Here is a 72,089-nt window from a genome sequence, read left to right as displayed (position 1 = left end):
GGGCCTCATGCATGCAAGGCAAGCATTCTACCACTGAGCCACCTTCCCAGCCCTCTCTTCTTTTTCTTAAAAACAGAGTATTGCTATGTATCCAAGGCTGGCTTTGAACCCACTATGTAGCCCCTATTGGCTCAAATTTTCAATTCTTCTGCCTCAGCCTCCTGAGTGCTGGAGTTACAGACATGTGCCACCATACTTAGTTAATAGTTTCTGTTCTTTTCTTTTGTAGTAGTGCTGGGATATGGAATATAAGGCCTTGTTTATGTTCTATGTCTGAGCTCCAGACTTAGCCCAAAGTTTTTTGTTTGTTTTAATACTTATTTGTTATTATTAAGTAGTTGTACAAAAGAGTTTCAATTCCAGAAGTCAGGTTATAAGTATAATGCATCTTGGTTAATGTCACCCCTTCTATCATTCTCCCCTTTATTTCTCATCCCATCCCTACCCTCAAGTTAGATAGTTGAATTTTTATATAGAATACATTGAATTTAATGGCTGTATTTGTTTGTTTGCTTTTTGAGCAGTGTAATCTTCTCAAAAAGAAAATATTTCCTAGTACCAGTTTAGAACAGATAGCTTTATCTCTTGGGTGCAGACTTTTCCTTCAGAAGGAAAAGTCTGAAGTTTGGACTAATATCCTTTAATCATGACTTACTTCTCCTAAGGCTCCAGTATTAAAAGACAGAAGTCTAAAAGCTCAGAACCATGAACAGAACAGGAGCGTTATAGTAAAGTCAATGTCAGGGCAGCATCATCAACTCCTAGCTACTAAAGAGGCTGAGATCTGATGATCAAAGTTCAAATCCAGGCTGAGCAAGAAAGTCTGTGAGACTCTTCAATTAACCACTGAAAAAAGAAGTGGAAAGTGGAGGTGTGACTCAAGAAGGGAGGTGTTAGCCTTGAGCAAAAAAACGTCTGTCCAAGTCACTGAGTTCAATCCCAGCACTGGCACCACCACCACCACCACCAACAACAACAAAAAACTAATGGGGAATGTTTAACTATGTTTTTCTTAACATCTCAGGTACAGTCAGAGTTTAAAAAGTATCAGTTAGCAGAACTAGGTTATTAGACAAATTAGAATAATCATTTCTTGGATTTGTTTTCATTATTTCTCTAAATGGAAGGGTGAGTTCCTTGGGGCATTTATTTTGCCTGAATATAAGAGGCACACAGACCCTCTATTGCTCGGAGGTCCTACTGTGGGTCAGCCATCAGCTAGGTATACAACATGAAGCATTTTCTGAATTCTCATACTGATCCTCAAAGGTAGAAATCTTAAGTCATGCAAAACTAGACTTGGAAAAATTAAGTATTTGTCCAGGGTCACGCTGTAATTAAGAAGTCTCATCACCACCTTGACCTCCACAAAAGGAAAAAAAAAATTGTGGGCACTGGTAACTGATGCCTGTAATCCTAAACTACTCAAGAGGCTTGGATCTGAGGGTCTTGGTTTAAGTGGGATTCTTACCTCCAATTAACCACCAAAAAGCTGGCAGAACACCAGCCTTAAGTGAAAAAGATAAGAGACTTTGCCCAGGCCCTGAGTTCAAGCCCCACATTTTGGCACAAAAATAAAAGGCAATGCTATGGATTTATCCAGTTTTATCTGTTCCTGTGTGGTACTCTGTAAACTAGGACAAATCATTTAACAATCTTGATTGTATTTGTAACATAAAACTAATAATGTGTACTTCATTTAAGAATAGCCTTGAGCACAAAAAGCTCAGGGAGACTGCCTAAGCCCTGAGTTTAAGCCCCAGGACCAGCAAAAAGAAAGGAAGGAACAGAGAGAGAGTAAAAAAAAGGAAGAGAAAGAAAAAGGAAGGAAGGAAAGAAGGAAGGAAGGAAGGAAGGAAGGAAGGAAGGAAGGAAGGAAGGAAGGAAGGAAGGAAGGAAGGAAGGAAAAGAAGAAAAGGAAGAAAAGAAAGAAGAAAATATTTCTTTAGATTCCTGTCTTCAAACCTCCATAAACGGGGAATGGCCTTCATATCTCTCCTTGTTATCTATCCAGGACCTGATCCCTGTGAGGTTAGCTAAGCAATGTGACCTACAATCAAATTGAACAAGAATAATTTCTGCCATTTATGAGGGCTTATCAATGTTCATGACACAGGCTTGTGCAGATGGGGCTACTAAGGTCTAGTAGGAGCCCCTGACCCAGAATGCAATTCTGTACTGTAGCCAGACAGGCCCTGATTCTCTCCACTGCCCTCATTTTTTATTCACAAACAGCTCAGTGTCACTGGAAAGCCAGGCAAATCACTGTTATCTAATCTCAGCTGGGTCTTCAAAGTCTCCCGGAAACCCTTACAGATGTAGATGATTCTTATCCTCTTTCTGGGAGTACATTTTCCAACTGGTTCTGCTTTGCTTTTTTCCCTTTTCTTTTTCCTTTTTCCTTCCTGTCTTCCTTCCTTCCCTGCCTCCTTTCCTCCCTCCCTCTTTCTCTTTCTTTCTTCCTTCCTCTCTTTCTTTCTTCCTTCCTCTCTTTCTTTCTTCCTTCCTCTTTCTTCCTTCCTCTCTTTCTTTCTTCCTTCCTCTCTTTCTTTCTTCCTTCCTCTCTTTCTTTCTTCCTTCCTCTCTTTCTTTCTTTCTTCCTTCCTTCCTCTCTTCCTTCCTTCCTTCCTTCCTTCCTCTCTTCCTTCCTTCCTTCCTCCCTTCCTCCCTTCCCTTCCTTCCCTTCCTTCCCTCCTTCCTTTCCTTCCTTCCCTCCTTCCTTCCCTTCCTTCCCTCCTTCCTTCCCTTCCTTCCCTCCTTCCCTCCTTCCTTCCTTTCTTTCTTTCTTTCTTTCTTTCTTTCTTTCTTTCTTTCTTTCTTTCTTTCTTTCTTTCTTTCTTTCTTTCTTTCTTTCTTTCTTTCTTTCTTTCTTTCTTTCCTTCTTTTCTTTCTGTGTTGAGGCTTGAACTTAGCCTGGGAACTATCCCTTAGCTCTTTCCCTCAAGTCTGGTGCTGTACCACTTGAGTCACAGCTTCTGGCTTTTGGGTGGTTAATTGAAGGTAAAACATGTTTTCTACTCAGTCTGGCTCATTATCTCAGCTTCTGTGCCTCTAGGATTATAGGCATAAGACAACTGGGGCTCCGTTGTTTCTACTTTTTGTACGTCCCTAACCAATGTTAGCCCTCTTGCTTATATCTCTTTCTTAGAAGATTACAATGGTTGACTTTGTGTTGCCCTGCAATTAATAACCTGCTGATTCTTCTGGGCTTTTCCTTTCCCTGCAGTTTATGAGGTACTTCCCCCCTCAACTCTTTCCTTAGAGATTTTACTCCTTACCTGTTATTCAAACACCTTCTCTTTCACCTCTTCCAAATGCAATATCGTGATTTATAAACAAGCTCCAATGTACCTTGCACAAATAAAAACCTAAATGATAAACAAAAAAATCCAGCACTTTCTAATGGCTCTTTCTTCCTGTTTACCTCTTAGACTTGATAGTTCCAAATTATATACACCATTTATGAGCATGGGAGAAAAAGGTAAAAGCTGCATATAAGCAAAAGAAATAAATACAACCCCTCAGAAACAACTTTGCTCTCATCTTGAAGTATATTTTCCAGATGTTTTCCTTGCATAAATTTAAGAAAGTTTTAAAATAAACATAAAATGTTCTGTGTTGCATTTTAGAACTTAACTTTTTTTAGTTTACCATGTTTTTTTCTAGCATCTTTCCATTGGATTCACCCAGATAATAGAGTATAATCTCTGACCTCAAGATTTTTAATTTAGGGCTGGGAAGGCGGCTCAGTGGTAGAGCGCTTGCCTTGCATGCCTGAGGCCCTGGGTTCGATTCCTCAGCACCACATAAGAAAAAAAAAAGATTTTTAATTTAATCACATCTGCAAAAAAACCCTTCTGGATGTAACAGAATACATTCACAGATTCCAGGGATTAAGTTGAAGGCATCTTTGCGGGAAAGGTACTATTTTACCTATCATAGGTAGTCAGGAGCCTACAGAAGTGGAGAATCTGGAGTGATTCTGGAGAATCTGGAGAAAATGGAGTCTGGAGGCACTATGTCTAAAAGCACACATCTATACTATTAGTTTAAAATGTGTGTGCGTGCATGTGTGTGTGTGTGTGTGTGTGTGTGTGTGTGTGTGTGTGTGTGTGTGTGTGTGTGTTGTCTTCTTTCCTTTGGAAGATACCTCCCTCCACATACACAAACAATATGTTACTCTACTAGTTTGTCAAGGAAAGTACATGTGATTAGATTGGCCAATTACAATACCCATTTGTGTGTGTGTGTGTGTGTGTGTGTGTGTGTGTGTGTGTGTGTGTGTGTGTGTGTGTGTGTGTGTGTGTGTGTGTGTGTGTGTGTGTGTGTGTGTGCTGGTCCTGGAGCTTGAACTCTGGGTGCTGTCGCTGAGCTTTTGTGCTCAATACCAGTATTCTACCACATAAGCCACTGTTCCACTTCCAACTTTGTGTTGGTTAATTGGAGATAAGAGCCTCAGCTTGCCCCAGCTGGCTTTGAACCATGATCCTCAGATCTCAGCCTCCTGAATTGCTAGGATTACAGGCATGAACCACTGGTACCAATGTCTTTGAGTATGAAAGAACACTGAAAAGATGAAAAAATGATCCAAACAAGATCAATCTCACTCTTTGGGGAGGGAGCTGATATAGATGCTGAGACTAGGAAATGTCTCTTTTGTTGGTAGGTTTTCTCTCTGTGAACTCTACAAACATTGGAGCTACTAAGGCTATCTTTTACCAACTGAGAGATCTTGCCTAAAAATGAATATATCTCAAAGGAGAGGCAAGGAAGAGAGAGGAGAAAAGAAGAAAAAAGAGAGGAGAAGAAAAAAGAAGAAAAAGAGGAGGAAATGGAGCAGGGAGGCAGGAATAGTAGCAGGGAAAGAAGCAGCAGCTAAGCTGTTCTTTCCCAAGGCCATCAAACATTTCCTACTCGCATATCAATAATTCTTTGCTCCACACTCATCCTCATCAGCTTTTACCTGTCTTTCTACCTAGATGGTTTTGGTAGACTTCAATGATATCTTTCTCGTAACTCTTCTTCCAGTTTTCATCTCTTGTGCCAGTGCTCTACAGTACTAAGAGTACTCTATTAAGACAGACTTTTTGACAACATTATCATTTTTTCTCCTTATTTTATTAGGGCTGTTTTTCCTACCTTAATCTCTTATTATGGCATGCTGCCTATATTCACATTTTTAATATTGTATTAGCCTTAAATTTTGGGAATACCTACTACTTTTATTTTTTACTTATTTTTAAAAAGATATCCTTAAGTTGTACAAAGGTCAACCAACATGTTAGTTTGTGAGTACAATGTACCTTGACCAATGTTGAGACAGTGTTTTTGAACCAAGATTGACAGGAGAATATGTAATCAAGTAGCAATTTCCCAGAGCTTTGCCACAATGGAGGTAACGCCAACAGAAGAAAGTGGTGGCTATGGCTTCTTCACTTGGAGGATACAAGTCATGTGATTCTCTAGGTATTCCAAAGTGACCCAGGAACCTCATGAATCCCTGGAGTTGTGTGCAAATATAATATTCGAATGCCAATATTGTGTTATTGTATAGTTTTTTTTTAATCTGGAAACAAATCCAGGCTTTCATCAAGTTCTTAAAGAAATTTAAGATTTAAAAAGATGAAAGGCTACTCTGGACAGTTCCTAAGCCAGGTTTTCCTCAACTGGACATGTGGAGTTTACAGGTTGGACAAGGAGAAAGTCAAGTAGCCCAGTGACCTCCAGCCATCCTCATGCATGAAGGTGCAGATGGTCCCGAGAGATCCTTCAGGGAAAACTACAAGGAGCCTTTATGCTGTGCTCTTGGCCCTGCCTAGCATGACCTAGCTGAATGGGAACTAGACCCAGCAAGCTGAGAACATGTATGGTGCTCCATGGTATCCAATTCAATCTTTAACCCTGTCTCCTCAACAGTCTCCTGTGCTGTGCTTCTCTCAAAGCTATTTTCTTTCCAGTCCCCAGGAAGCCAGCAAATGCATTGCCAGAGGCTTCTCTTTAGCTGTACCACAATGCACACAAATTTGTGACATCTGGGAAACAGTGCTTAAACCAGCTACCATACTTCATCTCAATATATTATAGTTTCTGCTCACTCTGTTTGTGGTAGGCTGGGTCTAGATCACCTTATCTTAGTGACGATCAATGTGTTGCATTCTTTGCTTCCCCCTCCCCCAAGTTTAATGGGAAATATTTCCTGTCAACATTTGTTCTGTCCTCTCTAGTGGCTATAATTCAGTGGATTTCATTAAATTAAAAAAAAATGAATGTTTTGCACTCCAGCACCACAGTGGAGAAAGTAAATGGAATGAGGAGCCTGAGCTCCATCCCATCCCCTTGAGACCTCCCAGAAGCCAAGATAGAAACAATTTCCATTTATTGCGTGGTCTTAGTTCCATACAGTGCCTAGACAAACTACTTTGGATGTCTTCCAAGAATATAATTCGTTGAGACCAATCTAATGTCTTACTAAAATTTTCATATGTCTCCTGTTACCCATGAACATTTCTACCCAATGATTTCCAAATACTAGTCACTCTTTTATGGAACATCCACAGTTTAGATCTTTTCCTCCTGTCCATGTAATTGCATGCTGTGTTGCTGTATACATACAAAAAAAGGGCTGTGTATCTCACTAATCTTACAGGCTGATTGTTCTTTCCTTCTAGAGGAACAGGGACATGTGCTCCAGGTTTAGATGGCTTCAGCCAACAACCTAAAGAAACTAGATGAAAAGCAACCCTTCTGATACCTGAATCATAGTCTGTAGAAGACCCGTTACTGCCCTGGAGAAATTAGGAGATCATTTGTGTTGTTTTTAGTTGATCATTCATGTTACTTTGCTGCGGCAGAAGCAGAAAACTGTAACACTGCATAATAATGTTAGGTATGAATTGCCAGTCATACCAACCTGTCTAATATTTCCCAGCTCACTTGCATTAGTTTTCCAGTCTTGAGAAAGTATCTTCCTTAGGCAGCCCCATCAAGGCCTTATTCAAATCCACCTAGATCTTTCATGATGTCTTCCTGGATCTTTCTACCAGATTCAATCAGCCTACAGAGGGACAATTACAGATCTTTGGTTGTGAAGCCTCTGCTTTCTGATGGAGCCACTCTTTACCAGTCACCTTCCTACTCCATAGAGAAACTATGCCAGACACGTCTGTGTGAAGTTGCTGGGAAGGGAAAGGAAAACTAACACTCACTGAAGTTTTCTCTGTCAGGTCCTGTGTGCATGAATTATTTTATTTAACTCTCATACAAATCCCATGGGGTAGATAAACTTACATTTTTACTATAGGTGACCCCATGAAAGGAACTTGCCTAATGTCCAGCAATCTCTAACAGGTAAAGCTACAATCTGATCCCTAGTGAAATCAAGTCTTCCTCATACTACATTTGTTGTTCTTTCTAGTATATTACAATGTTTCTCATAAACACCCACCTTTCCTTCACCACTTTGGTCACTATATGGCATTTACATGGCTCTTTAGAGAGCAGCTTATATTCTCAGAAACCTTTGAGGAAGGTTTTATTATCCTAATTTTAAAGTTCACACAGTCCCTGAGGGACACAATTAGAGAAAGAACACTTCAGTGTTCTTTCTGCCACACCTTAGCTAGTTCCAATCAATGCTGGCAAATTAAATGTTGAGTAACATTAGTCGTACGTGCTCTCCCTCACTCCTTTCTAAAATTACAAGTCAATATTTCTAGCATCTCTGAGTCAGATTTCAATCATTTCTTGATTCCACATGTCATACCTCTCCATGCTGGGTCTGATGCAAATTACACTGGTGCCATGCTGACAGATCACACACCCAGATAGAGAGAGGCACACAATCTTCTGACACCAGGGCCAACACAGATAGGCCAACTTCAATTTCCTTTTGGTTTAGGATAATCTAATTTTTTTACCAATATGATTTTTAAAAGCTGTAGTAAAATACACATAACATGAAATTAGCCATTTTGAAGTGTACCCGTCAGTGGTGTAGTATTAAGTGCACCCATGGTTGTGCAAGATCACCATTGTATATCTTCAGAGCACTATTTTCCTTCAATCAGAGACCCAACATCTACTAAATAACCATTGTCCATTTCCCTTCATCCCATACCTAGCAACTTCCATTCCCCTTTCTGTCCTTGAATTTAACTCTAGGTATCTCACATTGTCCTTTTGTGACTAGCTTATTTTCATTATCTTCAAGGTTCATCCATGCTTACTTAGCATGTATCAGAACTGCCTTCTCTTTTAAGGTGAACACAAAGCCTTGTGTGTGTTCATTACATTTGTTTACCCACTTACCTATCAGTGGACACTTGGCCAGTTTCTACTCTGTGTGTGTGTGTGTGTGTGTGTGTGTGTGTGTGTGTGTGTGTGTGTGTTTGTATACATGTACACGTGTGCACGTGCTAGTTCTGATGCTCAAACTCAGGGCCTGGGTGCTGTCCCTTAGTTTTTCCATTCGAGGCTAGCACTCTACAACTTGAGCCACACAGCTCCACTTCCGGATTTTTCCTGGTTAATTGGATGTAAGAGTCTCATGGACTTTCCTGCTAGAGCTAGCTTTGAAACATGATCCTCAGATTCTAGCCTCCTGAGTGGACAGGATTACACGCATGAAGCACCAGTGAGAGCCCAGAGCTTCTGCCTTTAGACTGCTGTGAATAATGCTGTTGTGAGTATCGGTGTCCAAATATCTCTTTGAGTTAGTGATTTCATTTCTTTTGGATAGATCTTCATAAGTAGAATTTCTTGATCATATACTAATTCTATGTTTGATTATTTTTTAAGAACTGCCATACTGTTTTCAATAGTAGCTACACTATTTTAGATCCCCTCTGTAGTGCACAAAGGATTCTGACATACCAACAGATTATTTTTGTTTTTCTGATAATAGTCATCCTGATAGGTTTATCAAATTATGGTTTGATTTGTATCTGTACTGACTGGTGATCTTTTCATGTACTTTCTAGCCATTTGCATACGGTTAGAGAAAAGTTTATTCAGACAAGTCCAAATTTTACTCAAGTTGTTTGTTTTATGTTGTTCTCATTATCAATGTCATTTTAAATAAACATTAATTTGCTTTCTCTTTTTCTGTACCAGCCTTAAGGCTTGAACTCAGGGCCTGGATATTGTCCCTTAGTTTTTTCACTCAAGGCTGGTGCTTTTATCACTTAAGCCACAGTTCTACTTCCATGTTTTTGGTGGTTAATTGGAGCTAAGAATCTTACAGACTTTGCTGTATCAACTGGCTTTGGACTATAATCCTGGGTTGTCAGTTTAAGGCTTTTAAAGAAAAGCCTTAGTGCATTTTACTTGTTATGTTTATCCTTAAAGGGATCAGGATTAATCATTTGCCATCATCTTCATTTCAGTAATTTTTTGCCATGTAAAGCAGAATTGACATCCCTCCTTGACTGTAAATCAATTTCTGAATTTTGTCCTTGAGATCTGACTTCATTTTTCTCTGCTTCATACAAGTTAATGCCAATGCCCACTCAGCCCTTGTAGCACACATGTAGCTCTGCTGACTCTGCACTGTTCTCGTTTGCTAAGGGCTCTCTGACCTGTTTTCCAACTCAATTTAGTAGCATTTTCATTACCTCCTAATTCTTATAGTACTGGGCTCTAGTCTCTTCAGAGAAGAAGCAAACAATAATTGGTGCAATGATGTTCTGGATTATTTAGACATCTTTCTTCATCTATGGTGTTAGGCTTAATGCATTCTTTTCTGGCTTGACAGTTATATATATTACAAGTATTTTCTCAAAGCCTGCTCATGGTGTTGACTCCATTATTTCTCATAATTTCAGGATGCTCTGACTTATATTTTCTCATGTTTTTCCTTTTCATAAAGGAAGAACACTAATGTTTTTTTATGTTAACTTCTCAGGCATCATCTTGATTTAATTACCTGGAAAACGAAGCATTTGATCAAACTTTATTTGTAGAAGATGTTTCTAATTGCTTATTCACCATAGAATCTATTGAATAAGCCAATTAATACTTACTGATGATCCAAATTGCTTGTTAAAGTATTCTATGATTATTATTTTCTTAATAATAATATATAACATATGCTAGTCATAACTATAAAACACTGGTTTCTGAATGTTAGCTACATTCCAGGCATTGTACCAAACCTTTGACATAAATTAACTTATTCATTATGACAAATTTGAGATGATTCATTTATCTTTAATTTATAGACAAGTACACTGGGATACAAAATATTAAATACATGGTGCAGGGTCACACTGATAGGAAGGCCCACAGTCACAGTTTCTACCCAGGCCATCTGAGCATCATATTAGGGATTGGTTTAAAGGACGTATCAAAGACTGTTTAGACAGTCATTTTTTAGACAGTCATTTTTGTCTAAATAGTTTTTTTCTTACTTATGTAACTGTAACCCCTCTGTACATCACCTTAACAATAAAAAATAAAGAAAAGAAAATAAAGAAAAAGATAGCAATAGAAAAAAGATTATCTAGAAATACAAATGAATTTTCAAATAAGCAATAGAATGTGTCAATTTACAAAAAAAGCAGATATTAAACATTGATTCTATGGCTTCTATTCTGATAGACACTATGGAGAAGAGAATTAGTAAACTGGTATTTACCCTTGAAAGAATTTAAATCTTACTAAGGAGACCTGAGATAAAGATTATTCAACCCAAGTAGCAGTAGAACTAATATTTGAATAAAAGATTTGTATATGATAGCTCATCTCTGATACTGCAAGTTTTAAAATAGGGAAATAATTGCAGACTCTACTTTGTCAAAAGCAATACAATGAATTTGCATTATAGTATGAAGAAAGTAAAGAAGACAGAAAGATCTTAATACTATGGCTTCATTAAGTTAATTTAGAAAATGTTTAGTGAGTACTTGCTATGCATCACTATTCTAGGGGAGAGGAAGGCATTGAGCTAAGGCAACTGCTCTCTTTTTAATATATGTCAACTAACCTCTACTGAGCGCCGCTAGAAAACCTACTAAGCATTCCCCAAAAAGTCATTTCCCACTCCTCGAGCCAACTAGCTCACTTGTGTTCTTTCTCCTTAAATGTCCGCATCTATCCTCATCTCTTCTCCCTCTCACCTGAAAACTCTGACTATACTGAGAAAGTGCATGCTATCCGATCCTCTCAGAGAAAACACACACCCGTCTTCTTGTCTTCTCTCTTGTTAAAATGGAAGAGCATTCACTTTTCTATTAATGCTCAGCCCTTTCTTTTTCTTGTGTTTGGCGTGGCAGTCCATCTGGCCTTAGAAAACTCTCCCTTTTCTCATTTTGTATCTTCTGCATCAACAATTCCCAGCAAATCTCTTCAGTTCCTGTTCTTTCTCTAGTCTTTGCTCATCCCATCACCAAGAGTTATCTTTGAGTTCTGGCCTTTCCTTAATGCCCACTTCATATCTACCATTAAATCTTGTCCATTCTCTTTCCATCCTAAGCTGACATCTGAACTCTGATCTTCATCCTTAATCTAAGCCATTGTCATTCCCCACCTCTGCTTATATCCTCCCCATAATGTATCTTCTACTCAACAACCCCAATGACTTAGAAGCCATATTAAAGCAAGTTTTTCCTCCAGATGAATCAGTTGATAACTACCCATTGCTTATAAGTCAAAAACAAACCATGGGTGTTGCAAACTCCTACCTAACTCTAATTGACCTCTCTCATCACAGTCTGTGCACAGAGCTCAGCCACTTTCTTTTTCAGTAAGACCTGAGGTAAAGCTGATTAAACCCAAGGATTCCTTGTCTTCTTTGATGGCTCTTCAAGTCCTTCGCATCTCCTGGAGTTTGAATTCTTTAGGTCTCAACTCAAACTCAACTCAACTCAGAGAAACTGTCCCTGACCTCCATGTCTTAAGTGGCCTCATCAGAATACTTTCTACCTTGTCACATGATTATTTCCCTCATAATATTTATCATAATCCACAGTAACCTTATTTATTTGCTTCATTGTTTATCTCTTACTCTGAGCTCATTGGGAGCCAAGGATCTATTTCTCTTGGTCAATCCTGGATCTCCAAAGAAGAAAGCAAGTACTCTACCAATATTTGTTAAATAAAGAAATATGTGCTATATTTTTCAACTGCAATATCCCATTTAATCACCATGACTATTGTGTAGGGTCATAACTATTATTATCTTTATATGACAGAAGAGGAAATGGAAGTACCAACAAGTTATTTGGTCAGTCACGTAACTGGTATGGCTTACATTAGTTTGTTATTCAAGGTGTAAGCAATTTCATTTCTGATGAGTGCTCTTTTCCTGACTTATAGATGGCTGCCTTTTCACTATGTCCTTACATGGCTTTTTTCATGTGTGCATGAGAAAAAGAGGCTGGGAGGGTCTTCTTTTCTGATCAAGGCATTAATCCTATTAGAGCAGGACCCCACCTTCATTATTTTATTTAACCTAAATTACTTCCTTAGAGCCACTTACTCCAAATTCATCAGCACTGGAGATCATAGTACTAACCTATAAATCTTCATGGGTGTAGGATGCATATTTGGGACACAAAGTGGTCAGTCTATAGCCAGGATTGAAACCCAGACTGGTCCAACTCCAAAGCTGATCCTCTTAATTGCTAACCATGTCCTATTGCTACTGGGTCCCTACTCCCTCTGCCCTGAACCTCTAGGTTTCACTTCTCTTTTGGCTCACATGCTCATTGGAGTTAGAGGCCAATGGAACCAAGCTTGCTTCCATTCTTCATTATCTGTGTGACCTAACTGCAATGACCTAACATTTTTGGATGTGTCTCAGCTTCTTGATCAATGAAAGATAAACAGTAATAGAAGATACTCCTAGAAACTTTTCTCAGGTAGTAAGAGAGAAGAGGGCAGTGCTGGGTCACGTCTACTGAATGCTTGGAAGCAAAAACAATTGGAGGATTTAAGTTCTCATGGATACTTTCTTGAATAACATGAACATTAACATTAGCAGCTGTGTGGATAAGGGTGGGAGAAGTTGTTTTGATGCCAGCCTAGTGATGCATATATCCAGTGGAAAAACCCTGAAGTGGTCATGACTAGTATTTCCTAACCTTCCTCCTGTTGAATCACACTTTTGTTTTGTTTAAAGGATGGATATTTTTGCTTTTGGGGGGTTTGTTTCCTCTTTTTTGTTAAGTTGCTAGACTAGAAGCTGGGAGGAATTACCCTAAGGGGACCATCCCAGCTTTTCACTGTGATTCGTAGTTGGTTGTCACTCTGTCTGCAAGTTCTCAAAAATAAAATTTATCCATTTGAAATCAACAGATATGTAAAAGTAGCCTAAATGATAATAATAATAATTAATAGTAACAGTAATAACAATAACAATAGCCAGGAACCATTCTAAGTACCACATAGACACTGGTGTTCTTACTACCCATAGCTGGAATTATATGGTCTTTCAGGGTGAGTGTTATAACACACTCAGCCTTCTATTTAAAAAAAATTGACACTACTTGGGTTTGAACTCAAGGCCTTGTAAATGCTAGTTAAATGCTCTAACTGAGCCATACCCTACAGTCAACCTTCCACATTCTCAAATTCAACAATCTGAGCTGGGTGCCAGTGGCTCACACCTATAATCCTAACTACTCAGGAGACTAAGGTTCAGAGGCTCAGGGTTCAAAGCCAAGAAAGTGTGTGAGACTCTTAACTCCAATCAACTTCCAAAAAATCAGAAGTGGAGATGTGGATCAAATGGTAGAGTACTAGCCTTGAGTGAAAATGCTCAGGGACAGTATCTAGGCCTTAAGTTCGAGCTCCAGAACTGGCTTGCATGCGTGTGCGCACGCACGCGTGCGCACATACACACACACACACAATCAACCATCTGTGAATGGAAAATAGTTTTAAAAAATTACAACTGTACTGAGCTTTCTTGTAATTATTCTTTCAAAATAGTTTAAGAGCTATTCACACAAGATTTATGAATGTAATGTATATATACAATATAGGTAATACAATATACTATATTACTGTAATTAATGAAGCAATTGTTTGACATGGGCATAAGTTCTAGGCAAGCAGCCATACTGGGATTGGAATCAGAAGACTTTGGCTTTAGAATCTATGCTCAGAACCCTGGCAGTACAAGGCTCTTGTTGTGTAGACACAAGTACCTAGAAATGGAGTCATCCTAGAGTTCAGGGAAAGGAAGTACAGTGTTCTTTGTGCAGATAAGAGGAGTTAATGAGTGCCATTTTGGGATTGGCAGCAAAAGCCCGAAGTTCATGGGATCTGAAGTCACCAGTTAAGAGCACTCCTGGACCATACTGTGCTTTTCCCCTTTCATGGCACTGAGTCTGTATTTAACTACGAATCCAATAAATCTTCCAAGATGGTGAGTCCCTAAATCTTCCAAGATGGTGAGTCCCTTAATGGCAGATCTGGTGTCTGGGTCAGCTGGTTAATCTGCTTTCAGTTGATGTGGTAACATAACTTAAAGGAGGAAGAAAGAGTTGCTTTGGGCCATGATTTTCAATGGTCATTTGGTTCCATTGCTTCTGGTGTCAGTGGTAAGGTAGACATCATGGCAGTGTATGGTAGATCAAAACAACTCTCCTCATAGCAGCCAGGAAGCAGTAAGAGAGAAAGGAAGAGGCTAGAGACAAAATACCTTTCATAGGTGCAACACTAGTGACCTACTTCTTTCCTCTGGGTCCCACCTCCTAAAGTTCAATGACCTCCCAATAGCATCACCAGCTGGGAGCAAGGCTCAACGTATGACGCCATTCCAGGTAAACATGATAACAGGCCCTCAGAAAACAAGAGCAGGAAGAGCAGTACAAAGGCAAGACCCAGGTGTCACTTGACCTATTATGGTCCTGGTCTCTAGACTAATGCACCTGCAGATTGGTGCTTATGAGTAACTGGAGAAAATAGTACAGGGAATAGCACAATGGGCTCATGTATGACATTCTTGAGTAGTCCTAATTATTTTTGTGCTAGTGCAAAGGCTTGAATTCAGGGCTTAGGTGCTGTCTATAAGCATTTTGCTCAAGGCTGGCTGGCACTCTACCTCACAGCCACAGTTCCACATCCAGATTTTTTGGTGTTTAGTTGGACACAAGTGTCTCCTGAACTTTATTGCATGTGCTGGCTTCAGACTTTGATCCTCAGATCTCAGCCTCCTGAGTAGCTAGAATTACAAGCATAAGCCATGGAGCACCCAGGTAATCTTCCTAATATTTATCATTTGTATATTTCCCCTTAGTATGAAGAACCTCAAAAATTATCAAGTATATGTAATAATTTTTTAAGTTTTTAAACAAATACTGAATCAGTCAGTTTATTTGATCTTTAAGAAACATTTTAGCAGAATGTAATGTATAACCAAGAAATGCATGTATCTTAACGAAATCATACGCTGAGACTTTACAAACTATGTATCTATGTTACCCAGTGCCTAAAACACCAAACAGAACTTTTGAAGCCAGGCACCCATGACTCATGCCTATAATTCTAGCTACTCAGGATACGGAGATCTGAGGATCACAGTTCGAAGCCAGCTGGGGCAGAAAAGTCCCTGTGAGACTCTTATCTCCAATTAACTACTCAAAAACCAGAAGTGGTGCTATGGCTCAAATGGTAGAGTGCTAGCCTTGAGCACGAACAGGCTCAGGGATAGTTTCCTGGTCCTGAGTTCAAGCCACACAACTGACCAAAAAAGTGAAAAAAGAACCTTTAGTAAATTTACACAAATAATCCTGATAATTCTCATACATGTCTCTAAAAAATACTTAGGAACACTGCAAGAGAAATGGCAGTAGAGCACTAAAAGTGTAGGTATCACTGAGGAAAACAAGAGCTAGGGAACTGGGGGGATCACTCTTTGGCCATCAAGACCCTTGGGATAGGGTGGGTGACATTGGATTGAAGTGGATAGCAAAGAAGACTAACAAATCACCAGTTGGCCCTCTGGGTACAAGAGAGCAAAGCTTGAGTCTCAGAACCAGAAGTGGGCTCTGAAGATTAAGAGGAAGCAGTCTGGTTATCAATCCAGCAAAAACAAGCCATCAGAGCAAATGCAGAGCAACTCTTGGCTCAGTCAGTGAGTCATATTTCCAAAAGGAGACACTTCATCATACAGGTACCATTTAATCAGACTAAGTCAAAGCCTTTAGAGATCCATCAGTTTCTCTCTCTTTGTCTGTCTGTCTGTCTCTCTTCTCTCTCCATTCCCCCCCTCCTTTTCTCCCTCTTTCAAATGTACCCCACCCATGTCCTGCCTTGGAATGTTATTTCTTTCCCATGTTCCGATTAATATCTTGCACTATGGGTCAGACTTGCTTTGATTCTTGAAATACCTGTGTTTTTCCTCCTATTTTTCTTTTCTTCAAGATGTTTTGATTCCTGATGTCCAAACTTAAGTAAAATTATGAATACAAACAAAAGCCTGCACCCTGAAGCATTAGTGCCTGTGCAATAGCAATATATATAGCAATATACCAAATGATTCCTTGGGCCTTTTATGAACTACTCCTACCCCTGTTCCCTACCTCTGCATGAAAAATAAAAGTATTAGATGCTAGAAAAAGAAGACTGAGCTATCCTGCTTATCTTAATCCCCATCAACAGATTCCCCAAACACCCATCAGGTTGGGCGTGGTGACTCACATTTTTAATCCTAGCCAGTCAGGAGTCTGCTATCAGGATGATTAAGATTCACGGCCAACCTGGGAAAAAAGAAATGAGACCCTTATCTAATTTTTTTAAAAATAAAGGTGGGAATAGTGGTGTGTGCCAGCCTTCCCAGGTATGTGGGAGGTGTTGCAGTCCAAGCCTGCTTCAGACAAAACCACAAGGACCCCACTTGAAAAACAGCTAAAGTAAAATGGGCCAGGAACGTGACTTAAGTGGTAGAGCACCTGTCTACCAAGTGGAAATCCATGAATCCATACCAAGTACCACCAAACAAATATTGAAATCAGCCTGTTCCAAGCCACATCGCCTCCCTCTATGCATTAGATAGCCTCCAGAGTCTCTCCTAGCAAGTGCAGATACAGGAAACCATCATTTTGGCACTGGATTTTGGATCTCTGATTTTTTTTATTGTTAAACCACCATCAATCCCTCCAACTTTTAATTTTTTCTTAGTGTTGTATATTCAACAGAGAATTCTTTTTGATTGTTTACTGGGTTTGCCTCCTAAATTCTTTCCCTAGAATGTGTGTGAAGAGAGTTGGAAGCATCTCCAAATAAATTTGGAAGGAGTTGTCTGGGAGGGCTAAAAATTTGGGATGAGTGAGATTAGCAAGCTATCTGCATAACTCCTTGTTACCTAGTTTTGCGGTACCCATGATGTAAGTCTCCCCTGTGGTCCTTTGAAGATCTCAGGCAGAATCAGCTCCCAGTCCCTCACTTCTTCACTCATCCAATGAATTGGTACTGAATGTGTACTATGTACAGGCACTATGATCAGTACAGATCACACTTCTTGGCCTCCCCTTTTATGATATCACTTAATAAGACAAGAATACAGATCTCTATTGTCTCTTCTTTCCCATCACCTGCCCTCAGTCTTCCCAGTGCCCAATTAGAAAATTGCATACATGGGAAACGGAGATTCAATGTGCCCATTAACATCTGTGCTTGTTTTAGGACTCATCTGAAACTAACAAGGTCAGTCTTTTTTTCTTCCTTCCTTCCTTCCTTCTCTTCCTTCCTTCTCTTCCTTCCTCCCTTCCTTCCTCCCTTCCTTCCTCCCTTCCTTCCTCCCTTCCTTCCTCCCTTCCTTCCTCCCTTCCTTCCTCCCTTCCTTCCTTTCTTTCTTTCTTTTTCTTTCTTTTTCTTTCTTTTTCTTTCTTTTTCTTTCTTTTTCTTTCTTTTTCTTTCTTTTTCTTTCTTTCTTTCTTTCTTTCTTTCTTTCTTTCTTTCTTTCTTTCTTTCTTTCTTTCTTTCTTTCTTCTTTCTTTTTGTTGGTCATGGGGCTTGAACTCTGGGGTTGGGCACTGTCCCTCAGCTCTTCAGCTCAAGGTGAGCACTCTACTGCTTGAGCCACAGCACCACTTCCAGTTTTCTAATGGTTTATTGGAGATAAAAGTCTCATGGACTTTCCTGAACAGGCTGGCTTTGAACTGTGATCCTCAGAGCTCAGCCTCCTGAGTAGCTAGGATTATAGGCATGAACCACCAGCACCCAGCACAAGGTCAGTCTTGACCCTCATTAATAGCAAATCCAGCTGATGTGTTATAGCAAGCTTGTAGCTTTCCAGAAACTGTTGGTTATAAGACTTGCTTATTGTACTGGGACAGCCAGCTCTGGCAGGACAGTGCATCCGATCTGCTTTTGCAAAGTCAAAACTCAAGTGCTCTACCCTTTGTCTTTTCTAATTTTCAACCTTTTGATTTCATTGCATACTATATTGTAACATTAGGTTACGTCTTCTAGATGATAGTCATCCTAAACAATTCAGACTATTTCTGCCATGTTAAAAATTATATACCTGACAATGAACATTCTTGTCACTCTGGATAGCAATGAACTTGATTTGTGTTGAAACAACTTGATTCAATTATTTATATTATTTATGTATTTATGTGTGTATGTATTTATTTATTTCTTGCCAGTACTGTGGCTTGAGCTTGGGACCTTGTGATCTTGCTTGGTACTTGAGCCTTACCTCCATTTTCAGCTTTTTGCTGGTTATTTGGAACTAAGAGTCTCTCAGATTTGTTTGCCCCAGCTGGCTTTGAACATAGATCTTCAGATCTCCACTTCCTGAGTAGCAACTATTATAGGCACAAGTCACCAATGTCCTGCTTGCATTTATACTTTTAACAATTTTCAAATAGACATTTTTTTCTCAAACATTAAAACAGACCCTAATTTAAAAATCTCATAATGGGATTCAGTATCTTTCCTTAATGTAGTCTGAGTGTATACTTTTACCTTTAAAGAAAACCACTATGTGAAAATGGATCCACACTCATATCAAGAGCAAGAGATTGACTTTACAGACTGATTCCTTACCAAAGAAATTTTTATAGTATTCTCCGAGTAGATCATCTTTCCTAGCCTATTTATACACCATACAATGTGAATTTAAATAGGCATTTAAATGCCACTTTTAAATGCAAAGAGAAGGCGATTCAGGTCAGACAATGGCTTTTGTTTTTTGTTGTTTTTTTGTTTTTGGTTTGTGAATTATTTTTCACTTTGTTCCAGTACTGGGGCTTGAACATGGACCTGAGGGCTGTCCTTTAGTTTTGTTCACTCAAGGCTGGCACTGTACCATTTGAGCCACAGCTCCGCTTCTGACTTTTTTGGGGGGGAGAGGAGGGTGTGATTAATTGGAGAAAAAAGTCTCATGGACTTTCTTGCCCAGACTTGCTTCAAATCACAAGCCTCAGATCTCAGCTTCATTAGTAGCTGAGATTACAAGTGTGAGCCACCAAAACCCAACAATGGCTCCTGTTATTTTTTTTAACAGAATCCAAATGGTATGTGGGCATCTGGTTGGCATTCAGTGCCATGTTTATATCATTCTGAGGCAAAAGTTGCTCCAATACATATCCAATAGTTACTTCTTTTCCAGAGCTCTCAGATAACTCCTACCTCTTATCTTAAACTCTCTCTTTAGCATTTATGTGGCCCTTGTGCTGTTCAGTTGGAATATTGCCCTGGAAGAGGTCTTTGTTTTCTTCATTTCATGCAGTCAGCTGTGTGTCAGGTCCTCAAAGAAACTTACCCCAGAAAATGGATGGCGATTAATGAAATAGAATAAGAAGACATCATTGTTTTGAATTAATGTCTTCTGCTTAATAAGAATTCATCAAAATGAAACCTAGTTAGGGTCCTCAAGGCAACATTTCACAGTGCCTTAGAGTTAGGCTATCTTCATGGACAAGTTATTAAGACGACCACAGGAAATAAAAGACCAGAGGAAGGTATAATCTAGTCAGCAGTGTCCTATCATAACCAGAGGGATTGCTTCAGGAGAGGGCAGAGACTCTTTCTGACCAATGGGATCAGACTTCAGATGTGTGTGGGAAGTGATGAAAAGGACCACCTTTCTCTTCCAGATTTAATCCTCAAAAAATTCAAGTGAATGACTCTGGGGGCTGCTTAAAGTGAAACTACCTCAGAAGAAAACCTGAGTAGTAGAGAAGCCTAGATCTTGATGACTATTTGAGCCCTGGGGGTTAAAAGTTCTGAGGCTAGACCTAATTCCAAGGCTTTCTCTTTTTCTTAATTTCTTTTCTCTCTCTTTCCTTCCTTCCTTCCTTCCTTCCTTCCTTCCTTCCTTCCTTCCTTCCTTTCTTCTTCCTTTCCTTTCTGCCTTCCTTTCTTCCTCTTTATTTCTCTCCCTCCCTCCCTCCCTTTCTTCCTCCCTTTCTTCCTCCCTCCCTTCCTTCCTTCCTTTCTTCCTTCCTTCCTTCCTTCCTTCCTTCCTTCCTTCCTTCCTTCCTTCCTTCCTTCCTTCCTTCCTTCCTTCCTTCCGTCCTTCCTTTCTTCCTTCCTTCCTTCCTTTTCTTTTTGCAAGCACAAGAGCTTGTACTCAGGATTTTACACTCTTACTCAGCTTTATCACTCATTGCTAGCACTCTTCAATTGAGTTATGCCCCCAGTATGACATTTTGTTGGTCAGTTGGAGATGGTGTCTCATGAACTTTTCTACCAAGGATGGCTTCAAACCATGGTCCTCTAGGTCCCGGCCTTCTGAATAGCTAGGATTATAGATGTGAGCCACTGGCACCTGAGCCTAATTAGTTTCTAGACCAATTAGAAAAACCCAGGGATTCTCCCTGCAAAATATTTCCTATCCACCTGTCATCTTTATCTCAATTCAGTTCCAGTTCTCAAGAACTCTTGCTTAGGCTAGTAAAGTTTTTGTAAATTCTAAATTATTCTGTTGATGAGATCAAGTCCCACACATAAATGTAATCAAAAGAGTGTCTCATGATCAACAGATCTAGTTAAATCTTGTTAAAAGGAGCAATTCCATAGGTTAAATAGTGAGCTGAAGTTTGCAAAATGCTTGTACAGACATTACCTCATTGCTGCTTCACAGTACTCCTTTTGAGATCAGTAGGCAGGTATCATCTGCCCTGATTTACCAATAAGGAAAAGGTAAGCTGTGAGGTTGGCTAGCAAGTTTTCATGGCTAAATAGATGTCAAAACTAGAATTAAACCCTAGAGCTTCTGACCATAGTCCCCCTAGTCCTAAACTCTTCTAATTATTCTACAGTATTTACTTTGGGCCAACCAAAGTTCCTTCATTTCCTTGCCAGCAATTGGTTTAGCAAAGGGCCTGTGACCATTGAATTCCAGCCATTGCAATATGAGGAGAGACCTAAGGAGTGGTATAATTTTCTTGCACCCAAGAGAATATAAATAGAACATCCCTTTTTTTTTCTTCTGGAATAGAATTGTATAAAGTCTCTGTTATTTCTCCCTTCATCTTTCAACAAGCTTAAGGGTAGGGCCAACATATTAACCATCTGTTAGACCAATAGAAGCAAAAATGGAGCCTTGAGCTCTCTTCACCTGGAGTTACCCTGTTCTTGAACTTCTTCCTATGGAAGGTAATTTATTTTCTCATTACTGTAGAAGCCAATGTGCAGTGGGCTTTCCATTTACTTGAATGCATGGGAAACTATGATGTATTGATGTGGAGTAACAGGTCCGGGTCTCAGTTTCCTCTCTAACACTTCACATTGAGATGTGTTACTGTTTGGGTATGAGTTCCTATTACTCATAGTTATTTGGTCCAATACAAAAAATGTAAGAAGGGGTTGGCCCACGGTGAATTTAAAATGGCCAGTGTCAGCCAGGTGCTGGAGAATCATACCTATAATCCTAGTTACTCAAGAGGCCGAGATCTGAAGATCATGGTTTGAAGCCAAGCCTGGCAGAAAACTTATGAGGTTCTTACTTCCATTTAACTAGCAAAAGTCTGAGCTGGTGGTATGGCTCAAGTGCTGGAGAGCCAGCCTTGAGTGAAAAAGCAAAGGAAAGGGAGAGATCCCGAGTTCAAGCCACAGTATCAGCACATACACATAAAAAAAGGCCATTGTTGTTAAAAGACTCCAACTATATTGCTGTTATATGTACTTTTAGAAAAGACACATTTTAGATCATAACACAAACAGTTTTATTGGTTCATTTATCCTTTCTTCTCTAGTCAGGCAGGCATAGAATAAATACAAAGGTAGATTCCTAGATCAAGGATACCCAACCTCTGAGTGAACTTCTTTTCCCTGAAGCATGGAGATCATTGGGCAGGGTTGGGCAGAGGATGAAAGAGTTGATAATAAAATTGTGGATTGAAGCTGGGGTTGGGGGTTACTTACCAAGACTGGAATTTGCCTTGAAGTCAACAATCAAGTCTTCAAAGAATAGTCTAACAAATCAAAGACTTGTCATTTATTTGTTTTCAATTTTCCTGCATAAAGTTTTTAAAGAATTTAATAGTTTTATTTTTATTGCGTTGTGTGTGATTGAGAGGGGGGAGGGAGAAAGAGAGGAAAAAGGAAGGAAAGGAAGGAAAGAAGGGAGGGAGGGAAGGAGAGAGGGAGAAAAGAAGGAAGGAAGGAAGGGAGGGAGGGAGGGAAGAAGGGAGGGAAGAAAGGATGGAAGAAAGAAGGAAGGACTACCATATTTTTGTTTCTTGTCCTGAAAGAAGAAGTCGCTCAGATAACCTAACTTTACCAATGTGGTATTTAGAGTAGTTCTATTTATCCATGGGGAACAGGTCCAAGACTTCTGTGAACACCTCAAGACTTGGTAGCAAACTTTATATATACTTTATTTTTACATATGTATGTTCCTACAATAAAGGTTAATTTATAAAATAGGTGTAGTAAGGGACTAGCAATGATAATTAATAATCAAATAATACAATTGTATCAATATACTAAGATGAAAATTAGAGGAACAGTCTCTCGTTCTCTCTCAAAATATTTTATTGGATGTTTACCTTATGTACGTTATCCTTCTGCTTTAGGACTTTTGTTTATTTGCACCATTGTTAAGTACATACAGTAAGTGTTACTTGAATACAATCACTGTGATACCAAAACAGTGCTGCTAATAACTGAAATGACTACTAAGTGACTAAGAAGAAGGCTTCATATACAGTGTAGGTACAGTAGACAAAGAGATGATTCATGTCCCAGACAGGACAGAGTAGAGCAGCACAAAATTTCACCATACTTCTCATAAATAGCATACAATTGAAAACTTATAAACTGCTTATTTCTGGAATTTTTATTTATTATTTCAGAGCATAATTGTCTATGAATAATTGAAGCCTCAGAAAGCAATACTGGGGATAAAGAAAGGGTCCTGTACAAAAGTATGAAATCATAGTGTAGGTAGTCTAGACTTTGCATGTCATCATGAATTGGAGCCAAGTAATATTCACCAGAACAAAAACCGTCATATCAGTCAGACACTGATGACTCACTCATGTCTATAATGCGCTAGCTACTAAGGAGGCTGAGAGCTGAGGATTGAGGTTCAGAGTCAGTCTGGTAGATAAATCTGATTATCCAGCAAATCTTATCTCCAATTAACCAGTAAAAAGCCAAAATTGGAGCTATGACTCAAATAATAGAGCTTTAGCCTTGAGTGAGAAAAACAAATGAGAGCTTGAGTACTGAATTCAAGCCCCAATATCAATACACACACACACACACACACACACACACACACACACACACACACACACACACACACACACACACACACACACACACGTCATTTTGAATGGTGTCACATTTGCAGGAGGAATCCATTTTTATTGTCAGCATAATGCTTACAACTCTCTGTCACCTACAAGCTGACAGAGGAGCTCACTACTTGCTGGAGATTATGCTTTGTTCTGAGTATGAGCAGTTGCTCAAACACAGCTGCAGGCAACCTTGAGTAGACACACAACATACTAGAATGCCATATGGAAGGTAAGAGAGCCCAAGGTCAGGTTGACTAGGAGAGCATGAGGCTTGGGGCAGAGTGACCTGAGCTGTATACTAATAGTTTGGATTTATGTCTTGCTTTCCCAGGAGGTAGGCACAAATAGCTGAGCACCTACTCACAGATCTCACAGCATCTGGTTGTCACTAATTTTAGTCTGCCAGAAACCTGGATAAGAAAGTCACTCCTCCTTGAGGAAGTCTCCACCTGCAGCTGCTGGTGTCAGTACTGGACCTCCTCCTTGGGTGACCTTCATTGACTCTATTCAATGACAGGCTCCTCAGAACAGTTACTCTGGGAACATCTCCTTGCTCCAGGGTTCAGGGACTGAGCTTTGGTGAGTGACCTGCATGTCTTTATGTGGTAAGTCCGGCTCCTAGGGAGGGACTTGGCAATCACACCGCTGAGAAGGACCTCTCCAGGCCAGGCAGGAAAGCCTTCCTCCTCCTTCTTGGCCCTCTTTGTAATGAAAACATGATTATTCTTGTGGTTTCCTTAATCTGTGTACCAAGCAAGCAAGCACAGCAGGAGCCAGGTGCTCTGATGTCTGAAATAACACAGGTTACCCCTCTGAAAGAGCAGGAAGCAAATTGCTTATACTTCAAAATGTGACAAGTCCCTGGCACTTCCTGTGGTGACTGTGGGGTGCTCAGGACAAGCTGGCTTGTCAGTAACTCTGTACCAAAGTTTAGAGGAACCTACAGATCTCAGGCTTTGACTAATATGTGTTGAAACCATCTGCCTAAAGCAGCAAATCACGGCTCAGGTTTAGCTCGCTCCAATTGACTGATGATTTCAGTCACAATAACTAGACCAACTTTCGCCTAACCTGTGCCCAAATCTACAACCCTCCATCTCCACCCCTGTCTATTCCACCTTACTGCTCCTCCTGGGTGGTTTTGTGCCATGTATGTAAGAGCCACATTGAAGCCATACAAGATTTCTGACTCAACAACCTTTTGTACTTGAGGGTATTTGTAGCATTGCTATAACCATAATATCAATGAGGAGTTAATGTTAGAAGCAGGCATTATGTGATGTGTTTTGATGTATTTTCAAATTTTATCAGGATAAGCCTATGAGAGAGGAACCATTCTCCCCACCCCAGCCCCAGTGTGAACATAAGAACCCAGGCTTTCCCGGTGTGCTGGTTATTTGATCTGCCTTGCGCCCATCCATCCTCAGCCCTGTGCCCAGTAAGGAGGCTAATCCGTAAGCATGGTACAACCCAGCTTCCTTGTGACTGACTGGTGGGCTCAGGGGACCAGAGAGTGGGAAAAGAAGAAGTTTCTTTCCCACTCCTTGGAGAGCAATTTCCTATCTCTGGTTCATAGACACTGTGGCAGGCATGTTTCCTTCTTTTGCTCACACTCTGGGCAACATGTCACTTGGTGATGGCTGCCCACTGTCCCTGCATCCTGGGTGCCTCTTGTCCTTGTTCGGTCCCTCAATCCCTTCCTCACCTCCATTTGTAGACAATTCATTAATGTCTCTTTTTTTGAACCAATCTAAGGTGAAGTGAGTTCAGATGTAGCCCAAAATGGTGCAGACCAGAGATGCGAACTCAGTATTCACTAGTAATATAGAGAAAATATAAACTGATAATTTTACAAAATAAAATTATAAAAGCCATGAGAAAGTTGTTAAGGAACATTGTTGTGGAGGAAAAGCAAAGGCCAATAAAAATACTTTCTATAAGATGTGATGTTTTATTAGGCTTTTTTATTTTATGACTTTATTCTGTTTTATTTTATTTTTTGCTAGGGCTTGAACTCAGGGCCTGGGTGCCATCCTTTAGTTTTATCACTTGAGGCTGGTGCTTTACCATTTGAGCCACATCTCAACTTCCAGCTTTTTCATGGTAAATTGGAGACAAAAGTCTCATAGACTTTCCTGCCTTGGCTAGCTTTGAACCACAATCCTCAGACCTCAGTCTCCTGAGTAGCTAGGATCACAAGTGTGGCCACTAGTGCCTATTTTAGTATTTTCATTTTTTATAGCATTAGGGTTTGAACTCAGGACTTGGCACATACTTAGCTGGCTTGCTTGCTCTGCTGATTCTCTACCACTTGAGCAATACCTTCAACCTGGCTTTTTTTTTGGGGGGGGGTCTGGTCGTGGATCCTGAACTCTGGGCCTGGGCGCTGTCCCTCAGCTCTTCAGCTCAAGGCTAGCGCTCTACCACTTGAGCCACAGTGCCACTTCCAGCTTTTTTCTTTTTGCTTATGTGGTGCTGAGGAATTGAACCCAGGGCCTCAGGCATGCAAGGCAAGCGCTCTACCACTGAGCCACCTTCCCAGCCCCCAGCCTGGCTTTTTGCTGGTTATTTTGGAGATGTATTCTTAACTTATTTTGGAGATGTATTCTTAACTTTTCTTCCTGAGCTGGTGACACTGATCACAAACTATGATCCTCCAGATCTCAGCCTCTAGAATAGCTAAAGTCACAGGCATGAGCCATCAGCGCCTGGCTTAGGCCTTTGGATGGAACAAGTGGTTTTATCATGCAAATATAATCAAAGATAGCAATGAAAAGATGTCCCTCATTTTGAGAACTTAAGTAATGAGGCCCAGAAGAAAGCTTAGGGATGGTGCTAAACTGTGTTCTTTAGGACTCTACTGTTTTGTGCGATCTTAACACCATACTGGGGAAAAGGAGGAGGAGGAGCAGGAGGAGGAGGAACAGGAGGAGGAGGAAGGAGACGACGACGATGACAAAGTAGTAGTAGTAGTAGTAGTAGTAGTAGTAGTAGTAGTAGTAGCAGTAGTAGTAGTGGAGGAAAAAGATACACCATCTAGTAAGACTGGGTAGTTTGAATATATTAACTTGACCAGATTTCTTTACTCAGGACTTCTCAGAGCACTGGAAACACTAACATACATATTCAACTAGCCTTGTGTTCACAGTCAGTTAATGTCTTTCACATGTCAGGAAGAAATAGAGTTTGGGAAATACAGTTTGTCCTATAGGATTCTATGATCCTGTCAGATACCCTGGCAAGGCAATTGAAGAACCACTGGCAGCTAAATATAGACCCTGCTCAAAACACTGCACAGATAATCTGTCAGAATGTGAGAAATCAGGACAATTGATACCTGGAATGGCATCCCATAGTCACAGCACAAGTGGTGAAATGCGAGTGAAAATCACAGTTATTATTGGACTGATATGACCTGTAAAGGAATAATGGTAAACAGACATTAAACAGAAATTTGGATTTATATCCTGGAAAATATTGAAAATTTGAGGTAAAATTACATGTTTAGTGTGTCTTGCTTATAATGATCAACAAGCTAAATTGTTTTTGATCTGATATTTTAAGCTAATTATATATTTTTTGGCAGTACTGAGACTTGAATTCAGGGTCTTGTATTCTAACTCAGCTTGCTTGTTCACAACTGGTACTATTGTGAACCACTTGAGCCACACCTCCAGCCCAGCATTTTGGTGGTTAATTGGAGATGGAGTCCCTCAGATTGCCTCGTTTGGCTTCCAACTTCAATCCTGTGGATCTCAACCTCATGAATAACTAAGATTACAGGTATGAGCTATTAGCACATCTGGCTTAAACTAATTATAATTTTATTCATTCACTTATTCAATCATTTATTATATAAAAATTGAACCTATACTAAGAGCTTTCTAAAGCCAGGTGCCATTGGCTCACTCTGTTAATCCTAGCTACTCAGGAGGCTGAGCACTGAGGATCAAGGTGCAGAACCAGCTTGAGCAGGAAAGTATGTGAGATTCTTTATATGCAATTAACTGCCAAAAAGCCAGAAATGGAGCTGTGGCTCAAAATGGTAGAACATTAGCTTTGAGCACAAAAGCTCAGGGATAGTGTCCAGGGCCTGAGTTCAAGCTCCAGGACCAGCAGCCACCCTCCCCCACAACACACACACACACACACACACACACACACACACACACACACACACACACACGATGAAATAACAACAAAATAAGAATGCTGTAGGAAAACTGTGAGGACTATAAAGGAAACTAAGTTCCTGCTCATAAAGTTGTCTGGACCACTTGAATTTGAACATGTAAATATAGTTACAATGTAAGATACTTTCTCTGAAAGCATCATGAACCTATACATATAGTTAGATAAATGTGGAAGTCTTTAGATACTTCCCATTTATACTTGAAAATGAGTAGAATTTGCCAGAAGAACCCTTATGAAAAACATTGACTTCAAATATCCAGACTCCATACCTAAGCTTCTAAAAGTTTACTCTTTTAGGAGAGAAAGAAGAATCCAGTATGCATGGATAGCTATCAACCTATATTGAAAACAAAAGAATTTTCCAGACAGACTTTTTAGAATTTTTAGAATCAAAACTTTTTACGTCTTCTTTTCTTTTCTCAATCATAAGGGTCAGCATGTAAGTTTGAGAACATCTTAGAGCCCAGCTCTGGACTTCAGAGACTTCCTCTTTGACTAGAGAAAATGAGAAACACACAGCTATTTAATATTTCTAATTTTCAGTTTAGAGTGGTGCCCATAGTAGACAGGAAATTGCCAGGCCCAAAGCCTGGTCTTCCTATTGGTTTCAGGTTACTGTGTTCTTTAAAGCATGATTAGAGCAAGCTTTTCTTTGCTGTGTAGGTTTGTATTTTTTCTTCTCAGAGTACAACTTATGCCATCAGTGTGAGGATGTAACTCAAGGATTATTTTATATAAATATTACCTATTTTATATTTTATATGGTATTTTATACTCAGTATAATGATTTACTCACATTTCCAAACACTAAAAAGGAATATCCTTTAACAAAAAATGGGAATTTTTGGAAAGCTTTAAATGTAATACAAATACATATTATTTTGCTTTATTACGTGGTGTAATGATTTTAGTGGCTTAGAGCATTCAATTTTTTTAAATATGGAATTTTTAACCATGTAAGGTTTTAATTCCAGCATTATAAAAAATAACAAAGAAGCAACCCTTTTCTACCCTTAAAACAGTAATATATATGTGTGTATATATAAATGGGCATAGAAATACTCCTGAGATTTATCCAATGAATGGGTTGATAATGGCTTGAAGGAGACTGGTGGAGAAGGCAAAGCACAAGCTTGGCACCCTATCAAACTCGTTCATCCAACAGCTTTTCATGACCATTCATAGTAGTAGTACTAATTGTCTATTTTTGTTGTTGGAGATACTCAGGTTTGAACTCACATGTAGTACTTGATATTACCCTGCCATTTGAGCCACATGCCCAGCCCTTTTTTCCCTCCTCAATTAGTTTTTAATACAGTCTCAATTTTCTCCTAGGGCCAGATTGGACCATGGTTCTTCCATCTATGCTTTCTTTCTTCATATCTGGGATTCCAAGTATATATCACTCAGGATATTAGTTGAGATAGGATCTCACAACCTAGTTGCCTGGGTTTGTTTGAACCATAATTTTCCTGATCTCTGACTGTCAGGTAGCTGGGATTACAGATGTGAGCCACTGTGCCCAGCTATGTAGTTTAAAATTTATTTTGTGCTGAGCCCACTGCTCTCTGAACTGCACTCCTTCTGATCTAAGCTCTTGAGCAGTTAGCATTACAGGCATAAACCACTGCTATCTATCTCTAAATAACTTTTTAAACACTCAATTGCCATGCATATAAAAGTATTTGAGAATTACCCATATAAAACTGAACAGTTTTTAGGAAGCAGGAAAGTCCCTGGCACACCCACTCCCTGGGGATAAGGAATATGGGTAAGTACAAAAGATAACAGAATTTAGGCACAACATAAGGAAGAGCATCTTACTCTTCATACAAGACATTCTACTCAAAGTCCAAAATACTATAAAAATCTATCATGATTGGTGTCTAGGTAGCCAACTAAGACAACCTAAGAGTTATACAGCTAGTTAGCAATAGACCCTGAAATAGAACCTGCACAACATTGATTCAGATCAACAGCATCTTACAGCATAGAAACAGAAATTATGCCAAAGCACATGTGATAAGCAAGATAAGTCAAGTCAGGCACCACCAGAGCCTGACTCCTAGCTAGTAATCCTAGCTACTCAGGAGGCTGAGATCTGAGGATCATGGTTGGAAGCCAGCCCACACAGAAAAAGTCTGTGAGACCCTTATCTCCAATTAACTAGCAGAAGGCTAAAGTGAAGATATGGCTCAAATGGTAGCATGCCAGTCCTAAGTAGAAAAACTAAAGGATAGCAATCCCAGGCCCTGAGTTCCAGCCCCAGTACTGGCATGCAAATGCACATGCACACACATACACACACAAATAAAAGGCAATACTTTTTTTTTTTTAAACTGGGAGCAAAAGGGAATAAATACTGATCGGAGTAGGGATGGGACAGCAGGCTTCTCTTGATTGTGGGGAGACCACTTGTCCCGAGTAAGCTTTCAAAAGATCTTTACCTGTGCAAAGCATTCTGCTTGTCCTTGGTGGGCTAATGGGCAGTGACTTAACTCAGTTACTGCTAAGTTCTTCCTGTGGCTCACATAATCAATCTTGTTACAGGACTTTCAGTGCTTGAGTCCTCCTGTGGCTGGCATGTTCAACTCCCATGCACATCCTGACTTGATCTGGGCCTTATACTGAGTTTGAATGTCTGTCAGTGCTTGATTTGCCAAAAGCTCAAGCCAGAGTGAAAAACAAAACAAAACAAAACAAAAAACACGAATCTGCCCCAATGAGCAACAGGATAAGTTATCCTTGCATTATTATACTCTTGGACAAAATATTTCTCAAATGATGCGCATATCCACATTCAGGGCTGAGTAATGTCAGTTGACTCAAAAGTTGAGTCAGTAAAGTAGTGTACATCTAGAATCCCAGCACTTGGAAGACAGCTGCAGGAGGACTGTCAGCATGGGCCACATAATGAGATGCTGCCCAGAAGAAGGAGGAGGAGGAGGAGGAGGAGGAGGAGGAGGGGGAGGAGGGGGAGGAGGGGGAGGTGGGGGAGGAGGGGGAAGAAGAGGAAAGGGGAGAGGAAAACAAGGTTGAGAACAGACATGATAGGAAGACAGTGATACTATGTTCTTTTTCTTGCTTTATTCACCCACCAGATTACTTAAGTAAAGAGTCAGTATTTTTAGCAAAAGCAGCTTTCACGTTTCAGGTGAAAGACAAATATCACGTGACTCAGAGTGAACAAAAGATGTGGTAGGTTTGAGGGACAAAGATGCCAGTGAATAAAGGATATCTCACTCATTCTGAGGCTACACAGACAATTATCAAGAATGGAAAGATGCCCACAGCTGAGTAGTTGGCATGGCACACACTTTCGGGGTACTGTCAGTGCTTGAGGAACAAACAGGTTTGTTTACCTTTTGCTGCCTGGAAGTGAACTTTTATATACAAGTCATCGGTTTGTTTTTGTTTTATTCTTCAGTGGTTTAAACACTGTAAGTTTATATCTGCTTTTATGTCTATCCTTATATTAACGGACTACTTACTTTCAAAGGAAATGTAAGCCAGACTCCGGAGATCTAAGACAATTTTGCCCTGAAGATAGTAGATAATACCAGTTCCCTTGATATTTGAGAAACACTATAATAAAGTCTTCAGGACATTTCTATGTAAAAGCCATTGCTAAGCAAATATATTAGGCATGTCATTAACACCCTGGTGTGCAATCATTGAATGTTAGACTCTTTGCAAGAATAGGCTTTGACAGGAAAACTAAAAGCCAGGCTCTTGAAATACACACACACACATACACACACACACACACACACACACACACACACACACACACACACACAGAGCACCACCACCACCACCACCTCGGTGGAAATCTTGTCTGACTATTCAACACCTGTGTGATTTTGAGCACGATGAAAACTCACCAAACCTCCAGCCTTTAACATGAGTCAGTGGCCATAGGTACCCTCCCTAATTCACAGCAGGCTCCTAACCAATGCCAACCTGCATTGTGTCTAATCCTCCTATGTGTTTGGGAGAGAATAGCAAAGCCCTAGCATTAGATCCGAAAAGGATACAGTCACCATCAGACTGCTGAAGCCCAAGTACTTCAGAAATCAGCTGCTGGGACCAGGAGGAAGCTTCGCGGCCTCACTGGCACCACCGCAGGCAGTTTGCTGGTGCGGAGACCCCACTATGCAGTGAGCCCACGCATGAAACGACCTGGGTGTCTGGGGGATGCAAAGCACTGGGGGTCGCCCACGGAAGTGCAGGATCCCAGAGCTTGGGGACAGTGGAGAAGGCTGGGGGGAGCCCGGCCCTTCCGAGTGGGGCGTGTTTGGATTCCCAACGCGAGTCCCATCTGTCCCGTGTAGTCGAATCCCTTGCTCTGAGCGACCAGGGGAGCGGCCCGGAGGAACCAGCCAGGTGGTCGCAGGCTCTGGGCAGGGAAGGCCCCGGCGTGGGTGTGCGGATCCCGGCCAGGGCTGTCTGGCCCAGGGAGACCGAGGTCCTCCGGGGCTGGCGCGTCGCCAGGGCCACCTGCGGGGGCTACGGGGCCACAGGCCCTGGGGACGGCTGCCGCTGCCCCGGCTGGAGGCGGGCTGCGAGGGGAGGGGCGCGAGCGGAGGGCTCGAGCAGCAGCTCCGCCGGGCCGGAGGCGGGGCGGGCGGCCCGGGAGGCGCGGGGCGGGGGGGGGGGGGGGGGGGGGAGGGGGGAAGGGCCGGGCCGCGGGCTGCGATCGTCCGCGCGCTGGCACTCGGTGGCGCGGCGGGCGGCATGGGAGCCGCGCGCGCCCTCCCCGCGCCCACACCTGTCTGAGCAGCGCTGCGAGCCGCGGCCCGGCCGGGCGCACCCCGCGGGTGAGTGCGGGCGCGCGGCGAGGGCGTCCCCCTGGGCCGTCCGGGAGGCTGGAGAGCGGGACAAAGGGCCGGTGCGGCGCGAGTGGGCTGCTGCGGGCTCAGCAGCACTTCGCCCGGCTGCCGTCCCGGGTCCAGGGCCGGGATCAGAGCCCGGAGGAGCTCCGGGGAGACGCCAGGGCGCGGTGTCCGCCGAGTCGCGGGGCGGGATGGGCTTGGAAACTGCTGTACCGGGTATGGGGTGCTGGGTGGGCAAGCCGGACAGGGAGTGACAACTCCACAACCGCTTTCACACACGCACGCACACTGCCACTTAGGTTCCTTGAGTTTGCTTACGCTGTTCTGAACATTAATTTTTAACCCGGACACACACGTGATTGTGAGCACACCTTAGAAAGCGAAGGGAAGGTGGGCGAGCCCAGGTTGCCATTAGGCTCCTTGTTCTAGTTGGAGGCCCGGGAACTGCTAACCTTAGAAAGTGCTGTCTGAACGATCTGCAAGTTGTTGGAAGTAAGACGCTTCCGGTTATCAAACAAGTTAACTTGGAAGGGAAAGTTAAAAGAGTTTTCAAGATCTTTTCAAAGGAGAGGAAGAAAGATCATGCAACACCACTCTTCCCCTCCAGGAAAAAAAAAGAAGTTTGTTTTCTAGCATCTCATGAGAAAGCAGCTGATTTAAAAAAAAAATCTTGTTTTATTACCCACTGGGGCAACACCCAGAGGAATTCAGAAACTGTCTGTGGTTGATAGAAAGCTCTAGGCTGTTCAGTGGGACTTGCTTCTGCAACCGAGTTTCTTCATGGGTCCCATGTGGTCCTTAGGAACTGGTAGCACCCTGCTAGAATTGTTCTTTCATGACTCTGTGGGAAGAGTTGAATTTATAGGCTGAGCCAACTATGGCCCAAATCCCTAAAGCAAATTACTATCAGGATATTTATTGCACATTATGTTAAAATCCTATTTGTGAGCCACGCAGTGGTGGTTTACACCTATAATACTAGCTTCTGGAGGCTGAGATCTGAGGACTGAGGTTCAAGCCAGCCAGTGCTGGAAAGTGTATGAGACTTATCTCCAATTAACCTGCAAAAAGCTGGAAGTGTAGCTGTGACTGAAGTGGTAGATTACCAGCCTTGCATAGAAAGAAAAAGGGAAGGAACAGTATTCAATCCGTGAGTTCAAACCTAGTACCTCCACCCCCAAGAATCCTACTTGTGCATGACAGCATTTAAAACAAGGCATACTTACCTTTCAAGAAATCTTTGAGGAGATGAAAGGAAAAGAAGAAACATAACATGGCACAGAAGCCACTATATTTATTAAAAGTGTTTATGACCCTGTACACACATCAGCATATGAATAAATCTTGCGCTGACATTTTTCTAGTGCCTAAAGACAATTGGGAACTTGCCATGATTTCCTGTGCCTGAAATGGCAAGGAGGCATTTTTCCAAAGGAATTCATTTTTGTAACCCAGACTACTATTCAGGTAGATGGTGAATGTGGGTGCATTTTCCTGTCCATAGGATTAAGTGCCAAAGTGCCCATTAGAGTGTCTGAGAATATTGTTGGCCCTGGTGTGCCCCCATTTAATAGTCTCAGGTTCCCCACACAGCTCTCTCATAGATCCTTTAGGATCTTTATTCATGTGTAACTCTTTATTCATGTGTAACTCTTACTGACTCCAGGGAGTTTGTTTCCCATAGTCTCACCATTGACAGTTTTATGCACTCTGGTCTTTTTCTGTTGCCAGGTTTGTCTCAGGATCATAGGGCTTGTTCATTTTGTCTAAAACCTAATAGAGTGGAAATTAAACTTGGAGTGTGAGGTTGTGTTTAGAGTTGCTGGACTTGTAAGTGCCCTCCAGTTTCCTGTACAAAACTGTAATTCCTAAATTGTGATGCGGTTGGATCTGTTTTGCCTGTTCAGATTCTATGACTCAGGAAAAATGAATGCCAAGTTGGGCTGAAGAGGACTTAGAGTTCTGTTCATTTTTTAAGGCATTTGCTTTAGGAATTAGCATGGTTTCACTGTTCAGAATCCTTATCCTCAAATATCATTGGCAGATCCTTTGTCATCCCCAAACTAGCATCTTCTTGCACTGCCTTGTGGTTCCTTTCTGTTGCCATTGTTTATAGTGGTCACAGGAATTCATACTCTGTGCAATAGAGAATGGATGCCTAAAGGATTGGGTTTTTCCTCCCAATACTTGTTGGCTGGAGGAGTTAAATCACTCTCAATCACTGGCCCTCTTGAGGAGACTGGGGTTGTTGCAACTTTGAAGATTTGAGTAGAGAACAAGAAATGGCAGTCTCTCTCAGGGCCAGTTTCCAAAGAGATTATTGTTATTTGCACCTCTGATCATAGGTAAAGTCCCTTTGCTAAAAGACATTAGCAGGCTGATGAAATGGTAATAAACTCATAAAGTACAAATATTTTGAGACACTGGACAGTGAGACAGTGGCTCATCTTGCCTGGTAGAGCATGAAATGGGTAACCCCCTTGTGAGTCAGATACCCAGAATTAGAAAAGAAATACAGCTCTTCTATTACTAAGCATGGTGAAAAAAAATATTTGCCTATTTTATGTTCCATTCTGCTTTGCCATTTAGGTTAAATGATGTATAAAAACACTTCACTGGAAACCTCAAACAGTTGTGGATATGAGTAATCTTTATCTTGTAAAGGCTTATAGACCTAAATATTCTTCATCAGGCATTAGATATAATTAGGATAAGTCCTGGAGATCTTTCCTTTTTTCTTTTTTTCTTTTTTTGGCCAGTACTTGGGTTAGAACTCAAGGCCTTACACTTGCTAGGCTTGCTTGCTTTAGCTGGTGCTCTTATACTTAATCTATACTCCAGCCCAGCTTTTTGTTGGTCCTTATGGAATTGGAGTCCCACAGACTTTTCTGCATGGCTTCTTGCTGGTTGTTTTGGAGATGGAATCTCACAGACTTATTTGCCCAGTCTGGCTTTGGATCTCAGATGTGAACCGCAAGTTCCTGGTAACATATTTTTTTCCTGGGGGGGGGGGCGGTGGTTGTGGGGCTTGAACTCTGGGCCTGGACCCTGTCTCACAGCTCTTCAGCGCAAGGCAAGTGCCTACCAACTTGAGCCACAGCACTACTTCCAATTTTCTGGTGGTTAATTAGAGATAGTCTCATAGACTTTCCTGCCTGGGCTGGCTTTGAACCATGATCCTCAGATCTCAGCCTTCTGAGTAGCTAGGATTATAGGCATGAGCCACCAGCGCCTGGCAAGGTTTTGAGCCACACACACACACACACACACACACACACACACACACACACACACACACACACACACACACACACCAGTGAAAGTTATACAAGGATAAGGGGACCTATTTGTAAATATGACAGAAATTACAGTCATATAACTCAATTGTTACCTTTCCATTTGTGAGATTAGGAATGCTTCAGTATATCTACTTCATCCTGAAGTGTCCATATTAAATCAATTTAAATGGGTATGACAGGTTAACCTAGAGTGTAGAAAGCTAGAAACAAGAATTATTTGTTTCTGGGTTAATTCTATTATCAAATCAGTTGAGAAATTAATGTGAAACCTCCCAGTCAATTTTAAAGTCTCAGTCATTCTTGGTATGTTATTGATGTGAATAGAGTATAAATTCCTCAGAGAAAAGCCTTCCTAGGGTATTTCACATCTCTCTATATAATCTCTCCTGACTGCATTCACATCCTGCCATTCCTCCACTCATCCTATACTATAAGCTGCCCTCTGCTGGAATGTTTTATGGTTTTGCTTGTTTGTTTTTGTTTTCCAAATTGGTCATAGAAGTCTTATCTCCCAATTAGGTAAATTTTTCTTGTCCTTTGACCTTACACTGACAGCCTCTATCTTTCCCATAGCAAACTCTCTAGAGCAATTAACATCAAAGCAGACACTATGAGCAATCTAGTCCCTGACCCAGACTTTTTTGATCTGATAAAATTTGAGAATCCTTGACTTGGGAAGACCAGTCAAAGAAATCATCTGTTTTAGGTTTCTATTCAGAGAATTTCTAATCCACATTTTGATAAGGGGGATGAACAACAAAGAAAGCCTGGAACTTCACTAGAGATCCAGTTTACATCTTGAAGTTTAGAAAACACACAACTTTAGCTGTCTGTTTCTGACCAGGTATTTGAAACTTTAATCAATTTGGAATAATTTGATATGCATTACTTTCTGAAAGTAATGTGCATTCATTTTGACATGTGAATTTAAATATTGTAGTATGCAATTTTATAACGTTCAGAGACAGAAAAACTTTAAGAAAGACAGAATGATGTTAGATGAGGTTTTGTTACACGAGTTAATTGACAAATTAGTGCTTCTGCTAGGTGCTTGTGGCTCATGCCTGTGATCCCAGCTACTTGGGAGACTGCGATCTGAAGACTGTAGTTCGAAGCCAGCCCTGGCAGGAAAGTCCATGAGCCTCTTGTCTCCAGTTAACTACATAAAAGCTAGAAATGGAGCTGCAGCTCAAGTGGTAGAATGCCAGCCTTCAGTAAAAAAGCAAAGGGCAGAACCTATGCCCTGAATTCAAGCCTCACTAACCACACACACACACACACACACACACACACACACACACACACACACACACACACACACACACACACACACACACACACTAGTGCTTCTGAAGTATTCAAGAAGTTGGTCCTAACAAATTAAAGCTTTATCTTGCCCTGTTGGTTTATCAATCTTTTCCTCATAGATGACTGAGTGCTTCCTCACTCTTGATTAAAAGAGCACAGTTTAAGTTGTAAGGGACTCTGCATTAGTAATAGTCTTATCATGCACAAGGCTCTGTAGAATTTTCTTTTCTTCTTTTCTTTTCCTTTCTTTTCCATCTGCTGTGGGGCTTGAACTCTGGGCCTGGACGCTGTCCCTCAGCTCTTCAGCTCAAGGCTAGAGCTCTACCACTTGAGCCACAGTGCCACTTCCAGTTTTCTGAGTGGTTAATTGGAGATAAGAGTCTCACGGACTTTCCTGCCCATGCTGGCTTTGAACTGTGATCCTCAGAGCTCAGCCTCCTGAGTAGCTAGGATTATAGGCCTGAGCCACTGGTGCCTGGCTCTGTAGAATTTTCTACTAGCATTCTGTGATTTGTAAGTGATCTCAAAAGTTCTTGGCACATATCATCTATCATTTTGCCAAAGGAAAACTTGATCCCCTATACTGAGAGTCTGGGGTGACAATGTGGGGTAAAAGAATCTGGCTGACTGACCAGTGCTTGTGTTCCATAACTCCATCCCCTGTACCTCTCATGAACTGGTTTCTAAAAACATTGTTTTTTTTTTTTTTTCCAAAGACAGACTAATAAAAAAAAAAAAGCCAGCACTTGTGAAATGGGACATACGCCACAGCCTTTGAAAGAATTTAAATAAACAAGGATTCACTGTGTAGGCAAAGCATTTGGGAAAAAGTTAGAGCCTGCCTAAGAGGATTAATTCATCAAGACAAGGTTCCTAGATGCAATCTTTAAAATGTATTTGTATTCATATCAGACTTTTTCCTGCTATTCTCTATCCTGACACCTTTATCCATTGGACTATTTCAATTTGGGGAGAAAAAAAAAGATAAAGCACTGGTGACTCATTCATGTAATCATAGCTACTCAAGAGGCTGAGATCTGAGGATGGAAAAGAAAAAGGAGAGAGACTGAAAAAGAAAGAGGAGAGAGACTGATACAGACAGACAGAGAGAAAGCTAAATAAAACTAATTTTGATATAGTTGGTAGTTCAAACTCCTTACTCCTGGAACCCAATCAGCATACAAATTTCAGATTTGTATTCTAGAAGATAACACTAGCCCATCATTTCTTCCTGCATATTGAAAATATTACCTACCACTTACAATAGATACATAAAATAGTATCTCATCTCCTATCCTCTGTGCCAAGAATTGTATTTTAAAAACAAGATACTTGGGAGCTTGCACTTGTGTCTCTTTTCTTAAGATAAACTGAAACAAAACTTGGTGTAACACATCTGCTCAGTGTTGGCACAATTAATATTCTCCACATTAGTCAAAGGGAGGAAGAAATGGTGTGTTGAGCCTAAGATACAATATGTAGAAGACAGTGGCGCTGTAGCTCAAGTGGTAGAGCGCTCGCCTTGAGCTGAAGAGCTGAGGGACAGCGCCCAGGCCCAGAGTTCAAGCCCCACGACCGACAAAAAAAAAAACAATATGTAGAAGACACCTCATTTCTATTAGTCTGTCATACTGGAGGGAGATTCTGGAGTGTGGAGGTCATTCAGTCACTTAGATATCAACGGCCATAGAGAAAAGACTGTTCAAACTCTAGATGGGCTCAAGAGCTGGGTCCCCAGCCAGTAGATGGCATTGCCAACTTTCCATGGCAGGGGAGGGAGGATTCTACTGGTACCACCATGCCCTCCCTACTCTACTTAGAACCTTTAGTCTTAGCAAAAACAAGCAAACAAAAAAACCAGCACACACATATGAACATTTGTGTGCATGTATCCATATACTTTAAGGACTTAAAAAAATAGCCAGGTACTCGTGGCTCATGCTTGTAATTCTAGCTACACAAGAGGCTAAAATCTGAGCCTCAAAGTCCTATGCCAGCCCAGGCAGGAAAGCCCATGAGACTCTCATCTCCAATTAACCAGCAAAAAGCCAGAAGCGGAGATGTGGCTCACATGGTAGAGTGCCATCCCTGAGCTGCGAAAAGCTAAAGGACAGTGTCTAGCCCCTGAGTTCAAGCTCTAGTACTTGCACAACAGAAAGGAAGGAAGGAAGGAAGGAAGGAAGGAAGGAAGGAAGGAAGGAAGGAAGGAAGGAAGGAAGGAAGGAAGGAAGTTAAATATGTTTCTTCCTCCAGAAATGAGCCCAAGGACTCTTCATATTTAGAAAGAGTTAGAGAAGTGGCATGTCAAAGAATTGATAAATCCCAAGGAGTTGGCTTTTGTGTGTGTGTGGTGTGTGTGTGTGTGTGTACTAGTCCTGGGACTTGAACACTGTCCCTGAGTTTTTGTTTTTTTTAATCAAGGCTAGCACTCTACCACCTGAGTCACAATTCCACTTCTAGATTTTTGGTGGCTAATTGGAGGTAAGAGTCTCATGGAATTTCCTGGGCTGGTTTTGAACCTCAATCCTCAGATCTTAACCTCCTGAATAGCTAGGATTACAGGCAACAGCCACCATTGCCCAGCAGGAATTGGCTTTTTCTGGACCTTACTCATGTCTTTCCCCTCCCTATTTTCCTTGACAGAAGTGGAATTCAAGAGAAAGATTAGAGCAGAAAGATCCTCAAGTGAGAGAAGTACACATATTTTAGAAATACACTGTGTAGGTATTTTGAATGAAGATTAGCATACAGGACTGGACCAGCTCAGATCAATGGGACTCTCCTGTTAAAGATATAAGCAAGCACAAGGCACCCAGAAGCTTCATACCCTTGAGAGGAAGATAATAAAAATAAGGAAATCACTCCTGCTTCTGCTTTGCCTCCACTAGCCTCTTCAGACATCTGTCCCTTGCCATATGGGGTGCCTGATTGTGGATGGATTATCCTACCTGCTCATTCAGCTGAACCTGCAGATTCCCAGCCTATCAGAGCCCACTGAGGCTTAAACACTGGTGATCGTACCTTCAATCTTCTGCACTGTTGTTTTTCTTGTAAGGGTGATGGATAAGGTTTGGAATAAAATATAAACTCCTGGGCTGGGAAGGTACCTTAGTGGTAGAGTGCTTGCCTAGCACACATGAAGCCCTGGGTTCGATTCCTTAGTACCACATAAACAGGAAAGGCCCGAAGTAGTGCTGTGGCTTAAGTGGTAGAGCACTAGCCTTGAGCAAAAGAAGCTCAGGGACAGTTCCCAGGCCCTGAGTTCAAGCCCCAGAACTGGCAAGTGTACACACGTGCGTGCGCACACGCGCTCGTGCGCACACACACACACACACACACACACACACACAGAGACACACACAGACACAAACTCTTGCATTTAGTTCACAGAGCCTGTCATCACCAGACCCCAGCCCACTACCTCCTGCACCTGCTCTGCCCCACTCTTGATGCACAAAGGGGAATCACAAAGTGACTTACCCACATGTGCTCACATATATGGTAGCTCCCTCTCTCTAAGTGTCTCCCCGTCTGTCTCTCTTAAGTTATGTAACTTTTATTCAACCTCAGTGCCCACCTCACACATTCCCGTTCTTCTTCTTCCCACATCTGATTTTATGCCTTTTTCTGTGCTCCCACCTCACCCCTGTAAAGTGACCATAAATCAGTCAACCTCACCTTTCATCCAACATAGATTCAAACCCAAAGCAATAAGATTACCTGAGAACATGGATAACCACTTAAAAAAATAGATAGCATTATTTTTAATATTTATAAATTCATAATTCAGGAAGTCTTACTATTGTACCCCATGCAATATTATAGCTTTTGATCTTTGACAGAGATCTTGTTAATATTCAACCTAATCCAAACACATAATAAAATTTAAAAAAATGTTAAATCCAAACACAAAGGGAATTATTTTGATCACTAGAGGCCTGCTTTCTTTGGAACTCAATATATCATTGTAAAGACATGTCTAAATGTAAAGCAAAGAGCTCCCAAATGCACCCCTCGTGTGGAAGCTACTGAGGAAGTGTGCCCCACTAATGCCTTGGTTATCACATCAGATATGTAGTTCAGACTTATTTTATAAATGACAAGTTGCCCTAAAAAATCTCCCAAATACATATTAGATTGAACCTGAGAGAGAAGAAGGAAAGCCAAGCAGAGGGGCAAGAGGACCAGGTTTCAAAGCAAGCATAAAGCAAGCTCAAAGTCACGTGGTAAGTGAGGACTGATGTCTGGGTGCTAAGTCTGCACGGTGGGTGAGGCCATTATGGAAGGATATCTGTGCAGACCTTGATTTCTGAGCGACTGTGAGATCTGGAGGCAGCGCCGCTGGCCTCTGACAGGCTGCCGTGGACCAGCCTCAGCCTTTACTCTCCTGACCTGCTTGTTCTTGTTTGTGCAGAATGGCGCTCAGCATGGCGGGGCTCCCCGGACTCCTCTTCCTCGTCCTTCTCCTGCTCTGTGTGGCGGGGCAAGGGATGACCCACAGTGCCTCCTGGAAGCCCACCTGGCCCGCTTACCGCCTCCCTGTGGTCTTGCCTCAGTCTACCCTCACCCTAGCCAAGCCAGACTTTGGGGCTGAAGCCAAATTGGAGGTGTCCTCGTTATGCGGGCCCGAGTGTCACAAAGGAGCACCCCTGCCCACTTATGAGGAGGCCAAGCAATACCTGTCGTATGAGACCCTCTACTCCAATGGCAGCCGCACAGAGACCCGAGTGGGCATTTATGTCCTCAGCCCCGGCAGCGTGCAGCAGGGCCGGGCGGAGCCGGCGGGCCGGGCTCGCAGGAGGCGGCAGATCTATGGCTATGACAGCAGGTTCAGCATCTTTGGGAAGGACTTCCTCCTCAACTACCCGTTCTCCACGTCGGTGAAGTTGTCCACCGGCTGCACGGGCACGCTGGTGGCTGAGAAGCACGTCCTCACCGCTGCCCACTGCATACACGATGGCAAAAGCTACGTGAAAGGGACGCAGAAGCTGCGAGTGGGCTTCCTGAAGCCCAGGTATAAAGACGGCGGACGGGGCGCCAACAGCTCCAGCGCAGCCGTGCCGGACCCCATGAAGTTCCAATGGATCCGCGTGAAGCGCACCCACGTGCCCAAGGGCTGGATCAAGGGCAATGCCAACGACATCGGCATGGATTACGACTATGCACTCCTGGAACTCAAGAAACCCCATAAGAGAAAGTTCATGAAGATCGGGGTGAGCCCCCCAGCCAAGCAGCTGCCCGGGGGCAGAATCCACTTCTCTGGCTATGACAACGATCGCCCGGGCAATCTGGTGTACCGATTCTGTGATGTCAAAGATGAAACCTACGACCTGCTCTACCAACAGTGCGATGCCCAGCCTGGGGCCAGCGGGTCCGGGGTCTACGTGAGGATGTGGAAGAGACCCCAGCAGAAGTGGGAGAGGAAAATTATTGGGATTTTTTCAGGGCACCAGTGGGTGGACATGAATGGTTCCCCGCAGGATTTCAACGTGGCTGTTAGGATCACCCCGCTCAAATACGCCCAGATTTGCTATTGGATAAAAGGAAATTATCTCGATTGCCGGGAGGGGTGACCTGGGGTTTCTTCCTGACAACCCTCCATGGTCTCATCAAGGAGAAGCCAGTTCTGTCTTTGGCTCGTGCACATGTGTGTGATATGTGTCATATAGGACCTTTCACCTGTTTTCTAAGATTTCAAGAATCCCAGCTTTATTACTAAAAACTGGTTTAGGTATCACATCCCTCTAGTTAACAGTTTGAAAACATTGGCATAGAAAAATTTTTAAGCACGTTTGGGACAATAGGGAATATTTGGCAATTAAGTTACTCAAACTTTTTTGAGGACTTCGATTTTTATTTCATCTGAACTTGTTTCAAAGGTTTATATTAAATATGTGGCATATGAACTCTTATGTTTGTGTTTGTATGTACTTTCTTCTGAGATATCTTGATTTTGTAAATGACTTGTTATTCATTCTTACAGGATGGTAATATCCCCACTGCATATGATTTTAAGAACTTTCACATGCTTTTAGGCAGGCAGTTATAATAGTTTAGGCTTGGAGGCTGGAGGCACTTGCATAGTAGTTCTTATACAGTAAAAAAATAATTTATTGGTTATATTGATAGTAAACTTTATCTTACAGTAAATCAACACCCCAAGCAAGCTACTTTTACTTTTGAAAATAGTTTCTTTTCCAAGACTGTTGTTCTGCTTTGTGGGTCGTCTGCAGATGGTCCTGCCAACTTTTCAATCACCTCAGAGTGGGGAGGATCCTTTATGTCAATTCTTTCACTTAACATGATTTTCAATCACCTTTCTTAGAACTAGCTGAGTTTCAAAAGACAATCACTGGGGCCTAATTAGAACAGACTGTAATCCTTCCCATCTAACAGTGGGGTCTCAATAAAAATAATTATAGCATTTTACCCCTGGAGTGCAGCACATCTGATGTTTTATCATTTGGATGGAGTAACTTAAAATGAATTAAATTCCAGAGAACAATGGATGCATTGTTCTGCAGAGGTCACTACAAAATAACCACTTGTTTTAAGCTTGGCAAAGCCATCTAGCCTAATCAAAATTATTCTGCAGAGTTTTCCATGTGCCTTCTGAGAGCTGTGTACTTGTTCGATCTAGAAACTTCTCTCACTATACTCATTTTGTAGTAAAATTACTTGAAAGTTGTGTGGCTTTTTCTTCCTGGTCTTAAAAGGGCCCCTTTCTCTGGAATGTGCTAGACTACATATAAGCAAAAACTAAAATGAAATGCAAAGTGAACCAGAATTTGCTCTCTAGTGAGTGTTTTTTTGTTTTTGGTCAGTCTGGGGGCCTGAACTCTGGGCATGGGCACTATCCTTCAGCTCTTCAGCTCAAGGCTAGCACTCTACCGCTTATGTGGCAGCTGAGGACTCGAACCCAAGGCCTCATGCATGCAAGGCAAGCACTCTACCACTGAGCCACCTTCCCAGCCCCTCTAGAGAGTGTTTTATAAGCACAATAATCATCACATACAGAGACTGACTTGTTCTGTTTTCTTATGTTTCTCAGCCTCTCAGTACTTCAGTACTTCTCTCTAACAGTGCAGTTTTTTTGGTTTGTTTGTTTTTGTTGGTTGTGGGGCTTGAACTCTGGGCCTGGGTGCTATCCCTCAGCCCTTCAGCTCAAGGTGGGCGCTCTACCACTTGAGCCACAGTGCCACTTTGGTTTTCTGAGTGGTTTATTGGAGAAAGTTTCTTGGACTTTCCTGTCTGGGCTGGCTTTGAACTGCAGTCCTCAGATCTCAGCCTCCTGAGTAGCTAGGCTTACAGGTATAAGCCACCTGCCCGGCCAGTGCAGGGTTTTTTTTTTGTTTTGTTTTGTTTTTATTATTGTGAAAATACAGTACAGAGGGGTTACAATTACATGGGCAAGATAATGAGTACATTTCTTATCAAGTATTGTTGCCTCCTCCTTTGTTTCCCCTTCCCATCCCTTCCCATCTAACCCCCCCCCATGCCCGCCCTCCCCCCTTGCAGGTTTTTTTTAAAGCAAGAGAATATGAGATAGATGTTACTGTGTTTTTCTCAGTATTTTCCACTTACATGGGGCAGTGAGGACACTGTCACTTTAACATTCTCCTGGAAGCTTGTGCTTTTCGAAAAGGGGAATCCTCCATAGACACTCAGGACAATACCACAGGCCTTTTTCAAGTCACACAAGAAATATAAGGTAGGTGGGGGCCAGTGGTTCATGCCTGTAATCCTAGCAATACAGGAGGTAGAAATCTGAGAATTACAGTTCAAACAAAGCCAGTCCCAGCAGGAAAGTCCTTGAGAATCTTCAGTTAACCACCAAAACAACAGCAACAACAACTGGAAAAGGAGGTGTTGTTCAAGTGGCAGACACCACTTTGAATGAAAATAGCTAAGAGACAGCAGTCAGGACCTAGGTTCAAGCCCCAGACCCAGCTCAAAAAAAATATAGAACAAAATAAAATAATATAAATGCGTAGCAGGGAGATGCTGGGCTGCCAGAAAGCTTCTGCAGCCTAGAACAATTTGCTTTGCCATCTTAAGAGGAGTCTCACCTGGAGAAGAAGAGACGCCTCCATTCTTCAGTCCTGTATTTCGGTTTCTGTTTTTGTTTGCTTTTACTTTGCATAAGAGAGAGAAAAAGAAAGAGAAAGAAAGAGAAACAGGCCCTGAAACTATAACTAACTTCTAACATAGATGCTTTTTTATGAAGTTAACTGATCTTTAGATTTTTTTATTTCTTAGAAAGTTAGGCAGTGGCACGAAGTCAAAAATCATACCAATGTTTTCTTCACAAATAGATAAAATTTACTAAAGAGGAGTAACCATGCCACATATTACGTGTTATGTATCAGTAAAAGAATATTGTAAAATAAAGCAACAGGTTTTCCTTTTTAGTCGTGATGACAGAAAACATGACATTAAACTATCACAGCAGTTTAAAGCAAAAGAATGGAAGGAAGGAAGGAAGGAAGGAAGGAAGAAGGAAGGAAGGAAGGAAGGAAGGAAAGAAAGAAAGAAAGAAAGAAAGAAAGAAAGAAAGAAAGAAAGGAGAGGCTTATGCTCTTCACCTAACTGTGTATGCTCCCAAGAAAGATAATAGAAAAATATGTCCCAAAGTATATCACATAACACTTGTACCTCCAGATTTTCTACTAAAATTGAAATGAGGAGAAACCCCTCAGTACCCCTCTCTAAATTTATGGAGGCTCACTGGCCTGGTTGCACATCAGAAGCTCTGAAAAGCCTTCTAAGAAGACCTGTTAATATTGTTAAAGTTACATTCCAATAAAATGTCTCTGGTTCCAAAGCCCTCCATTTCTCCTGTCATGTCTAGGAGCAATCTGGCCTTCGAATCCAGTTTCGGAATTGCTATGAGAGCTTTTTAGTGAGAATGCGAATAAAGGAAATATGGCAGACCCTGAGGATCAATCTATACTTTTGATGCTTAGCGAGACCCTGTAGCCACGATTTAAGAACACTCACAATGTAAAATTAGAGAAGGATGAACCCGAAATTGTTTGCCACTGGGCATCAGAATGATGGGACCCATCTTACGTAGAATTTGGAGTTTTGGAAAGAAATTAATATAAAAAAATACTACTAAGGAGGTAAAGAAGTATGAATGAGCAAGGAAAATAATTGCACATAAATTCCTTCTTGACTTTTGGACCAGAATACTGAGATTCTTCTCCTAGTTCTGGGTTCTTTATGGCTCTTGGGCCCTCTGGAAAGGAAGCCCCAGCACCCCTGGGTCACAAACCTAAGAGTAATCTTTCTCTACTAACCCCTTCAAGAAGTCTGAACACAGCACTCACTGAAGATGACCACCTAACCTGGAGGGATGGCTCTTGAGTCTCTTGTCTTTTGTTTGGGTGCCCAAAGGAATTCTACAGTCACTCTCAGTGCCTCCTCATGAAGGCTGCTGGGAGATCTTGATCAAGCAATCTGTGGGACAGTTCTTGCCCTGGCCTGGGTTTCTTGTTTATCCAGGTTCTGCTGCTGTTCTATCTGCTTCCACCCCCTTTTTGTCTTGAAATTGCCTCTGTTCTTTTTTTCAATGGATGGTTTGATAGAATAACAATTTAACTTCTCATCCAGAATGGGATGTTCTTGAGAGTCACTGAAAGGGAATGCTATTAATAATAAGGCTGGGACCACAAGTACAACCAAGTATGTCCTGGGTTAATAATCATAATTTCATGATTGGTCACTTGACTGCTAAACACTTGGGGGCATCAAGGAGAACTCAGAATGGCCACTTGTTAACCTAGGGACAACAATGTCTCTCAGCAATGGGCTTCCCTTGTGGTTTCTATCATATTCTGTTTTTGCCTGGACCAGCATTCTGAGGCCCTCCAATGGAAGCAGATGGGGATTAAAATCATAGGTGGTGTGCATAGAACCATTTCTAGCACATGTACAACATAACTATTTTTACTCTGATACTTGCCCAGAGGAAAAAAACCAACTTCCAGGACAAGAGAAAACCAGAATGAAATTTAGGACAGTAGAGCAGAGAAAGCCTTGGAGTTGGGCATATTGAGTTCATATTTTTCCTAGTTCCATGATCCTTCCTGTTCATACTCCCCAGAGGAAGAGGAAGAGGAAGAAGACAGCTGCCTACATAATCCCCACTGATTCACTGTGTGTCCTCGGTGGTTCAGGCTCTACTTATCCCTTACCTCTGGTTAGGAAACCTCCTGCCTCTTGTTAGGGCATCATAATCTAGAACTTTTATAAGTAGAGAACAAGCAAGATGCTGCAAAGCCCAGTCATCCTGCTCTGCAACTCCATCATCCCTGTGAAACTCATAAGCTTTCCACATCTGTGTGTGAGCTGTCTACTGAAAAAGCTTGAGGGGATAGAATGCTACAGATTTAGTGAACTGAAGTACTTGGGCCCCTGTCATAATCAAATTTGGTCCATTCAAGAAACAGGTAGCAAATAGTATGACTAAGGCAGATGAACAAAAAAGATGGTATCAAGAGAGAAACCCAAACAGATTTTGGCCAGAAGATATGGGAGTTAAGATAAGGAGTTAAGAGTTCTCTAAGTGCCAGTGACTCCTGCCTATAACCCTAGCTACTCACAAGGCTGAGATCAGAGACTCAGTTTGAAGTCAGCCTGGGAAGGAGCCTCCATCTCCTTTTAACCAGCAAAAAAAGCTACACTGGAGGGGAGACATGGTACAAGCGATAGAGCACTAGCCATGAGTAAAAAAGCTGAGCAAGGTTGAGATCCTTAGTTTAATCCCTAGTACTAGAACACACACACAAACACACACACACACACACACATACACACACACACACACACACACATGAGTTCTGGAAATGACTTCAGAATATATTCTGCTTTCTAGAAGGTAAAAGACATTTTAGGAGGAGACCTGATGAGATCTAATAAAGAACATGAAGCAGAGTAGGCAAATGGCCTAGGGATCACAATAATTTGAGTTTATTTTAAAATAAAAAAGCCAAATGCGGTGGTTCATGTCCATACTGCCAGCTAGTTGGGATATGGACATTGAGAAGATTGCAGTTTGAGTCCAACCTGGGAAAAAGGTGAATAAAATCCCATCTCAACAAAAAATTGGATATGATAAGCAATCACAACATTAAAAGTTAAGTGAACTTCTTTCTGCCCTTTTGGCTTTCTGACCAGCACCATGGCAGTCATCAAGAACAAGCGCCTTGCAAGAGGCAGCAAAAGGGAGCCAAGAATAAAGTGGCTGATCCATTTTCTAAGTAAGACTGGTATGATGTGAACGCACAGGCCATGTTCAATATAGGAAATACTGGGAAACCTCTAGTCATGAGGATTCAAGGAACCAAAATCACATCTGATGGCCTCAAAGTGTGGTGTTTGAAGTGATCCTTGCTGATCTGAATAATGATGAAGTCACATTTAGAAAATTCAAGCTTCTTGTCCATGTAATTATAACTCTTCTATACAGTATTTTCACAATAAAAAAGAAAAAAGAAAAAGAAAAGAAAATTCAAGCTAATGACTGAAGGTATTCAGGGTGAGTAGTACCTGACCAACTTCCATGGCATTGATCACAGCCAGGACAAAATGTGTTCCAAGCTCAAAAAGTATCAGACCATGATTGAAGTTCATGCTGGTGTCAAGACTGCAGGTGGTTATTTGCTTCATCTGTTCTGATTTATTTATTTATTATTTATTTTTACCAAAAAGGAAATCAGATCCACGAGACCTCCTATGCTCAGCACTAACAGGTTGGCCAAATCCAGATGAGGTTGATGGAAATCATGACCAGAGAAGTGCAGCCATATGACTTGAAAGACGTAGTTAATTAACCGATTCCAGACAGCACTGGGAAAAACATAGAAAAGCCTTGCCAGTCTATTTATCCACTTCATGATGTCTTTATTAGAAAACTAATAATGCTAAGAAAGCCCAAGTTTGAAACTCATGGAGGCTCATAGTGAAGGTGGTAGTTCTAAACTACTGGGGATGAAACTGGTGCTAAAGTCCAGCAAACTGATGGATCTGAGCCACACATCTAAGAATCCATTTAAAATTCAGAGTTTCAATTGTGACAAATAAAAGGCCTATTTGTGATGGCTCACATCTCAAAAAAAAAAAAAAAGTTAACTGAGTAATCCCAACTACTCGGAAATGTACATACTGGGTTTCCAGTCCAAGGCTGACCTGGGTAAAAAACACAAGTCCTTATCTCAAAAATAACTAAAGCAAAAAGGGGCTGGGAGCATGGCTCATATGGTAGAGTGCTTGCCTAGTAAGGGTGAGCCCTAAGTTTGAATCCCAAAAGTGCCAAAGAGAAATTGGAAGGAAAATAATAAACTTTATGTTTTGTTATGTAATGTTAAACCAGTTATGAAACACAATTTTTAAATATTTTTTAATGGCAAGAAGAAGTCTATGAAGGTAAAAATGTCCAGGGCCCTCCAAAGTCATTATGCAGTGTTGATTCACATTTTATAGTATCTCTTTTGGAGCTAATTAAAAAAGGATTGTAGAGGATGGAAATAGTAATTCAGGGAAGAAATGGAAATAGCTTTGATTAGGGTAGAAGAGAATATTGAATAGCATAGAGGAGAAGATTGAATAGCAATCACCTAGAATAGAGTATATGTTGACAGTAAAGCCCACATAGAGAGACTATGGTTTAAAAAAAAAAAGGAAAGAGCAATTAAGATTGATTCTGTGAGGCTGGAGATAGAGTTTGGGGTACTATGCATGCATGAGGTCCTGGGTATGACCCTTCAAGTTCAATCCCATGACAAAAAAAGGGACTCCTACATTTGGGGCCTAAGTATCCATGTAGAATCCAGATTCCATTTGCAGAGACAGAGAAAATGATTAGGTTTGGGATGTGGTAAAAATCAAGATTGTTGGTGGTGGTGGTCATATTATGTTTAAACTAGACACCCAAAATGATGATGTGAAATCTTTGACTACAGAAAAGCTCAGTATGAAGATCTGTTTTTTTTTTTTTTTTAGTAATGCCTCTTATTTTGACACTTGAAAAGAATTCATGATAAATCAACTATACAATCTTCTGCATATCAACAGAACACTCATTTGGTTTGAACACACACGGAACATTCTTCAAGACAAGTCTTAATATAATTTATTTTATTTTATTTGTATTATATTTAAATAGTTGTCCAAAGAGATTTCAATTGAACGTATCAGTTTATGAATTCACTGTGTCTTTATCAGTGTCACCCTTTCCATCTTTTTCTCCCATCCCTCGCAACCCCACCCATCTACCTGGTGTACTGTATTAAATATAATGACAATATTCACCTACTCTTCCACTCTCAATTTATCTGCCCCCTGCCCTTCCCTTGACCTCCCCTGACAAAACATGTTTTGACTTCCTGGTATTTATTTTGTTAAACTGTTGGTTAGTTGTTCAGAGGAGTTATACCACTGGAATCCCCTCTGGTGTATATCATACTTTAGTCAATTTGTGTATATATACCTATGATCCTGTACATATTTTCATATGTTTATGATTCAACTATAATTTCCACGGATGAGAGAAAACATGCAGTGTTTTGTCTCTCTGAGCCTGACTTACTTCACTTAACATAATTTTGAATCCACATCTAGAAGCATTTGAAAGTTACAGAGTGAGATAATTATCACCTGGGAAGAAAAAGAGTCTTGAAAAGAGTTGGAAGAACCAAGACTGCTAACATTTAGATCTTGGGGTCAGTAGAGGAAGAGAAGGAAGAGGAGATAACAGGACACTTGTAAGAAGCAGTCAATGAGGTCAGAGGAGAACCAGGAAAATATGGTTGCACAGAGGCCAAAAGAAAGAAGTTTAAAGTCAAGTAAGAGGAGGGAGGGAAAAGTACGGAACAAAGTCAGGTTTTGGGTTCAGTGTTGCAAATGTGCCTCTAGCAATGCAGGACAAGATGAAACCATCTAGCTCTCCAGGGCCCAGCTCTTTCCACGAAGGGCACAGCCTCCCCCAGCCCTCTGCATTCCTCACTGTATGGGCTCAGCCCTTGCTTACCACTGAGCTCACTGCCTGTGCTGGAATGATTGATTAACACAGTCTGCTCCTGGAGACTGAGTGCAGCTCTGCCCTCAGGAAGTGCAAAGGTCCAGGACCATACCTCCCTGGAGAAGAACAGGCTTCAGTGGGCCATGAAAATGTGGATCCAATGATCCAGAGCCTCCTTTTCTTGCCTAGCTGGATGTTTGCTAAGAGGCACATAGTGCAGGATGACTCTTCAGTGTGGTATTTCTTTTTTTTTCCATATATATTTTTATTGTAAAAATACTGTACAGAGGGGTTACAGTAATATGAGTAGGGTATTGAGTACATTTTCTATCAAGCATTGTTACCTCGTCCTTTGTTTTTCCCCTACCATCCCTCCCCACTTCCCCTCCCCTCAAAATTGTAAGGTTCCTTTTCAACATAGTGTCTTATACATCTCATTGTTACAGTGGGTCAACCTATATCTTCATTTCAACATTTTGTTATATCTCTTCCCCTCCCCAAATTATAAAAATATATATACAAGATGCAGGGCACCCGGAATCAGATACAGTGAAAACAGGGGTTATACTGTGGGGGAAGAATATACAAAAGAAACAAAAGAATCACATAGTGCATTGTAAGTAAGTTAAAAACAATAGCAAGCAAGAAAAAACCACTTGTGTCCCTGTCTTGGGGAACATTTCGCTCATCATCTTATAAGGTCATATGTACATAGCTTTTGACCTTTTCTGCTTGTCCTAGACATGTACTAATTATTACAAATAAGGGAAACCATGGGACCTATGTTTCTTTGGCCCTGGTTTATTTCACTTAATATAATTTTTTCCAAGTCTTTCCATTTCCTAACAAATGGGGAAATGTCATTCTTTCTGATGGAGCAATAGAATTCCATTATATATATATATATATATATATATATATATATATATATATATATATATATACATATATACATATATTACATACACACATACACACAAAGAAATACCACACTGAGGTATATATATATGTATATGTATATATATATGTATATATGTATATATGTGTGTGTGTGTGTGTGTGTGTGTGTGTGTGTGTGTGTGTGTGTGTGTACAAATACTGAGTGCTCTCCTTAGTCTTGATTTATCACTACCCTGTCTTCAAAGTATTAAAAAGACTTAAGTTGCTCTCTTCCATAAATGACAAGGACAGTTTTGAGAGGAGTCAAGTTCCAATCCAGTGAAGCAAGACTGAAGTGTTTGTATTGGAGCGAATGAGGAGAATCCCAGGAAATGAAATACATAGAACAGTGGCTGAATGGGGCAGCAGCCGTGGGAACAGCAGCTGTGTTCACAGGAAGGCCCCAGGGCCATCCGATGGGAAAACCTTCTCCCAGTCCCTGCCTCTGACAGGGCTTAGGGCTCTTCCCTGCTTTATTGTCTCTGCTTAGCACGAATTGCCATCTCCCATACTCTGCCTTTTGGCCTTGTGTGTTCTTCTCCATGACTACAATATAATTTCATGAGGGCAGGATTTTTTTTCCAAGTACAATTTTTTAATAAAGAGAATTACAAAAGGTGGAAAAATCAGCTCAGAAAGGCCAATTATTTCTTTAATAGATCAGTTTTTTGACATAACACACATAAATTTTAAATACTATCACATAAAGCATGGTGGAAAAAATTTGCCTCATAATTAGAAATTCTCACAAGAAAACTTGCCAAGAAAACAAAAACAAAAAAAAGCCATTTTGAAAATAAATAGTCCATGCCAAAATTGTATAAATCGAAGCCTGAATTCTTCAAAAAGAAAAGTTTGTTCCAATATTTTCTCATTTCTTAGATGGCTTCCTAAAATTGAGGAGTCTCTCAAATTCAAGGGTTGCTGAGTTATTCTGACTTGGCTCCTTTGGCATCTGTCTTTTCACCACTACCTTCCTTGGATTTATCTTCTTCTTTAACATCTGTTTTTTGTCTTCTGTTTCTTTCTTGTCTTCTTCAATTCTAGCTTTCTTTGCTCCTTTCTTATGATCAGCTACATTTCTACGTCCTCCTTCTCCTTCATCCTCAGAATCTGAGAATTCTTCAATCACAAGCTATCCGTTTGTCGGATGCTCAAATTGAAATTCTCTTATCAAGATCTTCTCCATCTTCATCTCCACTGTCTTCATGAACAGCATCTTCTGGGATAGCTTGCATTTGGACACCAGGTGCATGAGGTAACATGCGCAAATTTTCAAATAAATGCTGTTTTATCTTTTCCATATATTCTGGAGTGCTCTGGTTTGTCATGTTTGAAGGACTAATATGCAGTTTGAAATCTGGTCCAAAATACTCAAAGTAATCATTATATGGCAACTCATTGGGAATCTCACAATCAAGGGCAACCTCTGTCTCATATGTCCAACATCATTGTATAGCCATACTTTGTGCCAGGCACATATAGATTCACAGTAATACTTTTCAAATGAATCACAGAATGAATTATCCTAGTGGGTTTAAATAAGCTATATAATACTATGACTTGGAATTTTGTGGACTTGGATATTCCTTGAGTTCAAACATATTTCAGAATAAAACTCCTGTGATGTCTTGTCCATTTTCTACTCGATTCTACTCACTCTGTCCCATTGCATCTCATTTGATTCTGTTCTTTCTGATTTATTATTCTATATCATTCCATGCTATTCTAATTCACTTATTTTTCTATCTTATTTATTCTAATTATTTATTTGTTCTATCTCCTACCTTATTTTATAGTCTGTTCTATTCTTCCATCCCATCCCATTCCATCCTATCCAATTCTTCCATTCCATTCTATTTCATTTCATTCAATCTTACCCTATCCTGTTCTTCTGACATGTAGTACATTGCTTCTGTTAGGCATGTATTTGTCTTTCCTGCTAGTCTAAGGGCCTGGTAAGAGAAAGGGCTAAATTCCTTTCTCTGTCTCTCATTGTTTAGCCCAGGCCTGGCAGAGGAAGTACTCATTGAGAACATGGGTGTTAGTGCCTCTGTCTTCAGCACCCCGCACACACAATCAGGCAACACATTGCACACATCTGTGCTGTGCACATCCTTCTTTGTTGTGCACTTCCTTCTTTGTGACTCCTCTACCACCGCTCTGACTTTTCCCTCGTCACTCTCCTTTAATGTAAGATACCATATTCCACATGAGATTCTGAGCTGCACAACTCATCAGAGCTGCCCAGGATATGTTCTGAAGCAAAGACCTGGTCAAATTCCTGCCTCCTGTTAGAGGACATGATTTTGTCGTGTTACCTTGAATCCATAGTTCAGCCCATAGCTCCTCAGTCATCCAACTTGGACCTATGCATGTTGCGCTAAATACATATGTGGTTTTGTGTATGTGTATGCGTGTGTGTGTGCGTGCACGTGTGAGCGCGCACACATGTGTACCTGTACCAAGCCTGGGGCTTGAACTGAGGGCCTGAGTACTATCCTTGAGCTGCTTTTTTTTTTTTCTAAAGGTTAGTACTTGACCACTTGAGCTACTTGCTCCACTTCCAGCTTTTGAGTAGTTAATTAGAGATAAAAAGTTTCATGGACTTTTCTGCCCAGACTAGCTTTGAACCACAGTCTCAGATCTCAGCATTCTAAGTAGCTAGGATGATAGGCATGAGCTACAAGAGTCCAGTACACATATGTATTTTTAAGCCTCTGTCATTTCTCAGACTCTCTTCCCCTCTCTAAGTGGCCTTCCCCATCTCTTCAGACCATCCAATTATGTATTCAGCAAATGTCCCCAGATGGGTGACAGTGGCTCCTCTCATCCTGGAGCTGCGGAAATACAAGCTGTGCTCAAGATGTACTGTGTCTTCTTTTGAGGTCACTGCAGTTATGACACTTACCCTACTTCTCAGAGGCTCAGTAATTATGTCTCCACAAAAATAAGGACGGCAATGAATTGGAATTGTCACTTTTAAACTACTTAAATGAACGTCCCATAGATTTTCATAAATCTTTGAGTTTAGTGTCCAGTCTGATTCATGCATTTCCTTTCTTGGCATTATTAGTACTTGTTCAACATCCAGTTCCCTGATGGAAAAATGCCATGTTTGGTAAATCAATGTAACCCAAGCATGACTAATCTCTGTGGATAAGCCATTCTGGGACATAAGGACGTTGTCCTTTAAAAGTGACATGTTTTACTACTCTAGGATAATTACCAGACCAGTCAAACAAAGTTAGAAAATTCCATACAAATACCACAGTTGTGTTTTCCTTCCTAGGACAGACATGTTTGTTGGTCAACTATAAAATAATATCAGGGAGAATCCACTTGATTCCTTCATTATATTTTTATTCATAAGTTTTATTATGTCTTGTTTGGTTCTTTACATTCTTCAGCAGCCCACATTCTCTTCATTCTATGTTCTCAAAAATGACATAATGCTATAAGGATTTATTCTGAAGAAAAGAATTTCACTTGAGCCAGGCATTAGTGACACCTGTAGTCCTAGCTACTCAGGAAATTGAGATCTGATGATACCCATTTGAAGCCAGTCCAAGCAGATAAATCCTAGAGACTCTTACATCCAATTAACGCGGGGGGGGGGGGGGGCGGGGGGAAGCAAGCTGGAAGTATAGCTCAAGTGGTAAGAGTGCCAGCCTTGAGAAAAAAAAAGCTAAGGGAGATCAAGGCCCTGAGCTTAGGCCCCAATACCAGCAGAAGAAGAGGAAGAGGAAGAGAAAGGATTTCACTTAAAAATTGAGTTGCTTATTAGACTCACTTATGGAGAAAAGATGAACCAATGAGCACAGTTGTGTCTGTACATCTGAACTTAACATTTGGGATTATGTTTCTTTCTAGTTCATTTTTTTTCCAAATGGCCCCTTTTGCTTGAAAATATAGTTTTGAGGGAGTGAGAAAGTTTTAAAATTTCTTTGCAACCTTTTAACTGTAAACTTGTTTCTCTATTTCACGTAGGTAATTTTTTTTCAGAAACTCCATAATCCCTTAATGAAGCATTTGTTTACTTTAAAAAGCTTTCCTTGTGAAATTATCAAATATGTTCAGAAAGTCAAGTTAATATTTTGGGTTTTTTAAAATTTCAGGTGGTTATGATTAAAAAGAAAAACAAGGCCGGGCACTTGTGGCTCATGCCTGTAATCCTAGCTACTCAGGAGGCTGAGATCTGAGGATCACAGTTCAAAGCCAGCTCGGGCAGAAAAGTCTGTGAGACTCTTCAATAAACAACTCGAAAACTGGAAGTGGCGCTGTAACTCAAGTGGTAGAGCGCTCACCTTGAGCTCAAGAGTTGAGGGACAGCACTCAGGACCAGAGTTCAAGCCCCATGACCACCAAAAAAAAAAAAAAAAAGAAAAAAAGAAAAACAAGACAAGAAGCTGGATGAATACAGATATAACTTTTCTAAATGACTAGCTGGTATTGTTTAGACAAAATGTTATGTTTTTATTGAAATCCTCCAAATTTCTGGCACAGCAGTTGTTACCATATTGTTAGAGGTGAGAAAGAAGCCTATGTGATGAGCAGAATCCCAATTAGTTTCTTTTGTAGAGAACCCCACTGCTCAACTCTTGTTTGCCACTGGCTAATTGTCTTCTAGAGCCAGGAAACCTCATCCAAGAATCCTGAAGTTACTTCATAAATTTGTTCTTGTAATGAATTTACATTGGGTGGAGTCATTCATTCATGAAACTAGTGAGCACTTACTGCGTACCTCGTACATGTGGGACATCTTCATAAGTGCTTTACATAGGCCAATTGTTAATGCCTAATTAATTTTGTCACCATTTTATGGGTGGGTAAATTAAAACACACAGAAACAACTGGGTGTCATACCTTAGTAGTCTCTCCAGAGTTCATGAGCTTGTTCTTGTAATACCAAGGTGTTATGGGATTTGGGAGAGGAACATTAAGAAGGTGATACATAGCTCAAGACATTCAACCACTGATTAAGATGCTCATTCATCCCAGTTAACCCCTGTCTAGCATATACTGAGATATCTGGAAAGATGAGGCAGAAAACAACAAACAAATAAACAATGACAAAAAGAAACTCTATAGAACCAGGCACCGGTGGCTCACACCTGTAATCCTAGCTACTCAGGAGGCTGAGATTTGAGGATCGCAGTTCAAAGCCAGCCTGGGCAGGAAAGTCTGTGAGACTCTTATCTCTAATAAACCACTAGAAAACCGGAAGTGGCACTGTGGCTCAAGCGGTAGAGCGTTCGCCTTGAGCTGAAGAGCACAGGGACAGCACCTAAGCCCGAAGTTCAAGCCCCAGGACCAACCAAAAAAAAAAAAAAAAAAAGAAAGAAAGAAACTCTATAGGTGCACCTATTGGCAAAGCAGTGCCTGATAACTTTGTATCACTCATGCAAATATAATACAAATTATGTGTAATTCTATTTGTAAATACACATGTATTTTTTCATATGTATGTATTCATATATATTCCATTTATGTATATATGTACATATTTATGCCAACTAAATATCTTCAGATTTCCTTTTCTCTCCTGTCATATCACAGGTATGAAACTCATTTCAAATTGTCAACATTCATAAGTTTTTTCACTACCTTGGAAAAGGAATCTAAATCTATAAAAAGCTATTATTCACATATTCTTTTTCGTGGTTAATTATTTTGTTTGTTGTTACTTAATGTTTCTCACCATTTAGGAAGAAGCTTCCTAAGTCAAGAATGACCTGAAAAAAAGTAACATGAAAGATTAAATCCTTGGAAATATCATATTGTCTTGCATTTCCAGACTAAATGATCTTGGATTTCTTTTTTTTTTTAATTTAAATTTTATTTTATTTTATTTGAGAACATACTGTACAGAGGGGTTACAATTACATTGGCAGGATAATGCATACATTTCTTACCAAGCATTGCAGCCTCCTCCTTTGTTTACCCTTCACCTCCCTTCCCAGCCTCCCCCCTCCCCCCCACCCAATCATACCCCCCTCCCCCCCCACACCGACATTGTAAAGCTTGCTTTGACATGACATTTTGTAATTCTCCTTGTTGCAACAGGTCCACCTGAATCCTTAAACGACTTGTTTGTCCCCATCTCCTCCACATGTTATACTGACATCAAATAAAGTGAAAGCAGGGGGTTACACTGTGGGGGAGGGACATACAAAGCAACAAAGAAATAATCTTATAAATGCATTAGAAACACATGCATGAAAGAAACGAAAACATTAAAATACATATTTAAGGGTTCGTTTTCCTAACATCACATTATCTGACCTTTTCCGCTTGACTCATACCTATACTAGATATTGCAAATAAGGGAAACCATGGGACCTATGTTTCTTTGGGCCTGGCTTACTTCACTTAATATAATTTTTTCCAAGCCTTTCCATTTCCTAACAAATGGGGAAATGTCGTTCTTGATCTTGGATTTCTTTAGCTTTACTAATTAGAAACTTTTCTTTGCCAAATGACTAACATTTGCCCGTTCTTGGATTGCCCCCTAGTGGTAAGTTTGACTTATGACCACTTCTCAAATGCTATTAGGCAATTTGTGTTGAATATTTGTTTTTAGTTTTATTCTTCCCCTACCTTCTCCCATTTCCACAGCAGAATCTCTAAAGACATATTTGCATGAGAATAAATAGTGTGCAAAGTGATCAAAATATTTAGTAGTGACCATGCTATTGATGATGGTGGTGAAATTCTTCCTGAGTTTGTGCTCTTGTTTTGCCTCTGGACTATTTTCTACTTGCCTATCCTTCACTTTCTTCCTTCTGCTATGTTCTGTTGGAGTAGTGCCAGGTAATCTGGTAATGCAATGATGACTTACAGGCAGTTCTATGCCTTTAAAATGCCAACGAGGCATGTTGAATAGTGCTGGGCAGGCGTCCCACACTCCCACCCATAATAAACAAGTCAGTACTCTAGGGACCTCAGTCAATCCCAAACTTCTTGGCTCCACCTGGGCACCTGGGGCCCATGGCTTGCCGGCCCAGCCACTTAAGCATTATTTAAATAGCCTGGGAAATGTTTTGAATCCCTGAAGAAAGCCAGAAAGAAGCCCAGCCAGCATCAGGGAGCTGAACTTCTGCAGAACACTGGTCCTGACCACTGGTTGGTGCTCATTAGACAAGAATCAAGAAATTCAGTACAATACACGTTGATGTAAAACCTTCCCTAATGGGGCTGGGAAGGTGGCTCAGTGGTAGGGTGCTTGCCTTGCATGCATGAGGCCCTGGGTTGGATTCCTCAGCACCACATAAATAGAAAAAGCCAGAAGTGGCGATGTGGCTCAAGTGGTAGAGTGCTAGTTTTGAGCTGAAGAGCTGAGGGACAGTGCCCAGGCCCAGAGTCCAGGTACTATAACTGACAAAAACAAAACAAAAAGTCCCTTCCCTAACAAGCAGAAAGTCTATTGTTGGCTCAATGCAGTCATGTAAGAGAACCAATAAATTTCCAAAACATAAAATAAATGTTTTCAAAAAATAAAATAAATACATTTCCAAAAAATCCTTTTATTAAAGGATTTCAGAGAAATATCTGCTTGCTTTTATCTGCATTTTAAGAAGGTTGATAGCACAAATGAATTGAAGATGAATGAAAAAGAGAATCCTCCTCATGTAAAATAATGTCAATAAAATGAGCAGGATTTCTTTTCAACAAGGTGGTTATAAGAATTATAGTGAATACAAAACAGCAAGTGAATTATCAAACACATTATAGGGATTCATTCATTCAGCAAATATTCATTGAGCACTTAGTATGTGCAAGGCATCAATTCAGGTAAAAATGAAAAGATCATTACATGTATATGGATGGCAATGTCCCTACTCCACCCTGCAAGACTTAACAAGGGAGAAACGACTGTCATGTTTTAGAGACTGTAGAGTTGTATTGGAGAGAGGCTCTGAAGTTCTGTGTGGCTGTGAGAAGTAGAACCAGGACTAACAGATAGACTTTCAAGGTGCCCTGAAGTTTTATTTTTTCCTTCAATGAAAAGAAGACCCTGGTTATCAGAAATGATCATTTCTCATCTATCTCAGAAATGAGCTGTCACTGGAAGCAGAAGGGATGTGTGCTACAGATATCATGTCAGTTGAAATATTTTAAAGTAAATGTTTAATAATAAATAGTTTAATAAATATAAAATGTAAGACCTAGCATCAAGGATCTTTGCCATATGGGCCAGGTGGGGTACACATGACTGAATGCCTTGTGTTCAATTCCAACACTCTGAGAGTATGATGGAATGCCAAGGTCATTGTCACACCAGAGCTGTGACTAGAAGGGCAAGCAAGTTTAAATGCAATATCCATTCTGCTAAAGATGACCAAGGATCACCAATCCTGTCTCCATTTTGTGTCTGGTGATCAACTGCTCTGGGTTTGGGCCTCCCCAGCCTGTGAAGGAGACCTCATTAGGAGACTGTTCCCTGGAAGAGCCATGACCCTGTATCCAGTAATCAGAGCCTACCATAGAACAGAGGGTCATAATGATTATACATATGATTTATTTCCTAGTTCTCTTATATAATATTTCTGATCCAAAAATACACCATGAAAAAATAGTTACCCTCACTTTATAGATAAGGAAACAGAAGGATTGAGAATTAGCTAATTAACCTAAGGTTATACAATCCATTTAATAATGAAGATAGGACTTGAACTTACCTCTTCTGTGCTGCTTCTACCTCAGACATCACATCACCAACACCAACTCTATCTCCACTGGCATCCTCTCACTCCACTCCCCCCCCCCCCCCAACTCCACCAAACGCCCATAAGGAGAGTAAGCACTGGACTGAGACAGGAGATTTTCTTCCATTGCCTGCCCTCGGCCTCACCTCCTTATCTGTGAAGGTGAGAGGGGTGAGTGCCACCACAACTTCTAATTTGATTCAGCAGCTACCTGTAGGCTGAAGAACTTGACTAGAAACAGAGCTGTTAGGACTGAGAAGACTGTAAGTGGTTTGCTTTCATGGAGTTCATGGAAATGGAAAGAAAATACGCTCATAAAAAGATCATTGCAAAGCAGTGTGCTCAGTAATGTTCAAATTTCTTCATGCTTCCACAGTTGATTCATTTTAATGAAGCAAAGCAAGTTCATATTAGTCTCATTAAACATTCAGAACAAGCCAGGCACAGTGGCTCAAACCTGTAATCCTAGCTACTCAAGGAGCCTGAGATCTGAGGATTGGTATTTTTGAACCACCAGCTCAAGCAGGAAAGTTCATAAGACTCTTTATCTCCAACCAAGTACTAAGTAATGGAGCTGTGTTTTTCAAGTGGGTAGAACACTGGCTTTGAGTCTTGAGCCAAAAAGCTCAAGGACAGCGCCCAAGCCCCGAGTTCAAGTTCTAGGACCAGAACAACAACAAACAAAACAACAACAACAAAAAAAAAAGAAAAAAGAAAAGAACTCCAAACAAGGGACTTTTTTTTCCAAAAATTTTATTGTGATTAAGTGGTTACATAATTTCCCAAATTTCACAGTATTGTGGGATAGTGATGGTTAGTTAAAGTCACAAACACATTCTAACTTTCATGGAGCAAATGGTCTATCATAGTCTATAACATTTATGAGTTCTATGAGCTTTGACAATACAGTTATTTCTTCCACATTGGGTGATAAGTACATTTCTTTTGTTTTGCATAGCATCAGCTGTTCCCTCTTTCCCTCTTGTTCCCTCCATCCCATTGCTGCCATCGAGTTGCTTAGTTCATTTTGATCAATGTCCAGTGCAACTGATGGGTCCCTCTAGTTCTGTGTCGTCCTCCTGGTTTCCCTCTGGTGTGCACGTGTATACCATATTCATTGGATATAGCTCCTTGACTGTGTCAGTGATGCAAAGTATTGTTTGTAAATTCTAAACCCATCTTTCTGAGCCTTTGCAGAGTAGGATTGTAGAGGCCATCATCATTTTCTCTAATGACATGAGCAAATAGGACTGAAATTAAATATCTGTATCAATAGAGCAACTGTAAATAGATGACCATACCTACAGAGGTTCCAAAACAGGCCAAAGGGCAAACCTCTTATTAGCTACTTTAGATTATGGTCCAAATTCTAGCGAGTAACAGCTACATGGCATCACTGATCCTAGAATATTTCCTTTAGGAGCTTGTAGGAAGGCTGTTAAATCACAAGCTATGTTCTAGTTTTGTATTCCTCACTATAAGTCATTTGTTATGTTTATTGAGCTAGATAATAGTGTTATATCTCTTTTATTCCTTATTCCTTAAAATGTTTCTTCTATGAAAACTAGTATAAACATTATGGAGAACTATGAGGATATTCCTCAAAAATAAAAACCCAAAAACCGGAGGAGGCTACAATGCATGATAAGAAATGTACTCATTATCTTGCCCATGTAATTGTAACCCATCTGTACAGTATTTTCACAATAAAAAAAATAAAAATTAAAAAAAACCCAAACCTATAAACAAATCTACTCTAGGATACGGTTGCCCTACTTCTGAGTTGCTATAGTTTGGATCTGTAATATCTTCCAAAAGTTGGTGAATTGAAGACTTGTTCCTTAATCTGTGGAACTATTGGGAAATGGTGGAAGCATTGGAAATTGGGATGTAGTAAAGGAAGTTAGATAACTGAGAATACATTTTTGAAGAAAACATTGTGACACAGCCCTTAAATCCTCTTCTCCTCTCTTGCTGGCGACCATGAGGTGAAGAGATTCGTTCTGCCTCACAGTCCCCACCATGATGTTCTGTCCTGCCACTGCCCTAGAGGTAATGGGATAACTGACCATGGACTGGAATATCTAAAATTGTGAGCCAAAATGAACTTTTCCTCCTCAAAAGTTTTTTTAAAGTTATTTTTTCACAGTGATGGAAAGCTAACACATGGGTATATTCCCAAAGAAAATGAATGCCAATGAGCTATCAATATGTCCATATTTATCAAATCACAATAGCTAACAGAATGAGCCTACATATCCATCAATAGGTGAATAGATAATATATACACAATAGAATATTATCTAGCCAGAAAGAAGAATGAACACCTGTCATTTACAGATAAATAAAATGAAGTGAGAGACATTATGCTAACAGAAATAAACCAGACACAGAAAGGCAAGTACTCCTGTCACATGTGAAAGCTATATATCTATATCTATATCTATATGTATGTATGTATATATATATATATATCTGAATGCAGAATAGTGAGTTCTAGAACCAATGAAGAGAAATATGTAAAGGAACACTGGATTGTGGGTGTGTGTGTGCACACGCGCGTGTGCACATGTGCCCCTATATTGAATTCAGAGCCTGGGTGCTGTATCTCAAGCTGGTGCTCTATCATTTTAGCCACAAAGCCACTTCTGGCTTTTTTTCTTTATGGTGGTTAATTGGAGTCACACAGATTCAGATCCTTCTGTCTCAACCCAAGATTATAGGTGTGAGCTTCTGAAGCCCGTCTAGAGCAAAGGATTTAATTAATGTGTGCTTGCACAATTAATACATGCTAATCAAAAATGAATATTTTCTTAAACTATGTCTGTGGATATTTAGACTTTTTTTCTTGTTGTGGCTTGACCTCAGGACACTGTCCCTGAGCTTCTGTTGTTCAAGGCTGGCACTCTACCACTTGAGCCACAGTGCCGCTGCTGACTTTTGTTCTGTTTATGTGGTACTGAAGAATCGAACTCACTGCTTCATGCATGCTAGGCAAGCACTTTTACCACTAAGCCACCTTCCCAGCCCTATTAGACATTTTTAAATGATCCTTCTAACATTCACATTGCTTGTATCTTTTGTCCTTTTTCTTCATATGGTATCTGAGCTGGATAGGACACGTTAGAATTAAGACTCTTCTGCTCCTCTCCCTTAATGATGTTGCTCATCACTTTCATAATCATATTTTCTTACAATTATGTATTGCTTTTCCAAGTTCATAAAACACATATTCATGACCTCATAAATCCAGCCAAAACTCATGAAGCCAATAAAACAGTCACTGTATACATTTTATAGGTGAGAAACTGCAGGAGAAAGAAGTTAAATCATTTTCTCCAGGCTGCTAAGCTCAGTAGATGAGTTTGCCATTGAACCCAACTCTGTTGATTGTAAGACAGTGACTAAGGTACAAAGTCTCATGTTTGGGATTCAGTACTTACTTAGAGCTCATATTCTTCTTTCAGAAAACAAATAAATGGTGTACAATGTGTGAATTGAAAGGATGTTACATGTTTGGATGCTAAAGAAACTTTGTATGGTACAAAATGACACTTCCTCCAAATTGCCATGGTGGATTGACATCACTGGGCATTGTTTAGCACTATGTAGTAAAAGTAGATTTTTCTGTTGAGCAAATCCAAAGGGTGGATGGATAGTTATAGGGCTAGGCATGTTATAATGAGACAGCTAGTGTCCTCCTCCATGTGACTTAGGTGGAGTGAGAGAAACGAACCTCACACAATTAACATTCAGTTACCCCTGGTGGCTATAAAAATATTAAAAGAGGTGTCAATTCTAGGGACAGTGGAACCCAATCTAGTTTAGAGGCTAGGATGGGCCTCCTTGAGGACATACTGTTTCCTTGGAGACCTAAGGCTGAGTGGGATTGGTCCAGAGGAAGAAGTACAGGGAGAACAGTAGGGAATGTTCTAAGCAGAGAATAGCCTGGAGAGCAAACGTAAGGCTCCAGCCACTTGGAGAGTACCATATATTTAGCAAACTTAGAGAACTTTAGTGTAAGTACATTATGGCAGATGGTTAAATAAAATGAGCCTGGGTGTAGGCAGGGCCTGATACACTGTAAGGAGCATCCATCACTATATCCGAGACTTAAACAGAGGAAGGTGTGTTTTGAGATTATCATTGGAGAGCAGAACTGGAAATGACTTGGAAAACCTCTAGTCCCATCACAGATTGCCTTATGTACAAGTTGAAATAAATAGAGTGGGGAATTGGGAGCAGAGGACATGGTGCCTGGGCAGAAGCAAAGGCAGAAGCTCCCAGAAATGGGTAGCACTTGCAGGTTTCCAGTGTGAGGGACAGGAGGAACAGTGAAGTGTGAGGCTGGAAAGGTAAACTGGAGTTACATCATGGAACATATTGAATGTGTAGGTAGGTTTGTTTAGCTTGTTTAGTCACTGAAGCTGTTTGACCATGGAAATAATACAATCATATCTAAGAATGATCAGAATCTACAAAATATGGGAATCATTTTCACTTACATGTTGCTTTCCACTTTTATACAGTTGGCCTTGGATAAGCCATGCTATAGCCTCACATAGGTAATTTTTTTTGGCGGGGGGGGAGGTCTGGTTGTGGGGCCTGAACTCTGGGCCTGGGTGCTGTCCCTTAGCTCTTCAGCTCAAGGCTAGCGCTCTACTACTTGAGCCACAGTGCCACTTCCGGCTTTTGTTTTTCTTTTTGCTTATGTGGTGCTGAGGAATCAAACCCAGGGCCTCAGGCATGCAAGGCAAGCACTTTACCACTGAGCCACCTCCCCAGCCCAGGTAATATTTTTTAAATTATCAACAAATGTCTAGTGTTTGTCTGGCACAGAACTAGGGGTGGCACCTATATCATTCAATCACATCCTTTCTTTGTCCCTATTTTATTCTTGTGTAATTGGTTGGAACTTGGGGACTCTCAGTTTTGCTTGGCTTTTTCACTCAAGGCTTGCATTCTACCACTTGAGCCACACCTTCACTTCTAGCTTTTTGATAGTTAAAGGTAAAGAGTCTAAGATTTGTCTAGTTAAGCTGACATTAAATTGTGATCCTCAGATCCCAGCCTCCTGTGTAGCGAGGATTATGTGCATGAGCCACCAGCGCCCAGACTTTGGTGTCAATTTTAGATGAGACGATTCAAAGTGGAAGATGGTAAGTGACTCTTCCAAGGCTACACAGGCGGGGGATGGCACAGTGGGGACTCAAAGATGACAGAACGTTCTATCCATCTGGCCACAGCCACGGAGTCTGAATCCCAAAACCTTTGATAGGGCTACAAAAAAATCGTTCAAAACTACAACATGCATTGATTATAAATGTTGTGGAGAATTTTTAAATGGTAAATAAGAACTTAAAATATATTGATTTAATATCTAGTATATGTCTGAGTCAAGCAGAAAAGGTCAGATAAGGTGATGTTAGGGAAATGAACCCTAAGATATGTATTCAAATGTTTTTTTCTTTCGTGCGATTGTTTCTAACACATTTATAAGATTATTTCTTTGTTGCTTTGTATGTCCCTCCCCCACAGTATAACCCCTGCTTTCACTGTATTTGATGTTGGTATAATTTGTGGAGGGGAAGGGGAAAAACAAATCGTTTAAATAGGGATACAGGTGGACCCATTGCAATAATGAGAAGTACAAGTCGTTATGTTGAAAACGAACTTTACAACTTTGGCGGGGGGGGGGGGAGGATTGGGTGGGGGGGGCAGGGAGAGGATGGGATGTGAAGGGTAAACAAAGGAGGAGGCTGCAATGCTTGATAAGAAATGTACTCATTATCTTGCCCATGTAATTGTAACCCCTCTGTACAGTATTTTCACAATAAAAAAATAAAAATTAAAAATATATATATTGATTTACTGAGTTCACTTTAATCATCTTTGCTTTAGAACTTGTTGACATTTTCATTACATTTGGAAGGAATTTAAGGTTAAATTTCCTTACACCTAGAACTTCACAGATATTACAGGCAATCCCAAACAAAATATAACAAAGCATAACTGTAAAAATTCTTCCAAAAAAATCTTAGATGGCACATACATGCACTTTAGTACATTTCCTTCTAGCCACCAAAAATGAGAGCATTTGGGATCTATAATGGTTAAATTAGCCTCAATTTTAACCAGATGGTTAAAACAGTGCCAGTGCTAGCCTTACTGTGAAATTCACTTTTCAGAAAACCATCTCAGTTTTATTTTTAGAAGTTTAACTTGGGTAGTAGGATCACTACCTTTAGTGGCATCACAAAGATTTACAAACATGGGAGTTTGAACCCAAATCGTTCTGGCAAATGCATAATATACCTTTCTTAGCTATAGTACACAGTACCTTGGCCATTCAGATGCTATTTATCCATGAATTCCCTCCACTGTGCCAGGGAAGGGTTTGCATGGAGTTATTATTCAGCTGAGCTCCTTTGCCTTGTCTGAGAACTGGGAGAACAATGGAGACCGAAGATGTGGTACCTCAATACCTCCTGTAATCTAGTCTGGGTCCTCATGTAGGGGAAAAGAGTCATATAGACAGACAATAGCAAAACAATAGATGAAATTTGAATATGGACTATGATTTGTAGTCTTTTCTTTTCTTTGGGCCAGTACTGGGGCTTAAACACAGGCCAGGGTGTTCTTAAGCTTTTTCACTCAAGGCTGGCAGTCTACCATTTGAGCCACAGCTCCCCTTCTGGCTTGTAGGTAGTTAATTGGAGATAAGAGTCTCATAGGCTTCTGTACTACAGCTGACTTTGAACCTCATTTGTCCAATTCTCAGCCTCTTGAGTAGTTAGAATTACAGGTATGAGCCACCCATACCTGGCTTGTAATTTGTAGTGGTATAGCAAAGTTTATTTCCTTGTTTTCATAGGCAATAACATCCTTATCTCTAGGAAAGAGTTTTGTAGTATTTAGGGGCAAAAGATCTATTTGTTAGTATAGTGATGACAATAATAACAATAATATCTTTAGAAGAAATTAGACACCATCTGGTTGGAGGCTGCATCTTCTTTTAGCTCAGCCCTCTTTTCAAGGATCATGGCATAATTACACAGAACAAGAATCCTTTTGTTTTGTCGTATTTGCTAGGTAGGCTTCTATATTGACACCAAGAGGAAGATGGTGGTCCCACCATGTCCCTGGTGTTGAGGAATGAGGGCATCTTGTTCCAGAAGGGTGCTCTCCAGTGTGTCACAATGACTGTGTAACCCCCAAATACACAGACAGGGAATGTCCTCTAAGGACAAGCGCACTATAAATGCTGATGAGGCCTCCACGTGCAGCCTCCTTTTGCCTCCTCACACCACCCTCAATGTCTGCAAAGAATTGAGAGTTCAGATAAAAAGTCCAGGATGCTACGCATCACCTACAAACACAGGATAAAATCCAACCACAAAGAACCACCGCAAAACATCCTCGATGATCCCAAATGCAGGGACCCAAAACACAAATATCTTTTCATATGATGTTGAAAGGAAGATCCGTAATGATGCCCAGGTTCTAAGTTCCACTGTGGCATTGCCTTTGTCAAATGTTTGAAGCTGGCTTTCCAGCTTTGCCTTAACTTTCTGAACCATGTGCTTTAGTTTGCTAGGGCAGTCATTAACAAAATGCCAGACTGGGTGGCCTAAACAATAGAAGATCTATTTCCTCACAGTTCTGAAGGCCAAAAACTCAACATTAAGGTTTTGGTACAACTAATTTCTGCTGAGGCCTCTCTCAGGAGCTATCTTCCTGATGTATCCTTACACAGCCTCCATGTTTCTGGTGCCTCCTTAACTTCTTGGAAGGACAGGGATAGTAGTGGATTAAGACATACTCTTAGGCATGCATAGTCAACCAAGCTTGCCATCATAAATATTCATGAGGTAGTGTTTTGGGGGGGGTGTTATTGCAGTATTACAATTCGAGGCTAGCCTAGACCAGCTCCTTGCCCACCCACCGCCCCCCCTCCAACTAAAGTTCATGAGACTCCATCTCAACCAATGGCTGGATACAGTGGTACATGCCTGCTACCGGAAGCACAATGACTGGTCATGATGGTGTATATCTGTCATCCTTAGTGACATGGGAAGCAAAGGTTAGAAGGATGTGGAAGCCCAAGCTAGTCCAGATGTAAAGCAAGACCCTACTTCAAAAATGAACAATACAGCCAGGCACCAGTGGCTCATACCTGTAATCTTAGCTGAGATCTGAGGATTGCAGTTCAAAGCCAGCCCAGGAAGGAAAGTCCATGACTCTTATCTCCAATAAATTATGTCCCAAAAGTCAGAAGTGGTGCTGTGGCTCAAGTAGAGAGGCTCAGGGACAGTGCCCAGGCCCTGAGTTCAAGCCCAAGACCAGCAAAGAAAAAAAAAGTCATCAATACAAGAAGAGAGTAGAGTCATTTTCGAGTGGGAGAGGGGTCCTGAGTGCAAGGCCCTGAGTTCAACCCCCAGTACAATATTGCCAAAAACATAAATAAAAATAAACAACAGAAAAACCAGTCTTAGGGCTTTATTAAACCTTAATTACCTCTTTAAAGACTTTATCTCCAAACAATCCCAATAAGGGTTATAGCTTCAACATGTGATTTTTTTTTGGCAAGACACAATTCTGTGGATAATACCATAAAAAAGCAAAGACAATTTGAGGGAAGATCCTTTCACTTTTAGGGATTTGCCTAGACCATAGATCACAGACAAAGGTAATAGATCACAGGTGTAGGTAAAATAGATCACTCCTTTTTACTTACAGTTATCTTGAAACTTCATCACATTCCTGCCCCTTCTAAGTACAAAGAAGGCTGCAAGTAGCCTCTCTTTTGATAGGCATGCATTCATTTAAAACTTACGGTGTTATGTTAATAAGAGGAAAAAGAAAATCTCTTACAAGAAGAATTTGGGATATTGAGAAATGATGGTTTCTTCGAATTAGTGTTTTACACTTATCCTATATACTGTCTCTTAGATTCCCTGTAAATACCATACCTAGTGAGGTCTGTTATCTCATGAGATGCAGACACTGCAGACAACATGCATCTCTACAGACTGTCTTTCATTTTGGAAAGAGTAACAAAACTGCAGCAACAAGAAAATACTTGGAGCCAGACACTGGTGGCTCATCCTGTAATCCTAGCTACTCAGGAGGCAGGCGAGTCTATGAGACTCTTATCACCAATAAGCTACTTAGAAAAAAATGGAAGTGGCACTGTGGCTCAAGTAGTAGAGTGCTAACCTTGAGCACAGTGCCCAGACCCAGAGATCAAACCCCAGGACTGACAAAAAAAAAAAAAAAAACCAGAGAGATAGAGAGAGAAAAGAAAATACTTGATACTTCTCTACTGGTAGTCTTGATTCTAAGCAATATACTCTTTTCCTGAGAGACCAGTATGTTTTCTTTTGTCCTTAAGAATTTAAGAGAATAAGAAGAAAAACTCTACCACAGGAACTAGAAATGAAATGCATACAGTGATATCCTTTAAAGTAACTTTCTGTTAGTGAACCCTTAAAACTTTTGTTTTATTTTTAATTGTAAAGGTAACGTACACAGGGGTTGCAGTTATATAAGTCAGGTAATAAGTAAATTTCTTTTTTAACAGTGTCACCTCTTCCCTTGTTTTCTCCCAGCTTTTTCCTCCTAGTGTCTAGTGAGCATCTCTGCTGAATTATCAAATTCTGTTCTTAATGCCTGGGATTTAAGTAGAGTTCTTAAAAACATAAAATTTGAAAAAAAAACTCAATATATTAACATGAACAACATACATATTTAAATAACTACTATAATGTAATAATAATACACTCCATTCACATATAATATATAATACAATATAATATATATTAACTTAGATTTACAACTATTCAGTGTCAGCATAGGAACTAATATTATAAATCTAATGTTAAATTTCTAGGCGGTCTAGGCTGTGAATGGCTAAAACAAGGCCATTGTCCAAGTCCTTTGTAGAACTTCTGTTAGAGACAATATATATGAGAAATTCCATTAAGCCTTAATGGAATTTTTGGAGCAATTAGTTGAAGGAAGGTAATCTCTCATATTCTCCAGTGTACCAATGAAAGCCAACTCACCATTCTTCTCAGAAAACAAATTCTCCTTTGAATTCTGTCTTTTCCTCCAGTGACTTTTCTGTCTGAAGCATCATTTACTCATTGGTTTCAACCCCAAATAAAATCTTGCAGCTACAACTCTTCTGCATGACTTCAGTTTGGGCAAATCCAGCAAGCCCACAGAAGCCATCTGAACAGTAGACTATGGGAAAGCTCTTTGCCACTTGTGCATTAGCATTGCTGTCTGCTTATTTGTTTAGCTTAGGGTGATTAAAAGGCTGGTCCTGAGGTTCTACATGAAAGGGAGATACATCCACACAGAGAATGACATTAAGCAGATGACAAACTGCTTTAATGTATTAAATGGTGGCTTTGACTTTGAGAGTTGATCAACCTATTCTAAGGCACTGATATAGTTGGCACTTAAGGATGATGCTTTTGGCTTCTAGGTCATATCCTGGTTTAACCTCATCTGTAGATGAATACCTTTGCTAAAGTTTGATTTTATGAAAACATCAAGGGTCAAATATAGGTTATTCAGCAGATAAGTCCAGGAAGTAAGTGAAGAATTGGGGGAAGAAAGGGAAGGGAGACAACAAAGGACACGTTAAAAGGGAGTCCAGTACTATAGCAACTAAGGCCATTCCACTCCTTACTAAAAGTAACTGTGCAAAACACAACTCACTAAAGAAACTATCCACCAACATCCACTCATCATTGTTAAGGATAATTTCTGGGGTGCCATTGTTTTACATTTCTCATCTACCACATCCTTAAAAGACCACTCAGGAAGAAAGACACTAAAATCTACTGGTACATAAAGAACCAACATGATCTCAAGTTGTGTCAAGATGATGCTTACAGAGCACTGGTAGGTATGCTACAAAGATTATGTTTTATTTTACAGATGTGCTATGAACGGAAAATTACAACATTGAGAAATCTAATATAATCTAATATTATATAATATTTAAATGCAAAAACCCACTTTGGACCATTCATGCACAGAAAGTGTTTCTCTGTGCCATACAT

The 72,089-nt window shown here is 40.6% G+C and overlaps 1 protein-coding gene and 2 pseudogenes across 2 annotated transcripts; 2 read left to right on the top strand and 1 right to left on the bottom strand.

Moving 5' to 3' along the window:
• The first annotated feature begins 32,613 nt into the window (after positions 1 to 32,613).
• Positions 32,614 to 43,251, top strand: Prss23 (serine protease 23). 2 transcript variants are annotated; one of them, XM_070034820.1, is made up of 2 exons: positions 32,614 to 32,719; positions 41,756 to 43,251. In XM_070034820.1, exon 2 carries the CDS (start codon positions 41,757 to 41,759, stop codon positions 42,912 to 42,914), a length of 1,158 nt encoding a protein of 385 aa, XP_069890921.1. In that variant the 5' UTR covers positions 32,614 to 32,719; position 41,756; the 3' UTR covers positions 42,915 to 43,251. The 2 variants fall into 2 exon arrangements, with proteins under 2 accessions (XP_069890921.1, XP_069890922.1); XM_070034821.1 differs by lacking the exon at positions 32,614 to 32,719 and adding an exon at positions 41,428 to 41,567.
• A 5,275-nt stretch (positions 43,252 to 48,526) lies between these two features.
• Positions 48,527 to 49,475, top strand: LOC138836147 (small ribosomal subunit protein eS1-like; annotated as a pseudogene).
• A 3,742-nt stretch (positions 49,476 to 53,217) lies between these two features.
• Positions 53,218 to 53,748, bottom strand: LOC138836553 (histone deacetylase 2 pseudogene; annotated as a pseudogene).
• Between the last annotated feature and the right edge of the window lie 18,341 nt (positions 53,749 to 72,089).

This window comes from Dipodomys merriami, unplaced genomic scaffold (assembly GCF_024711535.1).
Source record: "Dipodomys merriami isolate MVZ:Mamm:240054 unplaced genomic scaffold, mDipMer1.0.p SCAF_25, whole genome shotgun sequence".
In the NCBI taxonomy this organism is placed as follows: Eukaryota; Metazoa; Chordata; class Mammalia; order Rodentia; family Heteromyidae; genus Dipodomys; species Dipodomys merriami.
This window is presented reverse-complemented; position numbering and strand designations above follow the sequence as displayed.

Bases quoted from the DNA above. Each gene is read 5' to 3' on its own strand.
- Prss23 (XM_070034820.1), top strand. From the start codon at position 41,757: ATGGCGCTCAGCATGGCGGGGCTCCCCGGACTCCTCTTCCTCGTCCTT.